Here is a 72,089-nt window from a genome sequence, read left to right on the forward strand (position 1 = left end):
TTCAAGACCAGCCTGGCCAAAATGATGAAACGCCATCTCTACTAAAAAGACAAAAATTAGCCAGTGTGGTGGCACATGCCTGTAATCCCAGCTACTCGGAAGACTGAGAGAATTGCTTGAACCTGGGAGGTGGAGGTTGCAGTGGGCTGAGATCTTGCCACCGCACTCCAGACTAGGGGACAGAGTGAGACTCCATATATATATAGTATTATAATCGTAGAAAACTGCTTGTTATTGTGGATGACTTTGTTCTTTGCTTCTTGTGTTTTTGGTTTCGTATAACACACACATTAACTTTTAAAAAATAAAGGTTATTTTAGAAACCTGAAAAAATAATCTTAAGGAATGAATCACTGTCATATATTCAGTCTGTTGTTGACTGAAGTGTAGTTATGCTGCACATGACTATATAATGAAGATACACTTGATGAGTTGTTAGATAAGTTGAAGAGTATTGCTGGTGATATTTAGAACAATTGGTTTGATTTTTTTGATGAATACGGAATAGATGATTTTTCCTATTTAAACAATAGGAAATAGAATACAGGCTAACTCTTCCCAAAATTGTTATCCAAAATGTTTTCAGGAATAGCTCAGATTCAGATAATTATGAATGTAGGCTCTAGATATAACAGTGAAGGTGCTGACATTTCTAGTCTTCGCTCCCTTATGTCAGGAGCTGCCCAAAAGTGGCAAATGCTTTATCTCCGAGTTTCCCTTATGTGTATCTGATGCTGACACCAAGGAGGTCATGACTATGTTCCTTTCCTCCATCTAAACCTTGTCCTTTGAAACTTCTCTAATCTTACATTTATGTTAGTTATATTACTTAACCTAACTTAATATTCTAACATACAGAAATAAGAGGAGACTCCCTATCTATAGGAATAAAATGATAGTTTTTGTTTCAATAATGACCTTTTGTGGAATAATTATATAGAGTCCTGTTGTATTTCAAGCACTGCTGTGTGCTGTATATTTTCTCATTATCTCATTCAATCCTCTCAGCCACCTACAATTATTTCTGTTCTATAGATTAAGAATCTGTATTAGAAAGGTTAGGTAATTTGCCCAAGGCTACATATTAGTAGAGAATATGAGACTATCTAGTCTTAAAGATTACATTTGGGTCAAAATTCCCATTGCTGTGTTTTCACTGTAAACCAACCAAACTATGAGGTTTTTTTTCTTGTAATACTTTGTGGTCCTTAGTAAAAGTGTGTACCTGACATAAAGATTATATTAGTTTGTGTATTTTATAAAGGTTTCTCACATATATGTTCTTTCCGATCCTTAAAATAATCCAGGGAAGTAAAGGAAAAAAACTAAAAATCTGGATCAAAATTAAATTCATATTCTCTAGATTATGAACCCTCCAAAGGCAAGAATCTTGTTTAGTTCATTTTCTGTCTTTATCTGGGGGAGTGAATTGAGTACAAAAATGAACAAAATTCTTCCCTAGCCCCACACCCACTTTTGCAAAGTATCTGTGGTGGATTTGTGTTGTATTAAATTAGCTAATTTGGAGCTACTGTTTCCTAGAATTCTATTTCTTTCATAGATAAAGGTCAGTGTATCTGAAGTGAGGAAGCAGCAGCATATTCTTTTTTATGCCTGAAGTCTTCTGACCCCCCAGGCCAGGTACATGTTTAGTTCCATGAAGAAGAAAGACAGCTTTTCCTGCAGTTTACCTGTCATTGAAGGTGGGGGTGGAGTCAGTGAGAAATGGCTGTACATGTGGCCCATTCTCACAGGCTCCAGTTTCTCTTTATTTTTCCACTTCACCTTCATCTTTCCTTCTTGATTATGGTCATCTCTTCAGACTTCAGGCTCTAGCACCAGACACAGAAGCAACAGCTTCCCATATACTGTTTAATCAGCTAGGTAATATATGTATACACAAAGATATCTATGTACTTGTTTATTTATTTATTTAGCCCTCCGGTGATTCTGCCTCTCTAGTGAAACCCTGACAAACAAAACTCTTCCTTATCCCTGGAATCTGAGCTGACCTTGTGACTTTTGGTTAATAGAACGAGGCAGAAGTGACAGGGCCCAGTACTGAGCCTAGGCCTCAAGAGGTCTTTCACATATCTCTCTCCCAATATTCTGGGATCATCATATGAATAATCCCAGGCTAGCCCATTAGAGGATGAGAGACTCCTACATGGAGAAGAGTTCAGTTGTCTCAGCCAATACCATCCTAGACCAGCCTATAGCCAGTTGTCCTGTCAAAATATGAATGAGCCCAGCAAAGATCAGCAAAGCTGTCTGTCCAATCCCCAGTGGACCACCAAGGATAAGTGAGCCCAGGACCACCAAGGGTAACTAGACCCACCCAGCTGAACTGGGCTCTAATGTGCAGTAAACTCTAAATGCAGATTGTTTTAAGCTACAAGTGTTGATGTGTTTTTCTCACAGTACTAACTAACTACTGATGCATCCAGTACATTAAATTTTCCTTCTTTTGCTATGAAATATAACGTAAGTGCTGAAAAGTACATAAACCATTATGTAAGCTTAACAAGTAAATATAAAGTGACCATACACGTAACCACCACCGATGTCAAGAAAAAGAGCATCACCAGCACCGAAGAAGCCCCCGACTTTCCCTACCCTGTGTTGCCTGTCACTTATTACTCCATCCTTCCCTGCTCTCCTGACTATTGAGATCATCAATCGTTCTCTTGCTTTTTTGCATAGCTTCACCACATATAAGGAAAATGGAATTGTTCAGTTTTGCTTGTTGTCAGCCTTTCTGTGCTATGATTTTTTTTTCTGCCTACCTTCTTTTGCATCGTGTGTGACATGGTAAAAGCCCCATAAAACTGCATACCTCAACCATACCTCAGTAACCCTGATGTGACAGGCAGGCAGTCCAAACCCACGCCATCTTGGCCCCTGCGACTTGTAGTAAGTAACTAAGGTCTGTAATTTCCACCCTACCCAGGCAGTGTGTAAACTAAAACTTATCTTGACTTCTGTGAACCACTTAAATAATAATCGGAATGTCCAAAGCCCCTCACCCTCACCCCCGCCAGGAGGTGGTTTACAGAATGTCCAAAGTCCACTGGCCCTTGGAATGTCCAAAGCCCCTCACTCCTACCCCTGCCTAGGAGGTGGTTTACAGGCATAAAAGGTCTTGACAGCCTCCTTTCGGGGCCATGGGTTGGAAAGACCTGAGTCCTCCGTGGCTGCGAGCAATAAAGACCCTGCAATTTGGCATACTTTTTTCTTGTTGTTGACTTTCTATGCCCGCTCTGGTACAACACATGTTTGTAAGATTCTCCAATGTTGTGCTCTGTAGCTACAATATGTTCATTCTCATTGCAATGTTGTGTTCCATTTTATGAATATACCTACATATACCTACATTTATAGATATCTGGGGTATTTCCAGTTGGCACTGCTACTGCTTTGGCTTTTACTATCCTTGTATATGTATTCTGGTATACCTGTGCATGAATTTCTTGAAAGCAGTGATTCTCACACTTTTTAGACTCAGAAGCTTTTTTTAAAAAAATGTTTTAAAGACAGGATCTGGTTTTGTCACCCATACTGAAGTGCAGTGGTGTGATCATAGCTCACTATAGCCTCAAACTCCTAGGTTCAGGCGATCCTCCTGCCTTAGCCTTGCAAGTAGCTGTGACTACAGGCATGTGCCACCATGGCCAGCTAATTTTTAAAACTTATTATAGAGACAAGGTATCACTATGTGTCCCAGGCTGGTCTTAAATGCCTGTGCTCAAGGGATCTTCCCACCTCAGCCTCCTAAAGTGCTACGATTATAGGCGTCAGCCACCATGCTCAGCTGGGCCTCAGAATCATAAAAATTGAAGATTAAATAAAAGTTTTAAAGTTAAAAAATTTCCAGTAAAGGTTATGGAGATCTGACACATTTTTAAATATTTGATAATTCATTTAAAGTAAACAATAATCCTATTACACATTGCATTAGTTTCCTGAGGATCTCATTACAAATTAGCACAAATATGATGGCTTGAAACAACATAAATTTTTTTCTCTTAGAGCTGTAGAGCCCAGAAGTCTGCAAGTAAGATATTGCCAAGATTGATTCCTTCTGGAAGCTCTGAAGGAGAAGCTGTTCCAAGCCATTCTCCTAGTTTCCCATAGCTATGGGCAAACTTTGGTGTTCCTTGACTTGCGAACATTATCATTCCAATCTGTGTCTTTGTCTTCAATATGCCATATATGCCATTCCCCTTCCCCCACCTTGTCCCCTGTATCTCTGTGTCTGTGCATCTCAAATCTGCCCTCCTTTCTCTTATAATGTGTATTAGTCCATGTTCATATTGCTATGAAGAAATACTCAAGACTAGGTAACACATAAAGAAAAATAAGTTAAACGAGTTCACAGTTCCATGTGTCTGGGGAGGCCTCACAATCATGGTGGAAGGTGAAGTAGGAACAAAAGCACATCTTACATGTCAGCAGGCAAGAGAGCGTGTTCAGGGGAACTGCCCTTTACAAAACCATCAGATTTCCTGCAGCTAACAGGTAGTCTCTCTTATAGTGCATTATATACATTTTCTCATGCATTATGAACACTAACAATGTTTTACGTGAAACACAAATGAATGGGGAAAACCTGCCCCCATGATTCAATGATCTCCTACCTGGTACCTCTCATGATACATGGGATTACGGGAACTACATTAAAAGCATCAGATCTCATAAGACTTATTCACTATCATGAGAACAGCATGCGAAAAACCTGCCCCAAGGATTCCATTACTTCCCACCAGGTCTTATCCCCATTACACCTGGTGATAAGAACTACAAGATGAGATTCAGGTGGAGACACAGCCAAATCATACCATAAGGATACCAGTCTTTAGATTTGGGGCCCACTGTAAATCCCAGGAAGACCTCATCTTGAGGTCCTTAACTTAATTACATCTGCAAAAGCTCTATTTCCAAATAAAATCATATTCACAGGGGTGGAGGGTTTGAGACTTGGACATATATTTTTTAGGGGGACACAATTCAATTCACTGCACACATTTACATAAATACATCTTTTAATAAAAACATTTTCCAAATAAAAATTCAGCAAGAAATTTTTAAATAAATCTTTCATATCTAGATTTGTAGAAGAAGCTGAGTGCTCATTTCCTTTGATACTCAATCTGTTATGTTGTTTGGTTGAAATACATAATGAAAATCCAGCTTCACATAGATCATTACATTCCCTCTGAAAGGGTTTCAAGAGGCCTCTCAGGGTCTTCAGGGCAACAATTGAGAACCACTGCTCTAAACATACACTCTATAAGTATATGTAAAGTGGAGTTTGCAGGTTATGGCTATATTCCAGGCTACACACACACACACACATATATATATACACACACTGTATATACGTGTGTGTTCTGTGTGTGTACATATATTCTACTTTTATTAGATAATGTCACATTGTTTTCCAACTTGATTGGTCAATTTACATTAGCAGTGTATAAGAGGTTTTGTTGCTCTATAATTTGATCAATATCTGTTATTGTTACTCTTAAAATTTTTGCCTGTCTAGTGGTATGTAATGTATTGCATTGTAATTTTATTCATTCTTTTTTTTGTTTGTACAGCCACTTTATGTATGAAGAAACTAAGGCTTATTTAAAAGACCAATGTTTCTTGTCCCAGGTCACAGAATTAGTAAACAGAACCCATGTTTCTATTTTCGCATTCAGCCTTCTTACCCCTCACTAACACAAATAATGCTCCTGTTTCTAACCCAATTCTCAGGAAGGCTCAACCTCCCCCAGATCCCCTCCCAATAACTAAGGAATTTGGCTACAAATCTTCTCCTTTTATTTCTCCACTGTGGAGGCTTTGGGCACTACAGGCGGCTGGAGGAATGCACAGCAGCCCTGCATCTCCCTCCCTTCATACACCACTACTCATCCACCCTCCTCTCACCCTCTTCACTCCTCTGCCTGCTTCCTATTTGCCTCTATTTCCTTTTCATAAAACCCTCTACTGACTAAAGCCTCATCCAATCATTTATTTAAAAAAGAATATCTAATTCGTGTTTATAGTGCATGAGAAAGTGTATAATGCACCATAAGAATCACCACCTGATTACCTACTAATACAATTATTTCTTAAGCACTTCAATACAAACCAGTGGTGTGATTATAGGCAGTTACTCAATGTTTTTGATCCTCAATTTTCTCATCAGTGAAATAAGCATGACAATATCTACCTTATGAGGTTGTCTGAAGCATGGAATGACATAATATGTGCAATGTGCTTAGCACAGTGCTTGGTGATAAGGCGTACTCTAAGATGTTTAATTTATTTAACAAAAGTTCATGTAGAACTTGCTATATACTAACCACTTCTAGGTATTTGCAAATACTGGAACTTTGGAATAATTCTCTGTAGTAGGTGTTATTATTATCTCCATTCTACAAATACAGACTGAGGCAGAGAGTTTAAGCACGTGGCCGGTAGTCACACAGCCAGTACGTGGCAAAGCAGGGATTAAGCACTCCTGCCGTTTGCTCTTAGAATTCGCGCTCCTTGCCCGGTGGCTTCCACCAAATAGTTATTATTGTTTATGAGAAAACTCCGCAAATTGCAAAACGCTCTACCACCAAAGATTAGCACCCTAGGGCAAAATGAGGCCTTTACCACTCCCTCGATGTTCCCCAAGCCCTAAGTTCCCAGTGGACGTTGCAGTGAGCCAAGATCGCGCCACTGCACTCCAGCCTGGGAGACAGGATGAGATCTGTCTCAAACAAACAAAAACAAAAAGTAAGTGGAGCGTAGTTACCTCCGCCAACCGCCAGTACCCACCGCGGCCGCCACGCCCCCTCTCTTCGCCTCGCCCCTCTCCGCCCACGCCTCTCGTCACAGGAAGCCGCAGAGACCGAACCAACGCTTCCCGGGCTTCCACGTACGCACTCCAAACGCCTCGCCCCGGAGGAGAACACATCCGGGTCACTAGAGCCGGTATCTCAGGCTCCGCCCCTTCCCCCTCCCCAACAAGGGCTAATCCCCACTTCCGACGATCTCGGGCCTTTTCCGCTTCTCTTTCCCCTCCTCAGGTGCGCCCCTCTGAGCCCCTCGCAGGAAGCCGGCGGCTCGCTCTGATCCCGAATCTCCCCGAGGGGCGGACCTGCTCTGCGGTGTATCTTTGCTGGGCGTCCTGCGCTGAGGCCTGCCGCGCGCGGTAAGTCCGCGCAGACCTGACCTCGAGTCTCGCAGCTCGGTTGAGGCCGCCGCCGCCTTCTCGGGATGCAGCGGCCGGGGTCCGCGTTGCGCTGGGCTGCCGCCGCGGGCAGTTGGGGCTGCAGGCTGCTTGTGCTGCTGCTGCTGGTGCCGGGACCCGGCGGCGCCTCTGAGATCACCTTCGAGCTTCCTGACAACGCCAAGCAGTGCTTCTACGAGGACATCGCTCAGGGCACCAAGTGCACCCTGGAGTTCCAGGTATCAGGGGCCTAGCAGTTCCTGGGCCCCAACTCGCGGCTCCAGGGTTGGGGCTGTAACTTGAGGGGATGGCCCTTTCCTGTCCGTGTTTCCCGGTTATGGGGCTAAAAATCGCTTCTAGGTAGCGGATGCCCAGAATTTGACTTTCCTCTTCCAAACCTTGAGCGAGAGATGTTAAGTCCAGATGTAAAATGGATGAATTTCAGAAATGCTGCTTCTAGCCTTTCTTTGCATTCTCGTTTTTAAGGCCTATTGAAATTTCTCCCTTAAAAGATTCCTTTAAAGAAAATTATTTCTACTCTGTAGTTCCCAGTGTCAATCCCCTACTCTATAATCCGCACCTCCAATTTAATTGGATTTGAAGTGCTGCCAGTGTCTAACTTCATTGCTTTTCGGTTTTGCCAGTATTGGGACTATTGGTTAATGCGGTCCCTGTCATTGGAAGAGCTCCATTACAGGTTGAACGGCCATTTGCCAAGGATGTTGTAGAAAGAATTTCTGTGATAAGTGAGAGTCCCCTTCTGATCTCTGGGATTATATAAAAAAGAAACTTAACAGAATGTGGTTTCTTCAGTTGGTTAGAACCGTCTTTACTGAGTTCCAGTTTTGGTTGCTTGGCACATTTAACATTTGAGTAGCTATTGAATACTAGGTGCTAGTAATACAGAAGTGGTCGAAACAGACAGGGTCACTGCCATCATTCATGATTTCCCTCTCATCCTACTCTTCTTACCCGTTACCTGCTCATTCATCAGAACTGTGCCTTAAGAGCAGTAAATAGGATCCATGAAGGCTTCCTTTGGAAAATTATTTTAAGTTGAACTTTAAAGAATGGGCTGTAAATCCCTTGGTAAGGGAGGAGGGGGAATAGCCTGTGGTAGTAGTGAACACAGAATTTGAGGGCCATAGAGAAAGGTTCAGTATGGTTGGGAATAAGGAGCCAGAGCAAGAGGTCGGCAGGGGCAGGCCAGATAGCGTTTTGCAGACCATGTTAAGGATTTGTTTTTCATGAAAGCATGGGAAGCCATCAGAGAGTTTATAAGCAGTTTAGTGATATGACCAGAGTATTCTTGGTAGCTACATTAATAATAACTTGTGCAGGTAGAGAAGTGGTGGTAAGATGTTGCAGAGTGGATGTGGAAGGCTGATTAGGAGGCTATTGTGGTGGTCCAGACACGAAAATAGTGGCTTAGAGTAGGGTGATAAAAGTGGGGTAAGTGAAAAGTGAAAGGATTGGAGAGAATGTAGTAGGCAGAATCGACAGGACTTGGTGATTATATGGCTATAGTGGGCCAGGGAGGGGAGGCCAAGGATGACCCTTAGGCTTACTTACCTTCATGGATTAGCACCAGGGAACAGAAAAGAAGATAGCAGGAACTGTGATAAAAAGTATAAGCCAATATTTTCTTTGTTTGAATTTAATAAGCATTTCCTGGATTTTTATGTGTGCAGACTCAGTGATTAGTGATAAGGATACTACTACAACGACTAACAAATTAGCATCTCTTATGTGTAGACAGTATGCTAAGCATTTCAAGTGTATTCTCAGGGAAGCTCGATATGAAATTGATATAGTTCTTATTCCTTTTTTACTGATGAAACAGGTTTAGATAGGCTAACCTTGGATAGATCCAAGGGCACAAAACTTAGAAGTTGCTGAATCAGTAATGCAGTCCCAAGTTAAATTCTTAACTTTATTATACTACCTTCCAGAGACTGACTTTGACCTCAGAGAGCTTACATAAACGTATATAGTCATATAACATTAAATGCAACAATAAAGGTATACACTAGGTATAGTGCTGGCAGAAGACAGAAGGATCTTCAGGGGAAATTCAGCTGAGGAGCTGATGTTAGCGCTGAATCTGAAAGATAAATAGGAGTTTCTCTATAAGGCAGCAGTGGAGAGAAGAAAGGGCCCTGGCAGTCATGTTCATGACAGTTCCAGCAGACCTGAAATTAGCCTGAGTTCTATTGCTAACGTTTGTGCATGGCATTGAAATACATTGAATAATAATAGTTTTGTGACTGTAGTTATATATATTAATAGTCACAAAACTATTACTAGCTTTAATATAAAGCTGTTATAATAATAGCCTTGTGACTGTGAGTTCAAGGGCTTTGGGGGCAGTTTGTCAACATTATTTATTGATAACAGTCAGATTGATGATTTGCTCCTGGTCTCTGTGAGACTGCACTCCCAACCTAGAGTTCTGCTGTTGAGACTGGCTACATAGCAGGAATATGCCTATGTGACCAACAACGTATTTAAAAATGCAGTCCTGACTCCATTTTGGGTTCCCTGGTTCCAAGGTGTTTTCTTTCCACACCTGGGTGGCTCCGGATCTGAGAGGGTATGTGTCTGGCCTCAGAACTAACAGAGGGGAACAAAGGAGCCCACGCCTGACCTTTTCAGACCTCTTGCTGTGAGACAGCTTTTGGCTGTGATGTTTTATGTTATTTTCTTGTAATAAACTGTAGATTTGCAAAAACTGTCACTTTGAGTCCTGTGATTGTTTAGCAAACCCATTGAATTGCCACTGTCAGTGCAGATGTAAAGCAAAGACTTCTTCAGAGAATTTCTGATAATCTGGTATTTTAGGAACATAGAACGAGTAACGGTGTGAATAAAAGAGGTTCTAAAGCTACCTGGGAGGAAGAACAGGTGAATAGTGTGTCATTGTTAACAGGTTTAGATTTTTCTGCAGGCCACAGGTAATTATCAAAAGGTTTTAAGTGATTCCTCAATGGGGAATGAGGAAAGATGAGGAGATTGGCACCCCTCCTTCCCAGGAGACATTTGGCATCATGTTGGGAGAAGGGTAGCTACCTGCATCTAGTGGGTAAAGACCACATATGCTGCTAAATGTCCCACAGTGCACAGGACAGTACAGGCTCCTACAATACAGAATTAGTCTGCTCAAAATGGGAATAATGCTAAGGTTGAGAAACCCTGAGTTAGGCAGAAGAGATTGGGTAGTGGGAAGACCTTTTAGGAAGTTTTGGCAGTAGTCCTGTCTGGATTGTGGTTTAGGAATGCAGTGAATTTGAGAGGGGCAAAAAGATTGAGAGATTTGTGTGGTCATATGGATAGACAGGAACACTTAGTTTGGGATGATCCTCAGTTTCAATAGTAGGTGATTAGACAGGTTTAAAGGGATACTATTAAGTGAGATTACTTGTTTTAATGTTTGATGGAAGAGAAGTAGGGTGATGATAAGTTCTGGTCTTATTCAGTTTGTATATATGTGTTTGATGATTCAGAATACAATGGCCAAGTATGAATAACTGAGTACAGCAAAATGAAATTATTATTTTCACCTGGATAAAAAGTGAATCCCTGTCCATTTTGGTGAGGATGGGGATTGGTAAATGCCCAATTAATAAGACAGTTATATCAAAACATTTTATCTTTATACTAACATTTACATATTTTTACAGTTTCCTAAGTGCATAATTATTTTCATTTGATTATCAAAATGATCTGTAACATAGTTCAGCTAGTCATCTTCTCTCTGAAGTGGGAAAAGGCCACACAGGTCACAGATCCTTCTTTTAAGTCCAAAGTTTGAAAACTCCATTCTACAGACCTAGAATGTCAGTATGCTAACCAAGAGGGTTCAAGGTTGAAAATAATCTTGTGCTACCCAATCACATGGTGGTTGGGAAACCTTCAACCCAATGTCTCTTCCTAATCATGTCTTTCACAAGTGGATACTCTCACTATACTCTCACTCTGTTTCTTCACCTCTCTCCACTCCCTCTTTCTTCCTACTCAGTTCTTTCTCATGTAAGGAAGCCTTTCTCTTTAATCCTTTCCCCCTTTTGTCTCTTACAATATTATCCTGTGACCACAGGAAAAGTCTCTCCCTCCTCTGTTTATACAGCCCAAATGGCTGGAATTGTAACTGATTAAGTATAAGCCCTTGAAAAATAGTTCTACAGTTCTGTTCAGACTCATGTCACCTACCTCCAGCCTTCCTTTCAGTATGTTTCCCCTTAATACAGGCTTTCCAGATAAACAGACTTGTTTGCCTTTATGTTTTTTTTGTTTTTACTTTAATCACAAGTGTTTCAACAATATTTTGTTTAATCAGTTTTGTGTCTCCTGAAAACAAGGTTGTAAATGATTATATACTTTTAGAATAGCCCACTCCATTACTCATCTCATAGTGTAGTTCAAAACAAAATATGTATCAAAGTCCATATATTTGACTATAAAAGAACTTAAGAAACACAACCTACATGTAATTTGGCAGTAAAATGAGCCTAAGTTCTATGATAGACGTATGCATGGAGTGTAATCCTAAAGATTGATCTACCTTATTACTTCACTGTCTGTGTGTGCTTGGATGATGCTAATAGGAAAGTGGGTGAGAAAATTTTCAGAAGGAAAATATTGCAGGCAGTAAAAATAGAGGTTAAGAATATGACTTTGGAGTTCAAGTTCTGCCTGTGCTTCTTACTAGATAAATAGTCTTGAATAGGTCGCTTATTTAACATCAGTTTTTCAATCTGTCAAATGGAAGGAAGAAAACTCTCTGGTAGGGTTGCTGGGAGAATTAAGTGATACAATAGACCTACATTAATTAGCACAGTTGTAGTTTCTATAAAGTTTATTTGAAGTAAAATCTCCTCCCTAGTTCCATCTACTGGTGAAAATCAAAAAATGTAAAATTGTCCGTGATAGTAAGTCCTTTGCTCATTACTTTATTGCCATTTTCACAGGAAATCTGATTAAATCTGATTAATTTTCAAACTTTTCGCAGTGACTTTTTTTTTTTTTAATATCTTATAGGTGATTACTGGTGGTCACTATGATGTAGACTGTCGATTAGAAGATCCTGATGGTAAAGTGTTATACAAAGAGATGAAGAAACAGTATGATAGTTTTACCTTCACAGCCTCCAAAAATGGGACATACAAATTTTGCTTCAGCAATGAATTTTCTACTTTTACACATAAAACTGTATATTTTGATTTTCAAGTTGGAGAAGACCCACCTTTGTTTCCTAGTGAGAACCGAGTCAGTGCCCTTACCCAGGTAAATAAAAAATCAATATAATGTTGGTATATTTAAAAGGAGGAAAAAAGCATAATTTAATATCATGCACTAACTGATGAGCATGGAATTTTGCGACTAACAATCTTTAAAATATATCTTATTTGTTACATAGTAGGCATTTCACAGATAACAATTATAGTGAAAAATAATGTGAAAGCTCTTATGAACTTTTAAGTGTAAAGAGAGAAAGAAGCATTAAAATACGAGGAAGTCACTAAGGTAGAAACATCAATAGTAAAAGAAGTTTGGGAAGGCTGAGCAATGTTCCAATCTTCTGAAGCATTTTCTTTAATCCCTGAAGGAACGTTGCTATCATACTCATTAGGCTGGTGTAAGTGGAAGCAAAATAATGCCTAAATTAGTAGATAAATAGTACCACATGATAGCCTTTATACCATTACTTAGTGTTACTCAAGCTGCTGTTAACAGTAACTTGTGCTGTAACTTTAGGTGGAATAGTGAAGATTAATGGCAAGTCATTTCACAAAAAGTTATAAAAGCTAAATTCAGTTTTGTTTTGGAGAAATAGAGGAAGATAGTGTAAAAAATTTAAACCCAATGATCAGCTATTGCTTAGGTGATGAGGACTGTTTTATTTCTAGTTCAAATACAGCAAAATCCAAAATGCTTCAAAATGCAAAACTTTTTTTTAGCTCCAACCTGACGCCACAAGTGGAAAATTATACATCTGACCTCATGACACATTGTTGAGAATATCATATACAGTTGCCTTAAGGCTATATGTATTAGGTGTATATGAAACATAATTGAATTTCATGTCTAGACCTGGGTCCCATCACAAAGATATCTCATTATGTATATGTAGACATTCCAAAATCAGAAAAAATCTGAAATTCAAAACATTTCTGGTCCCAAACATTTTGGATAAGGAATACTCAACCTGTGTGGGCTTAGATCATATCTAAAAGTACTCAATTAGGCATGAAAAGGAATTATTTACCACCTATTCGTTAAAACCTTAAACTGGTATTTTAGTGTTCCCAGGTTCTATTTAGTCTCTTGGCCAAAGTCATGGCGAAAGAGGCAGTTTTAAGAATGTGTAAAAGCCTTGATTCGTAAACCTGTAAGAATCAGCAAGATGTATTCAAATACTCTTAATTTTAGAAATGTTCTCTTTATTTTAAAGTCCTGTGTGAAAGATATTTTGCTTTGTAAAATGATGTTTCTTTGGGGTCAGTACCTTAACCTGTGTCCATTCCTTCATGAATTTTAACTTATATAAGGCGGCTTATTCTGAAAACCTAAGTGGATAAATATAAGAAATGAATGGTAATAAAGCAGTTAGTATCACACCCTTCTTTATCCATACTACATTTTTTATTTTTCTTAGTCTCATTTTCCTACTTCCAAAAAGCTAATGTCTCGTATAATAGGGATATTTATAAAGCAACTTTTCATACTTTAAAATTGAAAATTACCAGCTAGTAAGTTCAGAATAAAATTACTGGCTAGTAACGCAGAACAAATGATGAGAGTTTTACTCTCACCATTTTTTACCCATTGATATAATGATGGATTTAGAGTAGGCAATAATCACCAGTCATTACTAAAACCATTAAGTAAAAGGCTTGTGGGGAACTTTTTAGTGAGTGGATCAGACTGAATGATCATTCACAAATGGAGACATAACTAGACATTATGTGTCTTGTGATAATATGCAGTATAAGTACACAACACTGACTACTAGGCGTTCCCACCCAGAACATTGCACCTGAATTCCATCAAGTCTCTAGCTCCAAATGCCAATTTACAAGACATACAGAGGATAAAGGAACAGCATGGGAATGTAGTCAGCAAAATCCAGAAAGTGAGAAATGCCACAGGATAGGGGTCCTCTTTCCCCCAACTTTCTTCAGTAAATAGGTGGCAAGGAAGAAAGAAAAAAACAAGGAAGAAAGCCTAAAGATTAACGAAGACTTAGCCAGATGATTGTGTTAACCTTACTTGGATTCTAATTTGAAAACAAATTTTGAGACAATAGGGGAAATTTGAACAGTATTTCCTGACTTTAAGTAACTGTTTTAAATTATTTTATTTTATGTGTTATAATACTATTGGGGTTATGTTTTCAAAAAGTGTTATCTTTTAGAAATAAAGTATAAAAGTATTTGTAGCTGCAGTGATAAAAAATCTGGGATTTGCTTTAAAAATAATTGGGGAAAATTCGTGGGGAATGTAGATGATTAGCCATGTCCTAATTGTTATTGACATGGTAGGGGATCATTGTACTTTCTCATTACTTTTGGATATATATGGAAGTTTTCACTATAAAAGTTTCTTTAAAAATCACATCTCAAAAGTTGTATGGATGCATGTAATTTAATTTCTGTAATTTTCTCTAATCAAGTAGTTCTTAACCCATACCCCATGGACAGGCTTGAAGGAGTTCCTAAACATTCTGCATTTGCATCAACTGCTTGCTTTTATGTTTACTTTGCAGGTGAAGAATCCCTGGGCAACATGTCATTTTGAGAATACAGAGAAAGCAAAGAAATGCTAGAGGCACATCTCTCTGTAGTTCCTTATCACAAATTAGAAATCATTTTAGCACAGTTTTGCAAAGTTTTCATTCCTAGGGACCCAAACAAAGCAAGGACAACAAAAACATTTGACTCTTCTAATAGGTTAATGCAGTTTGTTTGCCTCCTAATTTCTTACATTTTTAAAAAGCAGTTTTAATAGAGTATTTTAATAATTATTCCTTTCATACTTTAGCAGAACTTTATTAAATGTTATTTTCTAATGTCTGTTTTCCTTAACTAAAATTAAGACAAACTTAGATTTGTTGTAAAAACTTAATACATGGTTTGCTGCATAAAATAATAATAAAACATATATTTTACCACTAGGATTAAGTTTGCAGCAATAGAAAAATATTAAACATAGTATACAAAAAAATTAGTCACTTAACCTTTCTCAAAACAGATGGTATAATAAATGTATAAAAAGGCAAGCTGTTATCAGCTAAAGGCTCACAAACTGATTACACAGTGAAACTGAAACTTGCATCCTGTTGGAAACATACATATTGGTTTAGTTGACTGGCAGGAGGGAAAAGGCTGATTTAGCAAATCGATAAATATTTTTAAAAAGTTATTCCTATTCTGATATATCCCTTTCAGATTTAAAAGTTACCTAACGATTTTGATGTTGTGGTTGTTTTAAACATAGTTCAAAGAACTTTGACTAATTCAGTCTTTTATTTTTGTACCAAGTTTTGTTTTTTTTTAATAGGTATTTGGGTTTTGATTTATATTCTCATTATTGGTGAACTTACTGTCATTCTCTTCCTTCTAATTCTTCTTTAAAGAACTTGGGGTGGAAATTCTGTAGTCACCAACCTTAGCTGATAAGTATTTCTGCTATTGTTAGCTTAGTGTTCCATCTGCCACCTTACTGATGTCATGGCTGTGATATCTCAGTTGGGGAAAACAGCTGCTTCATGAGATCTCTAGCCTTAACAGTTGTCCTAGTGAAAATGAGTAGGAGGGTTTCACTGCAAGGACAACTGGCATAAATGTATTGAATGAATGCCAGATTAGTAGCATGCTAATCAAAAGAGGAATTGAGATCAAATTGGAACAAAAAGCTGAGTATGATAGATGAAGTCTACACAAAGTGTCGCACATACTGACTGAAATATTTCTCTTTAGATGGAATCTGCCTGTGTTTCAATTCACGAAGCTCTGAAGTCTGTCATCGATTATCAGACTCATTTCCGTTTAAGAGAAGCTCAAGGCCGAAGCCGAGCAGAGGATCTAAATACAAGAGTGGCCTATTGGTCAGTAGGAGAAGCCCTCATTCTTCTGGTGGTTAGCATAGGGCAGGTATTTCTTTTGAAAAGCTTTTTCTCAGATAAAAGAACCACCACAACTCGTGTTGGATCATAACTACGTTTTGAGAATTGATGCACCATTGCCACTGTAATTGCTGTCCTCTAATTTAGGTACTGAAGAACTTAATATTGACAACATTTTTAAAACCTTACTCATACTTGTTGGGAGGGATGTACAATGCATATCCCCAAACTGTGGAAAGGACACCTTTTTTTATTTGTAAAGGTGGAAAAACTTTGGAACTCATTTTGGGCTATTCATGTTAAATAATCAATACCAATGATCTACTCTGTTCTTGGTTGTTTATATCTACTCTTGGCACACTAAACTTTGGTATTTTGATTCCTTTTAACCATTTAAAACTACTTTTCTTATAGGTAGTTGATATTTTAAAAACCTTAGATTTAATGTCTACATGTGTTATGGAGGAACAAAATTGCCTTTTAATTGTTTATAAGAAAACCAAATGTGATGAACTGTAGCCCAAGCCCTATTCTGTCTGCACTGTTCAATTTTATGGAGGAAAAAAAAATCTACCATAGGAATGCTAGTTAATATTGGTACATCATGGTATAATTTATTTCTCACTAGCTTAGAAAATGTCAAACTTTTGTTTTTTGGGTTTATTCTATGATTTATAACCAGTTATGCTATTTTTTCATAAAGGCATTTGTAGCACACAGAAAACAGTATGTTTGAGTAGCATAATAGAGTTTATACAGGCCTTAAAAATAAGACTGTTTATAACAGGTAGAAATATTACAGAATAATTTAAGACACTACAATGGGGGCAAATGAAATACGAAAATTTTTGTTGAGTTACCTGTACTCGTTACATTTGCAGTGCTTTCACAAAGAAAAAAGGAGATATGTTTAATTTTCACATTTTAATTCTGTGGCTCTTGCCCTTATATGACTTTAATGTCTGTGAGTCATTCCCAGCTTAAATGAACAATTGTTAATATTAGTATCACATAAGTGCCATACATTCTATCCTCATAGGTGTGATGCACTGAAAAGTTAGTTGCTTTCCTTTTTTTCTGTTTTTTTTTTTTTTTTTTGTCTTGCATATTTTATTTCTGTAGTTTCTGGTTAGCTACCTTAAAGTGATTTAAAAATTTAGAATGCTACGTGTTTCCTATTTGGTAATCTTCATTGACTGTTCTTTATTTAATTAGTATTAAATAGTGCATATTCTGTACACTATAGAGTTTACATTGTGTTTGCATCTTATAACTTGTGTAGATTGAGCTGACTGAAATAAGATTTTGTTCTGAGTATTATCTGATAGAATACAAGATGATTCAAAATTGTATAGATATTTAAAGCTTTTCTGCTGTTTTTTTTTTTTTTTTAATTGCAACTGCTTTTCTGCCATGCCTCTCTTCTCTACCCAAAGGTGATGAGTTCTGAACAAGATTGTCATGTCGTAGAGACTTTGATATGTGATACCATAGAATACAGATTGGATAGCCATCCTACTCACTTACCGTTACTGACTAAAGTTTAACTCTTAATTCTAAGCTATCTTAAAATGCATATATACACTTCTTGCATGTAAGAACAAAACAAATTCAAGTTGTCATGCTTGGTAATTTCAGATGCCACAGTATAGCAGAGTGAACATGTTTTCAACCCTTTAATTTTTTAAGATTTTTGAAGACCAAATAATTACTCTTTAAATAATATTTATCAATGGATTAAGAAGTAAAGTTTAAGATTTTGCAGATTTATCAATTTTGGTTATTGTATTGAAGTTGTCCTGCAGCTTTATAAGTGTCCCTGTCTATTTAAATTTGAGAGTTGTAAGCACTAATGTTAATGTGATTGATCAGCATGGGCATATGTAAAATGTCCTTTTCTGGTTGCGCCTCTGTGCTATTGTGTTCAGATACTTACACCATAATTAAGCAGTAAGGTATAGATCTTACTGAGTTTGGCATAGATAGTGCACTCATTTAATCTGTACCTCTCAAAACTTCGTAATACTAGAATATTACCACAAATAATTTTTGGTGAAACTATTGAGATATATTAAAATTTTTGAAATCACTACTGTTAACCTGTTATACAAAATAGTGTAGGCTGAGTCTAGTTTCTATGTAACTGGTTAAATTTTGATGGTTGTTTATGCTCAACTGGATATGTATATGTAAATTAGAAAATACATACCTATCCAGACATAAATGCTAAGTAATGTTTTTTTCTTCCTCCAACTGCATAATTTGTAGCTCATCATTTTTCCTTAATCCTTTCCTAATGTGTTGCAGCAGTTTGAATTTCCCAAATATTTATGTTTGGACGTAATGGCTCAGAATACATATTTGAACATCATAGTTGTATATATTTTTAAAGTAGAATAAATAATGGAAAGCAACTTGATACATAAGTTTATACTAAAATTGCAACTGTGTGAAGATACATTTTAAGGTATTACTTTGCTAATAATCTACACATTTTTTTTTTCTATTAAACAAATGGTTTGTGGTTCACAACTTTCATCCAAGCTTGGTAGTAACTTTGAAAATACAGTGGACTGAAAAGCAAATTTATTCTTTTAAATTTCATTTAAATCTCTGTACGATGCGTTTTTGTTTTAGTTTGTAAATGTGTAACATTTATAGTTAAATAGGACGAAGCAGGCCCTATGACTATTGTTTTCAAAAATTAAATTAATATATGAATAATTCAGAGGGGTTTTTCATTTACTTTTGAAAACAAGAAATTTCTTTAACAGGATTGCACCTACCAATTTCTTGTAGAATAAAAAAAAAATCTTTCAACAAACTGACTTCACTCATTTCTGTCAGGATTTAAATCTTTCTAAAGCTCCTTAGAAACTTAAATCCTGGAGTACAGTTCTATAATGCGAGTGATTATTTATTTGGTATTTTATTAAAAAATATCTGAGGGACTGTCCAAAAAAGAAAGTGAAAGAGAAATACCACGTCTATACTGCCTAATTTTTAACCTCCTCTTTGCATTCCTTACTGAAAGGTTGTGTAGTTCAAAGGCATTTAAATCAACAGTTGCTCCAAAGAGGTCTTAATTTTTAAGTAAATTAACTTTAGGTTGTGTAATACCCAGTTGTATCAGTGATTTTCTTAATAATGTGGTCAGAGGGGACAGTCTGGTTCCTGGGCACAATTCTCCAAAAACAACAGGGAAATAACTATAAATATAGGTTAACATTTATTGAATGCTTACCTTGTGCTAGGTGCTGTGCTGAGTATTTGTATTGACATATTTAATCTTTGCAATGATTCCATGCAATAAAGATATTACTCCCATTTTATAGATGAGGAAACTGAGGCATAGAGGGGTTCAGAAATCTCATCTCACACAGTAATTAGCAGAGTTTGAATATGAACCATAGCAGTCTGGCTCCAGAGCCCTCTTTCTCAAGCACTGTGTAATACTGCCTTACAAAAAGACAATTAAGGATAGATCTCTGAAGGCTTAGCTATCTTGATTTCACTATAGCTCAGCAGTGGTTCAGTGCTTTGGCTTTGGAGTCACAGCCCAATTCAAGTCATGGTTGTGTGACTTTGGATTTGATTAACCATATATTTCTGTTTTCCATCTGCTGCTAAGGTGTTGCCATCTGGTGTAAGGAGAATGAAATGTTTATGAAACACTGAGGATCAGTGCCTAGCATATACAAGCACTTAGTAATTCTGTTTTTATCATTAGTCTAATTCTGGTCTCTTGGTCTTTTTTTAGTTCCTAAAGTCCTTACTATGACTTCTATTTATGTGGCTCCTATATGAACAATACATGACACAACTATGAAAGTGTTTGAATGTCTGTCATGTACATAATGGTCTGCTAGAATTTTCAAAAATTAATAAGACAGGCTGGGCGCGGTGGCTCATGCCTGTAATCCAAGCACCGTGGGAGGCCGAGATAGAGCACCTGAGGTCAGGCGTTTGAGACCGGCCTGGCCAACATGGTGAAACCCTGTCTCTACAATTCACAAAAATTAGCGGGGCACGGTGGCGCCTGCCTGTAATTCCAGCTATTCGGGAGGCTGAGGCAAGAGAATTACATGAACCCAGGAGGCGGAGGTTGCAGTGAGCCAGGATTGCACCACTGCAGTCCAGCCTGGGCTACAGAGCAGGACTTGGTCTGGAAAAAAAAAAAAAAATGAATAAGACAGTCTGACCACCAGGAACATAACCTAGTTGGCGTACATGGGATAGCTGTATGAGCAACTAATGTTACACAGGTAATGGAGCAGAATGGACTCTAAGGGTCTACAATATTTACAGAGTACTAAAGGAATAAGAGAATATGAAGGTCAGAAGACTTATTCCTTAGGGAGTTTTACATCATCTCCCCACAGCAGAAGCCCTGGTTATGTGACTATGCCAGTAATTGAGCGGTTTATCTCCAGTTTATGGATATGGGTATTAACCAGTCCCTCTTGCTACAGATTGAAAAACACGTTCTTTAATTTTGTTAACAGTAAAAGTGATATTTGATCTCCTGACTAACTTTTCCATCTCAGGAATTTCCAAATTCTGGAGGAAAATACAAGGATGTTATCCTATTTTTATCATTAGGAAGCAGTTTCCTTGCTGAAATTTAGATACAAAAGTGACACTGGTCTGGCATACTCTGTTTTTAGTGCTGGAGGATTCCTCATGATCACTACTATCTTGAAAAGGCAACAGCGTAAGAATTTGATAAGTAATTGTTCAGATACCAAAGTCTGCCCATAATTCCATCATTCTTTTTGGTGTATTTCAGTTTTTATAGATATTTTTGTATTTTTTAAAGAAATTGGTATTGTACTGTCCATAACAAATTTTTACACTTTTACATTTGTGAAATTATATAGAAGACCACATTCGGGATGTACAATTTAATGAGAAGAAAAGTTATAAAACAGATACTCATATATCCAATGCTCAGGTAAAGAAATATAACATTGTGAATACCTTAGAAAGCTCCTATGTATCCTTTCCTGGTCAGTTTCCTGAATCACCTCAAGAGACATGATAACCAATGTTCTGCTTGTAATGCAAATAATCTTTTCTTCGTATTTTTACCAGTTAAGTATACTAGTTCTCACATTTTTTTTTAATTGCGAAATTATCATAAACTGATATTTTTGTAAATACACAATCATGTACTTGAATGTACTGGCACTGTCAGATTACTGTCAGCATTTCTAAAGTTTATGCATGTTTACTCACTTTATGTGCTTCTCTCTCCATCAACCAATGACAGGTGATCAGTATAGGATCAGTATGGGACCACATTTCGAGTAGTACGGATGTCTGCATTCCTTAAAAGTAGTCTAACAATCAGATAGAAGTAAACATTAATAAAATTTAATAAAGTATTAAATTATATTTAATAAATAGAAATGTCACTTTTCTGTGACTTGCTGAACATTTAGCATCATCCATGATGATGCATATCGCTATAGTTTTTGTTTTATCATTAATATACCACCGTTATGTATCTCTTCCATGAAGGCATTTGGATCATTCTGCCTTTTTTGCTATTTCGAACAAAGCCACTATGAACATCCCTGTATATATGTCAGGTTGTACATGTGTATGATCTCTTGAGAATACATCTAGCAATGAAATTGGTGAGTCATATATGTATCTTGAAATTTACTAGGTAATACCTAACTTTTCCAAAGTAATTAATCAGTGCTTTCACCAGCAGCATTAGAAGGTTCCACATTTGTAAAACTTTGGAAAATCTGGGCTTGTAATGGTACCTCATTGTTGCTTAATTTGCATTTCCATGAGGTTAATTATTTTTTTGTTCAAATTTACTATTTGGATTTCCCCTTTTTGCTAAGTTGCTGTTTAAATCATTTGTCCATTTTTTAAAATTTGACTTTTTTAAGTTAATAAAATTCCTTCATGTACCAAGAATACTTAATCATTTGGTTATAACTGTTTCAAATGTCTTCTCACAGTTTATCTTTCTGCTCCTAGTGAAATTTATCCATGTTTTTCTATATTTTTGGTGTGTTTGTCTTGTTTAAAAAAATACTTCCCTTAGGTCATGAATATCTTCTATACTGTGTTCTAAAATATGTGTAGTTTTGTCTTCTACTTAAATTGAATTTTATTTTGTGGGTGAGGTAGGTATCCAGGTTCTTTTTTTCCCCCCTTCATTTCTTGAAAAACCATCTTTCTCAATTGGTTGAACATGCCATTTCTGTCATCTGTGAAATGCTCATATTTACATGAGTCTGTTTTTGGGCTCTCTTTTATTACATTGATCAGTTTGCCCATATATCAGTAACACACTGTTGCAGCTTTTAAGTCTTGATATTTGGTAAAATAAGTCTTTTTATACCTTATTCTTCAAGATTTTGGCTGTAATCAGTTCTTTGAATTTTTATACAAATTTTGGAATTTCAACAAAACAAAATTGTTGGGATTTTGATTGGGATTGTATTTTACCTGTGAACAAATTCTTTATAATAGGGCATTTTTTGGTGAGTTAATTTCTTTCCATTGTATCTTTGAATAAAATCATAATTGTCTTCATAGAAATACTGTATACATATACTTCGTTAATTTTACTTTCTTGTATCTTTATGTTTTTGATGCTATCATTATAAATGATATCTTTTAAGTTTTTAATTTTTTGTTGGTATGTGGAAAAACTTTAATTTTTCCATTCAGCAAACTTGCAAAAATCTTCTGTTAAGTCTAGTAATTTATACATTCTTTTGCACTTTCTATAAGTAATGATAGATTTGTCTGTCATTCTATTCTCCCTTTCTTTACTTTTTCTTGCCTAATTACATTTGCAGGGACCTCCAGTATAATGTTGAATAGGTTATGTGTAGGCATTCTTGTTTTGTTTCTGTTTTCTGGGAATGCTTTCAAAGTATCCTGTAAGCATTTTATGGTATTTTTATTAAATTTAGAAATACTCCACCTATCTTTAGTTTGCTTAGAGTTTTTTATAATCATAAATGATAGAAAATTTTGAATTTTATTAAAAAGCTCTATTGAGAAAATCATGATTTTTCTGCCTTTATTCTCTGAATGTGGTCAGTTACATGAACTGGATTCCTGTTGTTAAGCCAGCCTTTTCTTCCTAGGGTAAAAACAACCTGGCATGATGTGGTTTATTTTTAATAGCTGGATTTCTTTTAAGATTTTTGCTTAATATCAAGCCTGGCTTAGCCTCATAAAGTGAGTTGGAAAGTGGCTTTCTTTTCCTGTTTTCTGGGAAAGCTTGTATATAATATTTACTTCTTCCTTGACTGTTTATTAGAAATTGTAGGTAAAGTGTGCTTGGGGTCTGGTGTCTTCTTTATAGGATGCTGATTCAATTTCTTTTTATTAATAAGGTTGAGCTTTTCTGTTTCTTATGTAATATTGGTAAATTGCATATTCCTATGAATCTTTCCATTTCGTCTACACTTTCAAATTTATTAGTACTGTGTTTTTCTTGTATACTTAACATATGCCAGATCTGTAAGGATGGTACCCTTTGTATTCCTTGTATCTTTTTTCCTTGACTAGTCTTGCCAGAGGTTTATCACATTTATTACAAGTTTTTTTTAAAGCCAGTATTTTTGTTTCTTCTTTGTTGTATTCTTTTCTGTTTTAGTGATTTCAGCTTTTTCTTTCCATGTTAATTTGCCATATTGTAGTGGATGGTTAGCTCCTCAAATTTTCGACTTTCTATTCTCATTTACATATTTAAAGCTATAGATTTCCATCCAAGTGCTATTTTATCTCTTGTTTTAGTTTTCTATGCTGAGTAACAAATTACCATAGATTTACTGGTTTATAACAGCATAATTTTATTATCTTACAATTTCTTGGGGTTAAGAGTCTCCGCATGGCTTAACTGGGTCTTCTGCTTCGGGTCTCATAAGACTGCAGTGAAGTCAGCTGAACTGCATTGTCATCTAGAGCTCACAGTTCTCTTCTAACTTAATCAGGTTGTTGATAAAATTTAGTTCCTAGAAGCTGTAGAACTGAGGTCTTCAGCTACTTAGGGCTGCTCTTCTATATAAGCAGTGCACAACATGACTGTTTGCCTTTCTAAAGTCAGCAAAACTTCTGACTAGAATCTGTTTCAGAGAAGGCCAGAAAGGGTTCACTTGGTTAGGTCAGAATCACCTGGGATAATCTCCCTTTTGATAAAGTCAGAGTCAACTGAATAGTCACTGCTGTGATGGCCACTTGGTAAATGGGCCCATTAACCAAGCCCTGGGTTGGCTGGAGAAAAAGACTGACATCCACCAGACAATTCATCTTGTTCCCCTTATTGCAAATCTCCACCTGATGCATCCTGTTAGGCACTTATGTGGGACATGAATATCTTAACATGATCTCACTACTCCAAGAGGCTTATCTTTAAGTCTAACCAACAGATCTTTTACAAATTTTCCATTTCATTTTTCCAAGAACCTAAAAGCTGCATGATCTATTAGACACTGCCTATAAGTCAGTATATTTATCAGTTTGTCAGGTCATCCCCTCCTTTCTTGAATGGGAATAACCAAGTTTATAGCTAGAAATTGCCCACCAGGAAGATTCCCTGTCCCCATATCAATGCACGGATCAGAAATTGTCTCACCTCTAAATGTAGAAGGATTGATGGAGCTAAAAAATTACCACCTGCCAATCATCACAATACTAGCTGATCCACGCAAGAATCATTGATGGATGTAAAACTTAGTGGGTGAAAGTGTGCTGAACAGAATTCTTACATGGTCTCACAGTATCTCCTCATAAATTGCTTATAAATAACACAGAAAAATAGTAACTTTACATTGAAGAAACCTGGCTGCCAACCCCTTGATCAAATGATCAATGTTCACCTCACCAGTAAAAGGACAAATCAGTATCATGTACTTCGTGACATGATATGCTTAGAAGTACAAAGCATCCTTTCTATGCTATTCTAATGCATAACCTAAATCTGATCAAGGGAAAACATCAGAGAAACTCAAATTGAGTAACATTCTCCCAAATAAATGTCCCATACTTTTCAAAAATGCCAAGGTCGTGAGTGGCAAAGAAAGATTAGAAGAACTGCTTCAGACTGAAAAAGGTAAAGGGACATGAAAATCAATACTACGTGTGTTCCTGGACTGGATAGACTAAAATTTAGAAAAAGTAAAAAAAAAAAAAAAAAAAAAAGAAAAAGAAATTGTCTCACTTCTTTATGTATCTGTCTCCCAGATTGGACAATAAAATCTCCTTGAGAACTAGGACTGTGCCTGCTGTTCACACAATATCCCTAATGCCTAGCACATAGAATGTAATCTAAATATATGTGGCATAAGTGACTGATGCATTTTCTTGAACATTTGGAGAGAAAATGTTAAGCAATTAAACTTGTAACCAATTTATTTTTTAGTACATGTGACAATATTATGAAGAAGAATGCAAAATTTCGAGCAATTTAAAAGAAGATGGAACACTTCAAGTAAATGTGCCCTTGACACTAGTGACTTCAGGTTCTTAAGTGGTGAATAGGGAAGTACATGGTTATGGAATCTGTCATGGGTGGTATTTCAGTGGAAAAGCTTAAAAAGCATTGATTTTGCAGGGTTGCCAGAGAAAGAGGAACAGGCAGAGGAAACTGAAAGAATGTTAACAAGCAGGATGAGCATAAAGGCAAAGTGGGGCTGTCAACATCAAGGAAACAGTGTTGGAAGACAACAGTCAACTTTGTCAATCCCCAAAGAGAGACTCCCAGGGAAAATGAGGGCAACAAAAGTATCAGTTGGATTTAGGAAGCCACTGTTTACCCAAAGAGTTTAGGTAGAATTGTTGGGAGGTGGAGCAGTTGGAGAATCAACTGTTGGATAATGAATTGTGTTGACATGGTACATAATAGGGCATTTCTGACTACATTGCAGCACACCAAGTAACTACTACCTGAAGTGCCTACCTTCAATAAGCCGTCCTGTTGTTGGATGGGGAAAGGGAGGAAATAATTCTTAGCTTTACCTGTACTGTGTTTCTGAGACTCAGGTATGGACCTTCACTCCGAATTTATTATCCATGGTCTCATCTGAGATTCAGTAACTGGGTCTCCTTTGACAGGGAGTAGAGATTGCCTGAGAATTAAAAGGGGAGGGAGATTTCTGAACTGGGGCTCTTAGATTATGACTAGGATTGGGTGTTTGGGGCTTTATAAGGCTTCTTACGCTTTATTTACCTAATTGCTTTTTTGTTCTCTCTTGATACTCAGTGGCGTTCCAATCTGTTCGGCTGTGGAGAACGAACTTGAAAAAAGGGATCTTTCCCAGGGTAGTTTTTGGGGGCAGGGGCTGATGTGCTGCACACCCTAGTCAGGGGTAGGGTTGGCTGCGGTAGTCAAGTGAGAGAGCTGTAAAGGGACAGGAAAAGTCAAGAGACTGTCTTAGGGAACCAGGAGAGTCTCTGTACCTCCGAAGGGTCTAGGGGTTTGTCTGGTCTGTAAGGGGCAAACACGGTGGAATTCCTTTCCAGACTTTTCTGGCCCTTGACGTCCGGCTTTGGGGGGTACATGCCAAAGAAAAAAAAAAGCAGGGAGAGTCCACTAGCCTTGGTGACAGTTCCCCATTGCGGTTTCCCCTCCTCCACCCTTCTTTGCGAGCTCCTTCCTTCTACCGAGTGTTCCCGCCACGTTAACCCCTGACTCGTAGCTGTACTGCCCCGGCCCTCAGCGCCACGTCCCGGGTGGGGCCTGCCTTGGCAATGCAGCAGCCCGCCCTCGAGCGACCCCTCGAGAGCGGCGGGGCAGGTGCCGACGGCAGTCAGGCCTGGTGAGCGAAGACCTCCAAGGGCTGAGGCAGCGCGTCTGCAAAGGCGTGGGGCCGCCGACTCACGAGCGAACTGCTCCGCGAGCGCGAAGGGGTGCAGGCTGCGGTGGCAGCGGGGACGGGGTTGCTGCCCGCCGCGTAGGAGGCGCCCCAGCCTCTCAACGCCCGGCGCAAGACGCCAACCGCCTGGTCGCGCTCCGCCGGAAGGGAAGACGCAGGAGCCGCGCGCTCACCAGCAGGCAAGTGCCGGGCTCCCCGGTCGGGGCGCGGGGTGGGCTGGGGGCCAGGCCGCTCGCACTACCTCCCATCCGAGCCGATGGCGGGGGTGCAGGCGCCGCTGTCGCTGGGGGGCCGGCCCGGCCTTTCCATCACTTGGCTTTCTCCGAAGGGAAAATCCACACAGCTTGCTGCCTTTTTGTTTCATTTTGACTAGCAAACCCATTTTTGAAAAGACACCTCAGAACCATAAGCAAATAGCCCAGAGTCTTAAATGCTCTAAAGAGTCTGCGTGAGCCCCTGTCAGGCATGCCGAGCCAATGCTGGAGGCTTCTGCATGGGGTTTCCTACTTGTTTTTTTTGTCCAAAGCTAATTAAATAAAAATAATTTGGACTGGCAGCTGTGAGCTAGTTTTCAGTATATTAGGACCTCTCCAGTTTTCCACAGTAGTAATTTTTTTTTTAAAGAAAGTATTTTAAAATATTCTTACATTTACCATTTTTTTAAATTATCCTTTCAATTTTGGGAAACAAGGGTGAGAAAGGCTACATGATCTGGAGGTAAAAATACACCATAATATAGACTTGAACTGTCAGCCCCTGAACCCATATTGCACATCTACAAAGTAGGAGAACTTGTCTTTTTCCAAGTGTTTATTATTCCTTAGATTAGTAAGGAATACTAAAAACAAGCCTGATGGTAAGACGCATTTGGGACTTTTGTTTAAAACGCATACCCCCTACCTCTGAAAGTTTTAATTTGGTAATCTCGATTTCCAGAATCTTTATTTCTTTTATTATGATGTGATTTGATTTGATTTGATGTCCTGGGATACATATGTAGGACGTGCAGTTTTGTTACGTAGATAAACGTGTGCCATGGTGGTTTGCTGCAACAATCAGCCCATCAGTCCTTACATTTTAATATTTTAAAGTGGTTGGTTACAAATCGAGTTAAACAACTCCATTTTATATCGCGTTCAAATCAGAAAGTAGATAAGCACGTATATGATATTGACACCTACATTTGAAGCAAAGTGAATGTGACATGTACGTCTTACAGTATGGAACTTGAAGTATAAACCATGTTTACACTGTTGAATCATGTACACCTATCTGGTGAGTCGTTTGGTCCTTATGGTATTCTTTTTTTTTTTTTTTTTTTTTTTTAGGTGGAGTTTCGTTCTTGTTACCCAGGCTGGAGTGCAATGGCGCGATCTCGGCTCACCGCAACCTCCGCCTCCCGGGTTCAGGCAATTCTCCTGCCCCAGCCTCCTGAGTCGCTGGGATTACAGGCACGTGCCACTATGCCCAGCTAATATTTTGTATTTTTAGTAGAGACGGGGTTTCACCATGTTGACCAGGATGGTCTCGATCTCTTGACCTCGTGATCCACCCGCCTCGGCCTCCCACAGTGCTGGGATTACAGGCTTGAGCCACCGCGTCCGGCCCCTATGGTATTCTTAAAACATATTCATTTAACAAATATCTGCTGTTAAATCTCTTGCCTTTAATCCTCCCTAGACCACACATCCCATTCTAGGTCCCGCTCCACTTCTTTTCTTCTCTTTATAACAAACAAAAAATCCTCTTTGAAAATTTGCCTCTAAGTCTCTATTTTCATTTCCTCTGTTTCTTCCTACCTGCTCTCATCTGAGGTTTTTTTGTCCCCATTAACCCCTACATGGTCCTGACATTGCCAATGACTGCGAAATCCAATGTCTGTTCACAGTTCTCATTTTTCCTGACCGCTCAGTAGCATTTGATCACTCCCTCCTCCTTAATATTCTCTCTTCTTCATTAATGTTCTTCACTAATATTCTTTCTCCTTCAATTGGCTTCCAGGTTACCACATTCTCCTGCATTTCATTTCGCTTCATTGTGTCGCCAGGCCTCTCCATCACTAAATGTCAGTGTGCCACAGAGTTCAGTTATTGGCCGTACTGTGTCTCAAGGCAATTTCTATCCCAAGCCATATTCCTTGGCTATAAATAACATCTATAATTTGATGACTTCCAAAATTTTATTTCTAGCTTTACTTCTCTTCTGAGCTCCAGATGTGTATATTCATCTGCTTACTCAGCATCTCCACTTGGAAATCTGATAGGCATTTAAATTTAGTATGGACAGACAGAACTCCTGACACCACATCCGTCAAGTCCTCCCTCTGTTTCCCCTCAATATATCAAGCTGCCTCAGTTACTGCCATTCAAGTAGGCTGGAATTCTAGGAAATTACTCTTGACTTCTCTTTTTAGGTCAGACCCTGCATCCAAGCATCCAACAAATTCTGTTGACTCTACCTTAAACAGAAGATCCCAAATCTGCCCACCTCTCCTTTCCTCTCTAAGCTAAGCCACAGTCCTCTTCTACCCACATGATTGAGAAGTCTCTGCTTCTACCCTTGCTTCTCTACAGTATTTTCCAAATAGCAGTGATTTTTGTCATACATACTCATTTCATTTCCCTTCAAAACCTTCTAGTGGCTTCTCATCAGAATCTCACACACACACACACACACACACACACACACACACGACTTAAAGTCTTGTGTGATCTAGCCTGTGACTACTTCTCTGAAGTCACCTGACTTCCCTCTCGCCCTCTCCACTGTAGTAACACTGATTGTGCTGCTGTTGCCTTTGCCTGCAGCAGGTCTCTGCTAGACCATTGCTCACTGTACTCCCTCACTTCTCTGTTAGCATGCTGCCTCGGGGGTTACTGTGCTATTGCAGCAAGATCCTTTTTGCTGCTGGCCCTGTGGAGCGGGTTGCTATTAAATACTGAATGCTACTCTAGTACTCCATGGAGCTTATGGCACCTTTAAAACATTGTTGGTTGCTGGAGTTCTCTGATATTAAAAATGCACAACCATTTTTCTTTTGAGCCTCATTTTGGTAAGATAGACAGTTTGCCTTTAATTCTGTGTTTTTATAGAATCTTCCTGATTTGGAGATTTGCCCTTTAACATCAGTTTTTATTTTTAGATACAGAAAATGGAAGAAAAATATCCAGTTTATTGAAAAGAATATGTAATAATATTTGGTGGAGGGGGGCAGTTACTTTGCCCTCCTCACCCCCGCCAGTAGAGGCAATAGGAAATAGGAAGCAATAATCTAACATTTGGAGACTCTTTGAATGGTACCAGCAACAGGTAGTTTATGGGAAGAAGAAAAATAAAGGAGCTTGTTCAGAGAATAATATATAAGCTTTAAGTCCTGCAGTGACGAAGCCAATATCAGAGTGGTCAAGATTTCATAAGATATTATATAAATTCAGTTTGTGTGTGTGTGTTTTTTTTTTTCAGACAAAGTCTTGCTATGTTGCCCAGGCTGGCCTTAAACTCATGGACTCAAGCAGTCTTTCCACCTCACCCTCCCAAATAGCTGGGACTACAAGCACATACCACTGTACCTGGCTCCAGTTCTCTTTTGAGAACTATGTGGAAATGAAAAACAATATTTTTATCTTTATGAAGAGATGTAGCAACTAAAAGATTGTTTAATTTATAATCCTTATTTCTCATTTTAATCCCAAAGAACTGGTTCTGTTATCAGTAGTATATGTACTATCATCCCTTCTTTTACAAGAAAGGAAGACAATTTTTTCTCGTTTCGAAATTAGAATTTAAGATACTTTAATAAATATTTTCAATATAAAATTAAATAAAATAATAAGTGGATTTGGAATATGGAACAAAGAGAAGAATAGGAGGGTGAAGCGGAAGTCAGGAGTGAAGTTATTAATAGTATCAAAACACCTGCCATGAGCTTGTGTCCATTGGCCAGAGAGCACTCATTAGCCTGGAGCTTCCTAGCAACTAAGTGAAGAGATAGGGTCCACAAGATGAAAAAGCAGTGCCCAGGTGAAGGTCAGATAGAAGCATTTTTTTAAATGTTTACTTGCTCAAGGACCAATTTTAGGTACTATGAAGATGAATGTTCTGTCCTCTGGTACTTAGAATTAAGAAGAGTGTTGGAGAAGCCCTATTTGGCTTAGAGTTAGCAAACCCATGCTCTTAGAATATTTACATATAAATAAAAAACAGATGAAATCAAGTTAAACCTGGAGATAGGCCAAACTCATTTGGAATGTACAGATAGAGCATGTAAGGAAGACATTTACCAAAGGTGTTGGAAAAAATATACAGAGGGAAGATACTATTTAAATGGAAATCATGTTAACATAATTGATATTTAAAAATATAAAGCCTAGAAAATGAACTTTTATTTACTAAAAATCTATTTTTTCAGATTGTATGATCATTGTTCAAAAAGGTGAACATGTATGTGTATATATGTGTACATGTGAAGAACATATATGAGTTCTTCACATATATATGAAAGAATATACGCATATACACATTTATATATTCTTATGCATATACCATTCACAGCGTATCAGTGTTAACTTTTTGGTATTCACTTGGCCCTAGAACAATGCGGGTTTGTATCATGTGGGTCCCCTCATATGTGGACTTTCTCCAACCAAACGTGGATTGAAAATGCAGCATTCCAGGATGCAAAACCACATATGGAGGGGTGACTTTTTGTATAGGCAGGCTCTGCAGGCTGACTGTGGGACCTGGGTGTGCTTGGATTTTGGTATATGCAGGGGTCTTGGAACCTCTGGAATCAGTCTTCCCTATCCCTAAGTATAATGAGAAATGACTGTACCCCTTTCCAATCTATTTTCTCTGGACTTTGTTTAGCAAAGTTGAGATCATATTCTATATACTATTTTATACCCTGTTCTTTTGACTTTAATTACATTTCATTTTTGTATCATGAGAAGCGTTTTCTCATGTCATTAAAATGGTAAGATTCATAAACATTTTTAATGGTTTAATAGGATTCAATCATATAATGTGACATAATATTCCCCATAATATTCATTCCCCAGTTTTGGGATATTTTGATTTTTACCTCCAATGGAATTTTGACTGGCTTATGATACTACATACAAGATCTCTTATGGTAATAAAATGTAGTCATATAACTCGTACTTCAAATTTACAAAAAAATGTCTCCATAGATTGCATGATAAGAGAAAGCTAAGCAGTTTGAGAAACTGACAAAAAGGCCTGTCCACCTAGACAACAGAGAGAGAGATAGGGGCTCTTTAAAAGAAAGTAACATTTATTCAGAAGTGGGCACTGAAATGGAAATATGTGTGCCATAGTAAATTGTGTGTACTCAGGAAAGTAAAGGCAGACAAAGATTTTTAAAGTAAAGATGAGGAAGTTTACATAATTGTTTTGAGATAATTATTTTTGGCTACATGGATAAATAACAAGGGTGGCACCAGTCTGAAGTTGGACAGGAAGTTGCTGGTCAGATGTTCTTACAGAAGTATTTTTTGTATAGGACTGTGATGGCATTTGTGCAAGGTTCTAGTTTTTGCGGAGACTTTTTTGATAGTTCTGGTTACTAGGCATTTGTGTATAAGAACCTTTCCTTCATGGCCTTCCCTGGCTCTCTGATTATCCAGTTTTTTAACACTAGTAACTCCATTTTGATTCTGACAACTCTCGCAGATCCATAAAGACCCATGTGCAGGGAGCTGGAGGAACAAACTGGAAAAAAGCATAAGATGAGGTTGAAGCTGAAGGAGTCAGGCTATGCAGGGTGTTATTTGCCATATCAAGCAGTTTTTATACCAAGCACAGCAGGAAGCCAATGCAGGGTTATAAATGGAAGTAACTCAGACAGATGTTTTGAAAGATCATCCTGGCTGTTGAGAGGAGAATGGGTTAGACTGACTGAGAGTAGGTGACCAATTAGGAGGCGGTGCAGAAGACCAGGGTAGAGACATTGATCTAGAATGAAAATGTGCTAGAGAGGAAATGAAACAATTTGAGATTGTCTTTTAGGGTTAGATACACAGGACATGGTCATCACTTGGAAGTACAGGAATAGGGGAGTAAGAGGAAGGTGTCATGGATATCCCAGGTTTTGGGTCATGACAGGACAAATGATAATGCCATTTACCATGATGGAGAAGTCTGGGAAAATGAGGTGGAAGCTACCTTCCAGGACAGCAAGTAAGACAAATTAAGAGCGCTGTGCAATACATGTTATAAGAGATGTGAACCAGATATTATGTGTATACAGAGGATGAGTACTTAATTCAACTTGGAGATAAAAGGAAATGCAATCCTTGAGCAGTCTCTTGAATCATAAAAAGGAGCTATTCATGTAGATGGTTGCGGAAGGGTATATTCTAATATGGAACATGGAGTTAAGACATGACATTTGGAAAAACTGTAAGTAAGTGGATATTGGAACTCTGAAGAGTAATATGGTAGGAGCAAACGTTATGGATACAAGGAGAGATTATATCCTAGAGGGCCTAGAATGTTATTCTAATAAGAGAGAGTTTTTCTTGAAGGCATTAGGGTATTATCAAAGGGGTCTTTAAGCAAGAGAAAAACAGGATCAGTTTTCCATTGCAGAAAGGTCTTTCTAGAAATGATGTAAAGGGGAAGAGACTGGAGGCAATGAAACCAGTTGGATATTATGGGAATTTGTAATCCTCTAAGGAGGAATAATATAGGTCTTGAACTAAAGCATACACAGGAAATGGAGAGAATGGGAAAAGAGACAGATATATTTAGGAGACAAGAGTTATTAGTAGGACTTAAAGTTTAGTGGGTGGAGTTGTGGGGTTTGTTTGAATGGATGGAAGAATATGAGAATGATTTCTAGGTTTCTGTCTTCATAGGTAGAGAGGATATTAGTATCATTGACCAAGGCAGAGAAGATTAAGGAGGAAAGAATGATTGGCTGATTGATTGATCCATCTGTCTGTCCATCTGTCCATTTGCCCTATACTTATTTAGTACCTATTACGGCCCAGGTACTATTAGGTTGACCCAGTAAGCAAACTTTGATCAACAGAGGGAATGACTGTACCAAAGCCCAGTCTGATATCTGTCACTCGTATTAGTTCGTGTGGCCCAGCCTCCATTGGAATCATGTCAAAGTAGTGTGCAGAGTCAGGGGTGCTGCAAACCTAGAGAAGGGAGTGCTGTTTGGAAACAAGTCACAGACTGAATTGAGTCTGTATCCATCATCTCAGATGGGGATGAGCTTGGCTCTAAAAAAAATCTCCTAAAGTCATGATATGCCTTTAGCCATCATTTATTTTCAGTTCATCCAATTGTTAGTCAGTCCTCCCTTCAGGCTGTAAGGGTATTTATGGTGCCTTCTTAATGCCAAAGGATTTTCACCAATTTCTAATTGCCTGCTATTTGTATCCTCTTTTTCTTTGATCATTTCCTGAAGGTACTTTTAGCCAAAACATCTATCATATATTTTTTTCTAACAGGTCTAGCCACTGTCACTTTTATGTAGTCATTATGCGTGAAAACTGTTCGCAAGCAAATGACATTTTGGCACACAATATAAGCACCTTGTCAAGCTGCCATTCAGACTGAGGAAAACTTAGTAAGTTGAATAATTTTGTGTTTTCTGGCTGAGAGCCAGTGACAGAACTTAGTCTCCTAAACTGACTGATCTACTAGCAAAAAATATGTAACTCCACTATTTGGTATTTAAACAGACATACTTACATACATTTATTTATTTAGAATTGTAAAAAGACGTCTAAGACAAACAGTGTTCCCATGAATTGGTATTACATAGGAAAGCACACAACCGTATGTGTGTTTGAGTGTATGTGAATCGGTATGTATACATACATATACTTTTAAGCAACCATATGCAAAGATGCACAAATTCAGTGTAATTTTAATGCAGAATTGGGATCATACTGTAAGTATTTTAATATATTTTGATTTGAGCGTTTAAAAAAATAAGTAGATAATGTTATAAACGTCATTTCAGTCAGAGGAAACACATTTCAGGCATGTGTGAAGTTACAGAGCTGAAAAGCCTGGGCATCCTGGCAGAAGAGAAAAGACCAAGCATGATACTCACATTCTTGAAAAACGTTTTTATGTAGGGTAATAACATAAAACACAAAAGTGCATAGAGCAAAGTATGTAGTTGAATAAATAAAAAACCAATCACCCATGTAACCATTTTCTGTTCTGCAGTCATTTTTCCCAAAGACTGTGTTTTCCCCACTACTCTGCAGTACCTCTTTTGTTGTACATCAGGTGTCCATAAATGTGTGGATCTGTTTCAGAGCATCTTATGCCATTCTATTAGCAATTTGTTTAACATTTTGCCATATCACATTGTCTTCGTTGTTGTAACTTTACAGTAAGAGTTGATGCCCAATAAAGCAAGTCCTCCCATCTTATTCTTCCAAGTGTAAGAACGTTCTTACCCTTTATATTTCCATAGAAATACTGGAATTGAAACTGCAAACCCCAGATAACAAAGTCTTGAGATTTTGATTAGTATGGCATTGAATATATAGATCAATTTAGAAAGAATTGACATCTTTACTATATTGAATATTTCAAATAATAAACATGATATGTACATTTATTTAGTATTTTCCTTTCAAATTTTATCTCACTAATATTTTATAGTTTTCTGTGTGGAAATTTTGCCCCCTTTTTTGGTTAGATGTATGCCCAACTATTTCATATGTTTTGATCTATTGAAAAATGACACTTTTTTATAATTTTATTTATTTATTTATTTTTTAAATTTATTTATTTATTTTTTTTGAGACGGAATTTCGCTCTTGTTACCCAGGCTAGAGTGCAAGGGCGCGATCTTGGCTCACCACAACCTCTGCCTCCCGGGTTCAGGCAATTCTCCTGCCTCAGCCTCCTGAGTCGCTGGGATTACAGGCACACGCCACCATGCCCAGCTAATTTTTTGTACTTTTAGTAGAGACGGGGTTTCATCATGTTGACCAGGATGGTCTCGATCTCTTGACCTCGTGATCCACCCGCCTCGGCCTCCCACAGTGCTGGGATTACAGGCTTGAGCCGCCGCACCCGGCCCATAATTTTATTTTTTATCTTTGTTACTGTATTCAAAAAAAATCAAATTATTTGTGTTGATCTTACAACAGCCAGTGTTCTTGCTAAACTTTCTTATATTTTAGTAGTTTTGGTAATTTATGAATTTTCAGATGATAGAAGTTCATTTCCAGTTTGCCGAGTTTTTATAATGAATGGCTATTGAATTTTATGAAAAATTTTTATATTTTATTGTCAGTGTGATTACTTACATTGTTTGTTTGTTTTTTTTTTTGGTGACAGAATCTCATTCTGTCACCCAGGCTTGAGTGCAGTGTCAGGATCTCAGCTCACTGCAACGTCCACCTCCTGGATTCAAGTAATTCTCCTACCTCAGCCACCTGAGTAGCTGGGATTACAGTCATGCACCACCACACCTGGCTAATTTTTGTATTTTTAGTAGAGATGGGGTTTCACAATGTTGGCCAGGCTGGTCTTGAGCTCCTGGACTCAAAGTGATCTGCCTACCTTGGCCTCCCAAAGTGCTGGGATTACAGGCATAAGCCACGACACACAGCCACATTGATAGATTTTTATTTGTTAGATCAACCTTATATTTCTAAAATAAACCCAACTTGGTTGTGATGTATTATCCTTTTTATAAAAAGGATCCATTTTTATCATATTTTGTTTATGATTTTTGAAATAATAATCATGATGAGTTAGATTGATCTGTAATTTTCCTTTTTGTAATATTCACATCAGTTCTTGGTGTCATGGTTATGCTGGCTTCATAAACATGAGTTGGGGAGTGTTTCTTCTTTTTTAATCATCTTGTTTTATTATTTTTTTCTTTACATATTGGATAGACTTCCCTCACTACCATTTGAACCTGGAGTTTTCTTTGTGGGGAAATTTCCAATTATGAATTTATGTCTTTAATAATAATTGAGAGAGAAGATTAGGAAGAATAGCTAATGGATACTGGACTTAATACCTAGGCGATGGGATGATCCGTGCAGTGAAGCATCTTGGCACACATTTACCTTTGTAATAATCCTGCACATCTTGTAAATGTACCTCTGAAGTTAAAAGTTGAAAAAAAATCATTGAATTCAAGTTATTTCTTCTGTTTATGTTTTGAAAACTTGTCTGTTTCTAGGAATGTGTTTATTTCATCTCAGTTTTCACTTTTTATATATGGTTGCTCATAATCTTTTATTACATTTTAATGTCTGCAAGATCATCACTGAGGTCCCATTTTCATTTCTGACATTGGTTATTTGTGCTTTCTTTCACTGTGTATATGACTATAGATTAGCAGCTATTTTCTTTCAGCACTTTAAAACTATCATTATTTCTCTTGAGAAACATTCTTATTTTTGCGTCTTTGAAGGTAAACTATTTTCGCTTGCCGTTTTTAAGACTTTTTTCTTTGTTGTTGGCTCTTAGGAGTTTTACTGTGTTGAAGCTAGATGCGGTTTTCTTTTTATTTATTTTCCTTGAGGCACATAGGACATTAAAAAATGTGCGATTTGATGTCTTTCTTCAATATTGCAAAGTCTTCACATTATCTCTTAAATTACTGCTTTGGTTTAATTATCTCGCTTTTCATTTGGGACTCCAATTTACACACATTTTTTATACCTTCTAATTGTATGTTGTCATGTATAGCTTTTACTGCTTTCTTGTATTTTCTATTCTTTTTTCCCTCTGCTATATTCTGAAGGGTTTTTTTCTAGCTTGTTTTCTAGTTCATGAGTTCCTTCTTCTGCTGATCTAATTTAATGATAAATCCATCCATTAGTTCTTAATTTCAACTATTATATTTTTCAATTTTAGATTTCTCTTTTTCTTAAGTTTGCAGTTATTTGACAAAATTCTCCATCTTTCCTTGCCTTGTGCAATCACAGTTATTAATAAAAGTTTGAAATCCACATAGATTTATTTCTATTGTTAGCTGCTTTGCTGGTTTTCTTGTGTTCTTCCAGAGAGGATTTAATTTTTGCTTCTGCCAGGTTCCTGTTAGCAGTAACAGTCTGTGATCACTTGAATCTGATTTCAGCAATGGGGATTATTAAAAAGAAGGGTTACATTCTTGGGAGGATCAATCTGTTTTTAGATCACACTTACACATAGGGTATACCTTTCAGGGTCCCAACCCAAAGCACATGACTGGATCATACCTTTGTCTCACTAACCATGAGGGGCTATCAAAAAGCACAGCACTAGCTTTCCTCTTCTGGAATTGGAAAACACGCTAGGAGGAGAGTCGTCTCTAGGTTTCTGTCTTCTGGATTGGAGTTCCATAATTCTTTACTATGTCATTAGTTCTATGTGCTTCAAGCCTTTTATATATATTTTTTTTGTCCAGCTTTTCTAGTTGCCCTTAGCAGTAGCATTGATCCAACTTACCTAGTCCACCAGTACTAGAAGTGGAAGCTGCAAATAGCCACAGTTTGATATTTAAAAAACAGGCCAAGAAAGAGCATTTAGTAAAGGAGACTGAGAAGGAGGAGATGAGAGAGAGAGAGAGAGACAGAGACGTGATGCTGTAGTTAAATGGATCTTGGGAAATGCCTTTAGTGACTTTAAAGCCATAATAGAGAATTAAATAACTTTTCATACGAGTTATTTCCTCTTTCCTTTGTAGCCTATATCTTTGGAGGAGAAAGAAAGGTAAGATGATGGTTCTAAAGGGAAAGATATTAAATAAGTACAACATGCAAGTAAAAGCAGGAGAGCAGAAGTAGAAACAGAAGAACCTGATAAATCTTAAAGAAAACTGATTGTCAGCAGCTCAGACATCTGTATACATCTGTATGCTAATAGATAGGGTATGGATGGGTAATAAAGTGAACTTGAGTTTTTAATACAATGTATCCCCTGAAAGGACTTTCCTTGTTAAAAAAAGAAAAGAAAAACTAAAGCAACATAGAAAATGTACATTAATATTGCTTTCTATCAACAAGACAACCAACTTGTACAGAAATTTCTGAATCCAGGTATGGGAAGCACTATGGAAAGGTTTCATGTTTCATTTATTGATAGTTAGAAAATGACCCTTTTGTCTACTTTATAATCCTTTCTGTTTTTCATATTACATGCATATGTCATGTTTATATTCATGTAATTTTTTCTTTTTTGAAATAGTGCCTTGCTCTGTTGCCTAGACTGGAGTGCAGTGGTACGGCCATGGCTCACTGAAACCCCAAAATCCTGTGCTCAAGTGATCCTCATGCTTTTTAAATTTATTTATTAAATGTTCTTGGTAGTCATCGGGTCTTGCTGTGTTGCCCGGGCTGGCCTCAAACTCCTGGCCATAAGTGATCCTCCCAGCTCAGCCTCTCAAAGTACTGAGATTACAGGCATGAACAACTGTGCCAGGCCCTATATTCACATAATTTTTTAAAATGCAGCATAATTGCTCACTTAAAAAATCCAGCAAAATATATTTGGATTGATTACTTTCTATTCTGATTGAGTCAATGATTTATGTAATAGGGATGATAAAAACTATCTGTTTGGCTGTCTTTCTAAAGCTACAGAATTCTGTCAGTCATATATTTGGAGCTGTCTAATTTATTCATTCAAAAGGTATTTCTTGAATGCTAACTACATGCTAGGCTCTGGGGGATACAGTGATGAATAAGACAATTTGATCCTTGTTCTGATCAAGTTTACAGTCTGGAGGGAAAGATGAGAAACTAAGCAGATAAGCATACACATAATTAATTAATTGTAGTTGTGATTAGTGCCATGAAGGAAAAATACAGAGTGCTAGGCTTTGATAGATCCCATAACTCTAACCTTTCTAATGCAAGCTCTAATAGCTAGAATGAAAAGTATAGATACTGGCTTACTCTAGCTATAAATAAGTGCCAATAGGTAATATTTGATAATCCTTTTATTTAGATTGGGCCTTTGCCATCCTTACTGATTCTCTGCAATCCCCTAAAGAAAGAAAACAAATGATAGCTGATTCTCAAGAATGTTATTTCAATCTAAGATCAAGATGGACTTAAATTCTACTCATCTTACTCCTGAAAATACTTATTAACCTTCTTGGGATTTTTAAATATTCCCAGTGTCTAAGAAGTCTAAGAATAGTCTACATGTTTCTCATCTGGCTGGCATAGATCTGTTCTGCTGTGTCCTGACAGCTTGGCAGAGCTTGGCACTCCTATGCTGTAGTTGAGGGATCAGCAATCTTTTTCTGTAAAGAGCCAGTGAGTAAATATTGTAGGCTTTATGGGCTATATGGTTTCTGTTGCAACTACTCAATTCTACCTTTGTAGTATGAAATAAGCCAGAGACAAAAATGTCAGTAAAGGGACATATCTGCCTTCCAATAAAAAATTATTTACAGAAACAGATAGTAGAGTGTGTTTTGGATGTTATATCAATCACAGTTTAGTTGTGAACAGAACTTTGTTAAGCTGAAAGGTATGTATTAAGAGATATTACAAGATGTACAGTATCATTGGAAAGCTGAAGATCTGCACTCTAGGCTGAGTTTTTAGACACACCTCTCAAAGCCACATAACAGACTTGTCTATTGGCCTGGGGCTTTTGGCATACTCAGAAGCCTCCTGCCAAATCAGGAAGCAGCCAGCTCCTTAATTACACCAACTCTACCAGAATTTTAGCCAACAAAAGAGTTGCCTCATGTTCTACCTCCTTGCATGTTAAACTCAGACATGTAAATACATCTGACTGGTTAATTTAAATTACATTTAGGAAAACCAGCATCGAGGGAGTCTGGGAGATAAAAGTTTTTAGTACTTGTAGTATAGGAAGAACAGAAAGGTACAGTAAAAAGAAACTGGAATAAGTTTTGGATGAAAAAAATCTTCAGTAGATACTGCAGCAGATCTACAGAACACCCTTTTGGCTAATTAACATCATCGATAGCCTCCTTTCCAAACCTAAACTTCTAGACAACAGCAATAGCTATGATGGTATGCTATCTCCCAATATAATGCAGCTCTCCTTCATACAAACAGAAGTGCACTCACCTTCTCTCTAAAAGGTGCAACCTGAAGTTCAAAGGTAACTGGATCATCTGTAATGTTCATCACAGACATTGTCCTGTTACCCAGCACACTCAGGAGTTAAGTGGCCTGTTCCTATTCACAAAAGAAGCAGTGGTGGAGAGACAGAGCAGTGCCCAAGAGGATAAGAACTTAATTCTAAGAAGCTTCCACACATATATTTCACCCTCTTTCTTTTTACTAACAAATTCCCTTCAGTTCATAAGCATTCCAAGTATCTCTTCTCTTAATGAAAGCCTCTCCTGACCCTGCATTTAGTTGTGACTATTGGTCTCTCCTTTCCTTCTCAGCCAAGCTTTTCCTCTGAATGTCAAGATGTTAAATGCAGTGGATCTGACTTCTTGGCAGCTGTGGGTGCTGACCACTGCCAAAGCACTGTCCTCCCTCGGCTTTCAGATCCCATTCTGTGTCTGATTTTCTTGCTGCTTCCAGGCCACTCCTTCTGCTCCATTATGGGTCCCTCACCCTGCATATGCACTTCAGTCATTGTTTCTGTCTTTAGCTGTCTCTCCTCTCTTTTCGCTACCTATTGTCAGTTACTCACATGATTTAAGCAACCTAACTTGTATCCCTAATCCAAGATGCTCTTTTATGCCCCAGATCTACATGTTCAAGTGCCTACTGGACAACTCTTGAAGGCCATGGGCACCCAAGCTCCATAGGTCCCAGATTGGATTGCTTGGTCACCCCCACCCCACTTCATCCTGATTGTATTACTTTTCTCAGCGAATGGCACCACCACCCACCAAGTTACACAAGGAACAAGCTTGGGAGGCATCCCTGACTCTTCTCTCTCTGCCACCCCCATTACGTACTGTGTGCCTTTGTCATCACTATCACATCATCGTTTTGGGGCTCTGCTTTCTCACCTAGACTATTGTAGCAGCCTGTTAACTAATTGTTTTCCCAGTCTGGGATCTTCCAGTTCTGTAGCCTAGTTTCTTTACAAACCTAAACTTCCAGACAACAGCAATAGCTGTAATGGCATGCTGTCTTCCAACAGAATGCACATCTTTTTCACATAAACAAAAGTGCACTCACCTTCTCTCTAAAAGGTACAACCCAAAGTCCCTTAGGTCACCATATCATCTGTAATATTCATCACCAACAATTTTAAGACTATTTTAACCTGCACGAAGTCAGATCAGATCACTCCCGTCTAATACCTACCAGGGGCTGTCTGTCTGCCAACATGTTGAAAGCCAAAGTCCAGAGCAAAATGCCTTAGGTTCCTTATTCTCATTTAATCTAGTTTACCTTTCCATTGCTCTCACCACTACCTGCTTCCCCTTTTACCTCCTCCTCTGTGGACTTGAGCCATAAATGTCTAGTGCAAAATGATCCTAGCATACAGCACTTTGCTCTCTGGTACTTCAATATTTTTTCAAGTGCCGCTCCCATTGCCTAGAAAATGCCCACCTGTCTTTGTCTTGCTGGTGTGAAGTGTCCCCTGCTGCAGATGGCCCTCCTGAGTGCTTTCATGGCACCTGATATCCTGTATAAAGCACCTGTGCAGTGAATCCTAATTGTCTTGTCTAATTATCCTGGCTTCACATCTCTAAAGCCTAGCATTTTTGTTGCAGAGTGAGTTTCCAGCCAAACATTTGTTAATAACAGAAACATTTATTAACAACGAAACTTATTAATTGAACACAGGAATTTTGATTTTACAAATATTTGCCACAAGATGGTGCTGTTCGGATTTGAAAGAAAAAGGCTCTCCAAGGCTGAAGGATTCAGTACTGTGTGAAATTATTTTAAATATGTTAAGATTTTAGCATTGCTACATTCATCAGTCACCCTACTTGAGCAGTCATAAACATTTGAAGTCAGTTAAACACTTTTCCTCTTGAATTGTTTTCTTTCCTTAGCAGCTAGGGTTTTCTCTACTGGTTTTCTATCAACCTTCCTGACTAGTTCTTTCTGCCTCCTTTGCTGGCTCTTTCTGTTCTTTTTTTTTTTTTCCCCCAACACTCTACTTTTATTAACGTTTTTTATTAATGGTTTATGACTTGCATGTTGTTATTAGCAGTAATAATTAAAAGTGACTAACAAATTGCCATAAATCTAACCTGAAGACAGATCATCAACTGTCAAAAAATCATTTGTAACATAGTATAAATAAATCACTGCAGGAATAGTTAATAATAATGACAACAATAACTCTACCTTCATAATGTTGGAATACCATAGGGCTTGGGCTTTCTTTTTCTATCTAACTCACCTCCTTAATATCCTGTATAGTCTTTAATGATCTCGTATTGTCTTTTTCAAATACTATCTATACAAAGATAAAGGCCAAATATGCATCTCCCCACTGGATCTTTCCCCTACACTCCAGACTCTATATTCCATGCCTAGTCAACATCATCAGCAAATCTTCTCAGTTCTACTTTCAAAATATGCCCCAAATTTATCCACTTCTCACTACTTTTACTGCTACCAACCCAGTTCAAGCCATCATCATTTTTCCATTGGGTTTCTGCAACAAGCTCCTAATGAGTGTTCCTGCTTCCACCCTTGCCTCCCTGCCTTCTATTTTCAATGCAGCAACCGAAGCGATCCTATGGAAACTAGTCAGATCATGTCATCCCTCTGCTCAAAATCCTCCCCTGGCTTCTCCTCTAGGTTATTTCCTTCTAGGCTACCCTTGGCTCCCTCCAGCCCCACTGCACCCCTTTGCTGTTCCTATTTTTTCCTAATAGTGTTTGGACCCTTGATTTGTCTACAGCCTTCCTTTTAATCTAATTCTGTTAATTTACCTCATCTTTGATATTTTTGTTTCACTGATTACATATTCTTTTTAATACCTTCTAGAGTAAGGTTACTCAAAGTGCTTGTTCATGATATTCTAAGAAACATGCCCCAGAATGTAAACCATGCTGCTTCCTGCACTGAGAGTATCTGGCTAACAAAAAAATGTCAGCTGAACTAAACAGCATACTTACTGCTGCAATTGATTTATATCCTGGCATAATCTGCTTATCTTCTCATTGGTAACAAACAGTTCAGAGACTGGCAACTTGTTCATGGACTACACTTTGAGTAGCACCATCCTAAAATATAAACATTTGTTGTATAAATTTTTAGCTTCTTTGTTATGTATTTCATAGCAATAATAGTTGCTAACATTTACTGAGTATTTACTATGTGCCTGCACCATTCTAAGACATTTTGACCTTCATAAAACCCCTAAGACAGGCACTATAATTATTTTACAGATAATGAAATCGAAGCATACGTGTATTGATTAAGTTGTACAAGATGAGTTATTTTATAGCAGGAAGGGGATTTACACTCAGGCAGTCTGATTCCAGAGTGCGTAGTCTTCATGAAATGGAATTTTAGATCTGTTTTTTGTATGCTATGATTCTTGTTCATATTCTTTTATATTTCCTATAATATTTTGCATATTTGCCATAGCATATTTGCCATGTTGTTTTTTTTTTATTCCTCTCATTGAATATAGATAATTCTACTGAGGTCCTCTTTTGCATAGATATAAAGTAGATACATTCTGGACATTCCTTCCTTCTTATCTCAGACCTATTGATCTTCCCTTCAGAACTTTAGTTTAAGGGCACCATTCGGATTGATTATGTTTCTTCACATTTCTGTTGCCTGAGGGGATGGATATGATTCGCTCTGTCAGACTTTGGCCAATATTAATTGATAGTTTTTGTCTTATGTCTTTTCTGAGGCAAGGGATAGAGTTGGGGTGTCATTCTACCAAGTTATAAGTTTAAAAACAAATGACTCAGCCCTACAGAGATCAGTTTGACCAAATGAATCACTGTTACAAGTGGAAATCCCATTGGGGGAATTGTTCTATAGATAAACTTGCACACATATGAAATGCTTTTTGTACAGAATTATCCATTACAGCATAGTTTGTCCTAGTAGTAGAATGGAAGCAACTCACATATCTAAGAACAGGGAGTGATTATGGGATAGCCACATGCTGCAAGATTATGTAGTTGTAAATAAGAGGAAGTTATCTATGTGCTGTTACGGAAAGCTCCAAGGATATGAAGGGAAAAAGCAATGTATACTAATGTTTAGCCACTGCTGTTTGGCATTTATGTGTCATATATACATATGAATAATGATACTGTTTTTGAAAAGGAAAGGAAAACAAGAATATTCTTTCAAAATATTCTTATTTTGAATCTTGGGAAATTTTTGAAAAAAGGGAAAGAAAAATAAGAATATATATTCATAGAGAAACAGTGGAAAGATGCAGGAGGAACTGATAAAAGTGGTCACCAGCAGGAGACCATGGGGATAAGTAACAGGATGGATGGAGACACATCACCACCTTTTTTTAAAAAAAGTAAATGAAAATATATATACATACACATTTTAATTTTTATGAATAGTGTTCTCATGTGCATGTCTCCCAAGTGGCACCCTCACTCTCCTCCCATTTAGCTGAGACAAGAAGGTGAAACCTAAATTTTTTAAGCCCGATGTTCACTGTCCTGGTGGAGGACGAAGACTTTAAAGGAAGCTTTCCAGGATTCTTTTGGCCAACCTTCCTCAGATTTTCTTCGGCATGCCTTGCCTTTCCTTTGTTCTAATAGAGCCCTTTTTATTGATGGAGTTAATTGGCCCACAGTGAAGCACAGTCATATCCTCTTACTTCCTCCCAGTCCTGCGAACCAAAGTGCACTGATGAATCCTGACCATCTCTCCATGTCTGAGTCACAGTGGTGGTGGGAACAGCACAACTTTCCATATCTTATTCTCTTGGCAGTCTCCTTACTCCCTCCCTCCAGATTAGAAGGTTATAGTGAAGTTTTATAAACATTGCCACCAGCTTTTTTCTCTCCATCTGATTTGGTGGGTAACATTGCTTGGAAGTTGGAACAACACATCATAGATATCTGAAGTCTTTTGCTCTTTTTTGCTAATTGGTATTTAAGAAAAATAAGTCGAAGTTGTAATTCTTTGTTTTTCTTTTAAAAGATTTTGTGATCTGCCTTGACACACTGTCTTACCCTAGAAGTTTTTCATACTGTTTATAAATAGCTGTTATATTCCTTCAAATGCACTTATCTGTACCGGCTAGTGACTAAGATAATGGTGTTGAATTCAATGATAAGAGTAAATCATCTTAATTGACAGAAAATAGATGCCTCTGGATGGTTTAACAATTGTTTTCTTATTCAGGGGAAACTTCTATAACTTTGCATAGCAAAACCCTTTTTTTAAATAATGCAGTAACAAAAGTTAGCAATGAATCCCATTCAATGAAGAGAGTCCAAATTAATTTGGTTTTATTATTTTGGATGTATGCATGTCACATTTTAGAGCTATTATGCCTTAGAATACCTCTTGGTAATTAGCACAATATACCACAGAGCCAGAACCTAACGTACAGAGAGTGAATGTCAGCAATTTCCTCACTAGTCAGATGCAGCTGCAAACATTTACTCATATACATTAGAATGAAATTCTCTATGTTTTTTTCCCTTGGTTTTTGTTCCCATGACAGTTTTCACCACTTTGTTGAACAGTTTCTTCTAAACCTCAATTATTTAGCATATATAGCCATGTTACTTATGTTGTTATGAATGTTATTATAATTTTTTTCTTGAGGTCTGGCCTTTGCCCATAAAGAGTAAGTAAAAATGCTCTGGAATATAGCCTGTGGCTCACATTTGATGATATGAAAACTATATTTATATATTCTAAATGTTCTGTCTTTTGATAAAAAGAAAACTGCCATTTGTGGTGGTGGTGGGGTTATTAGGAATATCGCCAACATTTCCTGAATTTATTTAAATTAGATTCACATAGTGTACTTTTCTTTCACAGTTGATCTAGTTCTTCCACTCTGAATTTAGAATTTTTTTAAATAAAAGAATGAGTCTAGGCCAGGCATGGTAGCTCATCCCTGTAATCCCATAACTTTGAGAAGATGAGGCAGGAGGATTGCTTGAGCCCAGGAGTTCGAGACCAGCATGTGTAACATGGTGAAACCCCATCTCAACAACAACAACAACAAAATTACAAAAATTAGCTGGGTGTGGTGGCATGCACCTGTAGTCCCAGTTGCTCCAGAAGCTGAGGTGGGAGTATGGCTTGAGCCTGACAGGCAGAGGTTGCAGTGAGCTGAGATCATACCATTATACTCCATCCTGGGCAACAGAGCCAGACCTTCTGGAAAAAAAATAATAACAATAAATAACAACAACAGAATAACAAAAATAAATTTAGACTATAATCATTCTTTGTTGATTTCACTGGAGAAAGTCTCAAGTCTTTGTTTCTAGAATTCACTTCCAAACTGAGATGTTAATTTTTCCCTAGGTGAATAAATATATTTTTTTCAGTAGTTCCAGGATTTGTTGGAAAAAGATATTTCTTGCTTTTCACACGCTCTTATTATAATTGAGTCTCCATTAGTTCACCATCAACACAATGCCTGACTCTGGACAAACAAAAAAAAAGTCTCTGAACCTTTCAGATCTTCCGTTTGTGCTAAGTCAGTAGAGATGCTGCCAGTCATTGTTAGGATATTTGTGTTCTATTTTGTTTGTGCTTAATACAAAAATATATTTATGCTTAATATTTAAATATTCAGTTTCCTTAGATTTTTGTTTCTAGTCTACATGGTAATTTGATAATGGAGAAATTAGATTTAAACTGCATAAAAAGTTAGAGTGATTTGTTACTTATCACGAAAATACCAACGTAATTTATTTTAATCAGGAGGTTTGTAGTGCTAATATAATACCATTTACATTTTCTGAATGTCTCCTATTACATTAAACTGGACCCTTTATTAACACACCCTTTGCTGCCTGTGATACCCCTTGTGAAGCTCACAAAAGACTAGTAGTTCAGATTCCCAATTACCTGCTTGTCATTTATTTATTTGAATCTGTATATTATAATCTTTTTGAGCTTTTCAGGTTGAATGAAAGTTTCCATTTTTAATGTTTTGAATAAATTTATAATATTATTCTGCTTTGTTACTTCCTTTAGATTGAAAAGAAATGCTGAGAAATACATAAAGTTTTCCTCTCCTGCCTTGGATATTTATAATGGGTATCGGGAAGTCCAAAATAGATTCCTGCCCTCTTTCTCTCTCTTGGGGTAAAAGGCACAGTGTGGATACAAGTCCAGGATACCATGAGTCAGATTCCAAGAATTCTAAAGATGTGTCCTTGTGTGATGTTGCTGAGCACAGCAATTCAACAGAGGGGACAACAGGAAAGCAGGAGGGACCTCAGAGCGTGGAAGAGATGCTTGAAGAAGCTGAAGAAGAGGTGTTCCTCAAATTTGTGATATTGCATGCAGAAGATGACACTGATGAAGCCCTCAGAGTCCAGAATCTGCTACAAGATGACTTTGGTATCAAACCTGGAATAATCTTCGCTGAGATGCCGTGTGGCAGACAGCATTTACAGAATTTAGATGATGCTGTAAATGGATCTGCATGGACAATCTTATTACTGACTGAAAACTTTTTAAGAGATACCTGGTGTAATTTCCAGTTCTATACGTCCCTAATGAACTCTGTTAACAGGCAGCACAAATACAACTCGGTTATACCCATGCGGCCTCTGAACAACCCCCTCCCCCGAGAAAGGACTCCCTTTGCTCTCCAAACCATCAATGCCTTAGAGGAAGAAAGTCTTGGCTTTCCTACACAAGTAGAAAGAATTTTTCAGGAGTCTGTGTATAAGACACAACAAACTATATGGAAAGAGACAAGAAATATGGTACAAAGACAATTTATTGCCTGAGATGAAACATAAAACATGTGGCTGGCTCCTGTTTTGTAAACTAAATGATTAATCTTCACTTGAGAAAGCAGTTTCTAGGAAATGTTTAAATAAAAGAGTCTTATCCTTACAGAAACCTATGGAGCACAAGAAAGATAAATTTCTGCAGGACAATCTATAAAATTGTGGTACTTTTTGATGATTTAGTAAACATGACATTGTCAGAGTTTCAAGAACTTTTCTTTCACAATTTTCCTAGTTCATGGATATGAAAAAGGAATTCCCAATCCATATTCCTCATATTGAACCTTGAACAAAGCTTGTATGACAGATATTTTAAAACATGTGGTAACACTTTTATTTTCTGAATTTTAATCTCAAAGGAACAAAAAAAATGGCCTCAAGAGATCTGACCATAATTCCTCTTGAGGCACCTCTCATGGATGTTGCAATAAGCATTCGGGTACCATCACCTAGAAATATGAATTGCCAGAATAGAACATTTAGCATGTTGAGTGTTGATGCATATAAAATCAGAAACAGATATGAGAATGGTGGAACTTTTTAAAAAAAACCCAGTCAAATGTATTTTCTGCTGAAATCTGCATATTCGGAGACATTTCCCACCACCAATTCACAGCTCATTTGGTAGTGTGGTAGTTAGGGACTTCATGGAGTGGTGTTCAGACGTCCCCTGGGGCCTGAAGCTCTTCACATTAGTCATCATCTATAACTAGGGCTTTATTTGCAGAGCTTCTAAAAGGTGTATGACTGTGTAAGTGAACAGATGTTCACTTTTAAAATCAATAACCACTGTTATGGAAGCTTTAAACAAGTTTCCCTCACACACAATTCTCCACTTAGGAAGTATTTCTCATTTAGATCTTCAGAGTAGCCTGACTGTGTGCATGTGTGTGTGTAATGGGTTATTTGTAAAAACTTGGCATACAAGGAGATGTATTTTATTACCTCCTGCTCTAGAGCCCCATGCTCCTAGCAAGCCAGAGGCCCTAAACAGGCTTGTTTCTTTCCTCCCCAGCCCCTCTGCCCATCTGAGATTGAGGGAGCATAGTCCACTTCAGATCAGGAATGGGGTGAAGAACAGGTCGTGTCATGTAATGAGAAAAGCACTCTTTGGGGTCATGAGACCTGGTTCTAGTCCAGTCTCTGCCACTGAGGATGAATGTGACTGTGGGCAAACTATTTACCCTTCTTTATCTGTGAAATGAAAGGACTGAATTGATGGATCTCTAAAGGCCTTTGTCCTCTGTGAGGATGTGAAAAACTAGAGACCACAAAAGGGAACAAGCAAAAAAGTTAGGATTTGATAGTGTGATATATATGTAATAGTTGCAGAAGGCTTTACATATGCTTATAACGAAAAGATCTTTGTATATTCACAGCATAATTGATTTTTAATTCTGTCATTACACTTTTAAAGTCACAGGAGAAAATATACATGCTTACTCAGGTTTTCTTAAAAATACCTTTTTATAGAGATCCTTGAGTAAAGACATTTTGCCTAATTTTTTTCTTCTTATCTTCACTTCTGTATCCCTACCAGTACTGGGATCTGCACACATCTTTTTACAGTTCATCTCTTCATAGCCATGAACCAAAATGTTCTATGAGGAGGATGCAAGTAAGTCAAAGCTTCTATTCCATTAGTAATTATTAGAGGAGGAGATTTTTTTCATTCCATAGTGACATTTTCTTAGCCTTAACATTCTGATACTACTCCCTTTTTCAGTTTTCATAGTAACTATTCATGTTTTTGAAATAATGCTTCCTGTAAATCCAATTTTATATACTAATACAACATGAAGTGCCCAACCTTCTTGCCTGCTAAACTTGGGGCAATTGATGCTAAATGGTATTTTTAAAATAAATGTTTCTATTCTTTACTCTGGACTAAACTTGTTTACTTTCAATTCCAGTGAAGATTGTGGAAAAGTGTTTTGAAATGAAGCATTGATTTATACTTCATAGAGCACCAGATACAATGTCTCACCCAATTTGGAGTTTCATATTTTTTTTATGGTGAAGAAAAATGTTAAGTGCTGAATTCCTGTATACGTTAAAATTATCAATGGTAACAAAATAGCTAAACTGAGGATGAAAACAGGTAAAGGTGTGGGCTTCGTCATGTGTTTGTATGCATGTGTACATATGTGCATGTGCACACACACATACCCACACATATCTAGGTACATACACATATCAGGAAACCTGGGAAATTCTGCACCATGCTGTGGAGCTTTCATTTTGAGTACTCTGTAGGCCTTATTGCCCACCCTGGAGCTTCCCAGGGGAGAACCTGAGTTGAGTCTTAGGTATCAGTTAGGAAAACCCCATGCTGCATGGCCTAAACCATAGATAAAATTATTATCTGACTTAATAAGAGGTCCACCAAGGTATAGGGGCTCAAAGATGTCATTAAAAACCCAGTCATATACTGAAATACTATTCAGTTCTACAAAGGAATGAAATTTTGATACATGCTACAACATGGGTGAACCTTGAAAACATTATGATAAGTAAAATAAGCCAGACACAAAAGGACAAATATTATGTGATGCCACTTGTATGAGGTAAATTCACAGAGACAGAAGAAAGAAGAGAGTTTACCAGGGGCTACAGGGAGGGAGGAATAGGGAGCTATTGTTTGATGGGTACAGAGTTTCTGTTTGGGGTGATGAAAACGTTCTGGAAATGGGTAATGGTGATGATGCACAACCTTGTGAATGTTCTTAATACCATTGAATTGGACACTTAAGCATGGCTAAAATGATAGATTTTATGTTATATATATTTTACCACAAGTTGAGTATCCCTTATCCAAAATGCTTGGGATCAGAAGTGTTTTGAATTTTGGATTTTCAAATTAGAGATGCTCAACTTGTAATTTAAAAAAAGAAAGGGTAAAATAACAAACCAGGTTCTTTCTATCTTTTGCTCTGCCATTCTCTGAGTTGCAGTTGAGCTCCCTTCCAAGTTGTAGCCTGGCTGCTCCAATGTCAGATACCATATACAGACATGACAGTGTCCAGCCTAATAAGACAATAGAAGTGATTCACCCAAATGGAAAAAAAATTCACCACTGCATTATCGAAAATTGTTGATACCCAGTGATAATAAAGAGCCATCTGACTCCCAGCTGGTTCTATTATTTTAAAATTCTCCCTACCTCTACCCTGAGTGGACACCTCCTAGCCTCCCTACCTCCCAACATCTTACAACTCCCAACATCTCATTTCTGTGAGTCAGACTACCTGGATTTGAATTCCACCTCTGTCCTCTATAAATTATATTCTTAAGCAAGACACCTAACTTTTTTGAGTTTTAGTGTCCTCATCTAAAAAGTAAGATCATAAATACCTCCCTGAAAGGTTATTTTCCACCTCTGTCCTCTATAAATTATATTCTTAAGTAAGACATGTAACACTTTTGAGTCTTAGTGTCCTCATCTAAAAATAAAGATCATAAATGCCTCCCTGAAAGGTTATTTTGAGGATTAAATGAGCTAGTGCCTCACATATAGCTACCATATCTATGCTACTAGAACTATTTTTGTTGCCTACACACATTCAATCTGCAGCATGGGTTGGCGGGGAGGACACATATGCATTTTTACATGCCCACAATCCTATTTTTGGAAACCTCGCAACTTGTAAGGATTAGATTTTAGACAAAGACAAAGGAAGATGCCAGGCCTTGTTTTCACGTGCAGTATAGTGCCTAGTCAGGCACTGAAAAGCAGAAGAGCCCCCCTGATCAGCAAGAGATGTGTGAGCTGTTGATGATGAGTGTGAGTGTGGAGGAAGCTGGTGGCATGAAGGATGCAAGACCGTGGCGCCATGATTCTAACAAGTTGGGAAAGTTGGGCCATAAACTAGAAAAGCAGGAAAATGGAGTCTAGGAGTGCCAGCTTTGAAGCCAGTTAGGAGGAAGAATGGCTCCGACCTGGATGCCTTCAGCAGAGTTTTGTTGCTTCTTACACTCAAAAATGGTGGATCAACTTTTGTATTCATTTGATTTTGGAGGGCAAGGGGTGCAACCCATTTAATTTAACTCTTTTCTGGAGCTTAGCAACTCCCAAATAATTTTGCCTCATTTGGGAATAGGCTGGATGAGTTTAGTTATACTGTTCCTCTTGGGTTGGGTGGAGAAGGGAGTAAGAGTATCACTAATCTGCTCTGCCCCTTTCTTTCCTGACTAACTTGAGGACAGCCTTGAATTCAGCAGGCTGCTTGCTGGGGTTAACCCTTTCCAGCACAAGTCAGGGATGTTTTCCACTTCAGTCCCTCATCCTTCAATTGTGCAGATCCTAACGCATTGGTTGGCAATACTGCCTCACTGCATAGAAGGTAACATTAGTCATAGGAACAACTTCCCTGGGCCCTCTCCTTTGCAACAGCTCATTCCTAACTCCCAATCCCAGTTGCTGACGGTGGATGTTTTTCCAGTCTGGAAAGCTTAATCACTTCCTCTCCAGTAACAAATGCATAGACTAGATTTCACTGAGCCATCTGTCTGCCCAGCAAAGGACCCTGCAAGAAAGAGATCGAAGTGGTTTTCACAGTATTGTTACAAGGGAAATCTGAGTTGGGACCCAAGTCTCCAAGGATGTAGAGTGGCTCAATATTAGAATCTAATTCAGGAGAATTATTTCAGTGCAGACAAAGGATCTCAGGTCCTTTATCTGTACATTTTGCAGGTAAAAAACCTCAGTGCTGTCAAAGAAACAACATGTCATGCTGTGGAGTCAGGCTATTCCCAACTGTAGAGAAAGCCTGTTGATCCATGACTGTGGTGCAGCTGGCCCCAGGGCCAGCGAGAAGCTTTTGCCATGGCTGCATTGCTGGTGAGGTGGGATTCTGTGTGTTTGCCGTGAGCAATCTGTGCTGCCTCTGTGGCTTTCCTCCTCTTCACAGTCTTCTTACGCTGCCTCGTCTTAGGTCACCTGCTGAACTGTCACAGAAAGTGACTGTACCCTCCATACTTGTGGATGGTCTCAAGGGCAAGGATGAAATTTCAGAAAGCTGTCAGGCACCTGATGAAATGAAACCACAGCATCTGGAAGTTGATGCTTAAGTCCTTAAGCCAATGACTAGAAGGAATAAACAAGAGAATTGGTGGTGGTGTCCATGGACCTGATGTTTCTTATGAGATTCCAATTCTTATGAGACATTATGTATATAGCTCCTGTTAATATATATATGTCATATGTGGCAATCCTCTTGTCAATTAACATATTAAATTTGGGTCGAGGTAAGTAGTACTTGAAAGTGCCATTAATTAATAACTCAGAGCATACAAATTATTTCATTAAAACTCAACGAGTTAACTTGTGGAAAAAAAGAAAGACAGTTGCTCTCTCTTCTCCTTTGCCAATGAACCTGCTCTCACAACTGTTTACTCCAACATCTATACTCCTTCACAGCTCCCTTCCTTTCTTGTGTGATCAAGAATTGTTCTGGGGAAATCATTTCTTTAGCTAGTATAACACTCCTCTCTCTTCACATAGAGTGAGTTCTGAGTCATTTTACTCTGAGGTGAATAAATAGGAATGCTTTTATTAGCAAATAACAGGAACCTGCATTTAAGCAGTTTCAAAATCTAATTAGAAATGTTCCTTCAAGCTGCCTACTCAAACTACAGGTTTAAAACAAGAAAATTCATTTTCTCTATTATTGGTAGGGGAGCTCTACAAACTAGCTCCTCCCAGAAGTTTCGCATGTATATATTGGGCGGGACACATAATGAGCTTTACAGATTTCTATATATTTTATGTGTACTTATAAATAATGCTATCACATTAAAATGTTCTAACATTTGATTCTAGTGCTGGTTGCACAACTCTGCACATATACTAAAGACTATTGAGTTGTACACTTGGAATGGGTAAATTTTATTGTATGTAAAATATATCTCAATAAAAAACCTAAAAAATACTCTCAAGCAGAGACTACAATAAAATGCTACAGTGATTTGAAAACACAATTTAACAATGACCAGTAATGTTGAAGATGGGTATATCTGATGAATCTAGCAATTCTACCTCCGGATTTGTATCCCAAAGAAACTCTCTCACAGGTACCTAAAGAAGCAAGAGTGAGAAGGATGCCTATGCAGCATTATTTGTAATAGGTGAATAATGGGAAACAATCTAAATGGCCATCAGTAGGAGAATGCAGGAATACATTATGGTAGATTCATGCAATCAATACTGTAAGGCATTGAAAATAACTAAGAAAGCTACATATATGAAGATGGGTAAATTTCTAAAATGTAATGCTGGGGAGAAGTAAATTATAGAATAATATGTGAAGTTTGATATTTATATAAAGTTTTAAAACATACAAGACAGCTCCATATTTTTAACAGATACTTATACTGGTGATGGTATATTACTTTTCCATGCTCTCCTGTATGTTTGAAAAAGTTCATAATCATTTTTTAAATTAACATATAGTCTTGTTAAGTACTGTAGAAGTTTCTTATACATGCAATGATTTGGGGAATTAAAAAATGAAGACTGTCAATAGATTGAGAAATATATGCTTGTAATAATATGTTTCATTTTTTATCATCTACTATGTTTGGCACTTAACTTACATTATATCTAGTGTTCCCAAGATTCCCATGGGGTTAGTCTTACAGTGTCCAATACTGGGCCAAGAAACAGATGCTAGAGATATAATACATCCAACATCACAGGCTGGTAGATGATGGAGTCAATAAAATATCCAGTGGCCTGGCTGCAAGGCCTGGTAGGTCGTAGGCTTCATAATGCTGCTTCTCAATGTACCTGTCTGCTCTTCTCATGGTGGGAGAAATTAGGAGAGGTCAACAAAGAGAAAACCGTAGCAATTTCTAAGTGAGAAAGAAACAGCATGGTGAGGTTGCCATAATTCTAGCCTTCTTTGCCTAGTAAGAACAACTCATAACAAAGAGTTGGGAACTATGTGTCCTAATTCCGCTGTGCTGCTGTGGAGCTAACTTTTCTAATCTTCACTTTCCTCCAAAAGACTCAAAGTATTGCGGTAGCTGCTTTCTGACATTTTTCTAGTTGTATGATTTTTTTTTTTTTCTGAGCTCTAAGAACTAAGGTCTCTGCCAATTCTAAAATGCTTTCCTTTTTTTGTTGTACTTTCTTCACTTCAGCTTTTGAACTAGCATCACTCAGCACTTTTCTGTCACAAACTCTCTGACCTTTGGAAATGGAAATGACGCTCTCTTAGTACATCCTGTCTATGTCTAGGGCGAAAAGAGGATGGCAGTTTCATTTAGCTCTGAACAAGAAGTCCACTATGTTTGGCGTGGTAATTTAGAGGGTCATCAAGTACTCTTGTATTGTTTTGCTTTTTGTACTTTATTTGCTCATACTAGATGACGCATATGTGAAATGAAACACTGCTTTGATGTAGAGAGAGGAAGAAACATGGGGGACATTATTTCAGGAAAAATGTGTTGCTTAGCTCCTGGATGCACATAATCATGTGTTTTTCTGTATTTCAGAGCAAAGATGGTGTTTGGCAATATAGGAAACATTGACCAAAGGAAACAAATGCAGATATTTATATACACTGTGATTTGTGAGTTTCAGGGTGGAATAGGTCTAGCAAAAATTATGTTTCACACGTAGATTTTATGTAAAACTACTACGATATTGAAAGCCATATGTTTTGATGAGAGTGCAGCCTGTGCAGCCCCATTATCTGGGTTAATTTTAGTTGTACCATTTATTTGTTGGGTAACTGGTCAAATTTAGTTAACCTTTCTATGCTTTCGATTTGTAACGTGGAAATCATAGGGATGACTACCTCACAGTTGTTCTGAAAAGTGAGTTAATAAAGTACTTAGGACAGGGGAAGTAAGGCATTCTTAGAAGTCACTTTCATCCTGACCTTGCCTATTATTCAAGGCTGACTGCTAAGAGACTAGTTAAGCAATTAGATCCAGATCTTGACAGTTTCTCTATTTTTTCCCTTCAAGGCCATATGTGTTACTTTGCTCTAATAAGTTTGCCTAAAGCCGAAGAACAATCCATCTACCACTTAAGAATAAATTTATTGCTTTTAACTTAAAAAAAATAAAAGATCTCTGTAAGAATGTGCCCTGTCTTATGGTGGGCTTCATCTCTCCTGCCTCCTTCTCGTTGCAGTGGCTGATGCAGTCAAGCATCCAGTCACTTAGTGCAAAGCTGAGAAAAAACTCAGGGCTGGTGTTCTAAAGAGGGTGACATAAGGATCTGTAATCACTGACCCAGCGACTCCAATACTGTCTTTGTTTCCCTGAGTTTTATGTTTGCCCAGAACTGGAAGGTTCCCAGCTATTCATTCACCGGCCAGTTCTATGTGTGTGCTGTAGTAGCTTCTCTGTTGCTAGCAACAAGAGGGAGCTGAGGACAGCTCTAGGCCTGATTTTAGCCGCCAAGGAAATTCTGGCACTGGTTAGTGCCCTGCTGCATGGTTGGCATGAACAGTAGAGAATCTGGACTATCTAACAACTGAGGACTTAGGGGAGCAATAGGTCCTGGTTGTTTTATTAGCCTTTTGCTGAGATATTTCTTTTAGTCTTCTTTGGACCTCATTAGGACCCAAGCTATTCCTTGTGGTTATAAGGGCCTACTCAGCTTAAAAAGTGTAATTTAGTTCTATTTAATTAAAAAAATAGTTAATATGTTCAAATGCTTTGAATTCAAAGAGTACAATGAAGCAACCTTGTTTCCATTCTCCAAGCCATTTACTATTAACAGCTCCTTATGAGTTCTGCAAAGATGCCTAATGCATATACAGTCAATAACAGATGTACATATATTATATACAAATCTACCCATGTTCATCTGTTTCAGAGGTCATCCCATACCAATCCATGAGAAAATTTTTCATTTTATTCTTCTTATTAACTGCCTAGTACTCAGTTGTTTCTATGTATTATAACTTCTTTTAATGACTCCCCATTGATGGATGGCCCTTTGTTTCCAGTCTTTGGATATTACAGCACCCCCGTAACAAGCAACCTTGTATGTGTGAAATTTTGCATATGTATAAATGCAAAATTTCTTTTATCTTATATCAGTAAGATAAAAGCCTAGAAGTGAACTTGCTGGGTTAAGAGCATGTGGATATGAAATTTTTATAGATGCTCCACAAAAGTTGCATCAGTTTACATTCCCACCAGCAATAAATGAGAGGGCCTCTTTTAGAAGAGTGGTCACCAAACTTTGCCAATCTAAAGGTAAAAAACTGTATTTCACCAAAGTTTTTATTGGCATTTTTTTAAGACATGAGGTCGAACATCTTTTTATATGTTCAAGAACCACTGGTATTCCCTTTTCTTTGAAATATCTGAATATACCCTTTGTCCAAGCTTCTATTGGATTATTGGTCTTTGTATAGCTATTATATGAGTAGGAGCTTTTAAGAGTAGGATCTCTTTATATGTTGGATAAATTAACCTTTGTCTGTGATTTAAGAAAAATATTTATTTTTCTCAGTGCAGGTTTAGATTTTGCTTATGGTAGTTTTTCCCCATGGAGATATTTTTTACTTGTAAGTAGCAGAATTTATCAGTTTTTCTTTTATCTGAGGTTTTTTTTTCTAACTTTTATAATATGCTTTAATATCTGAGAAAGCTTGTTCACTCTTATTTCTTCATTTTCAAAATTTTCTATTTCTATACTTGCTTATTTACTTTGCATATAAATGTGAAATATTAATTTCAATATATTAATATGCTTACATTGCTATAAAAATTCTTTTAATAGGGCTGCATCCCATTTACAGCTTAGCTTAAAGAGATTTAATATCTTTATGATGCTGTGTCCTCCCATCTAGGGACATCTTATGCCAAAGGGCAACACAGATGTGCCATCTCTGGGTGCTTTTCCAAAACTGCAAAGCTTTTGTATATGTTATGTGTGCCAAATGTTTAAAGCAGGCCAAGACAAGAAGGCAGTAAACCAAAATGTTAGCCATCTACAAGGGTTGGATTGGGACAATTATGTTTTTTTCCTTCTGTTTTGTTGTACTTTCCAAATTTTCTACAAGAAACAATATTATTTTGTATATGCATAATGAAATTCTAAAACATGAGCTTACATAACAAGGTTGTGTTTAAATAACAGGCATAAGAGGTGTATTGGTAGTTTAAAAATATAGTATATTCCCAAATCAGAGCAGCCTACAAATGCTGGATGTTTTCTTCATTTTATTTATGCTACAGCTGCCCTTCCCAGAGAAAAGCTTAGTGAAATCATAGATTCATTAATGAATGGCTGATATGTAAAAATATAACTTTAAGAACAGTGGCTTGTAGAATTTTTTTAAAGAATTTTTTGAAATGTGCATAATTGGAAAGAAATTGTTAGGCAGTTTTATTATTTGTAAGTAGCATAACTATACAGTTCTTGTAAAACAAAACTAAGTAACAAAAAAGAGAAATCATCCATTGTAATTTTACCATCAAAGAAATCTTTAGCCATCTATAAATTAGCAAAAAGTTAATTCTATGATTGTGATATGGATCATGGGCAGATGAGGACATCAATATGTCTGCCCTGTTTTGACTGCCGCTGAAATATCTATTTTACCTAGAGCAGCATCTGCTTCCCACAGCTCTCAGGGTGAGTGTTATAAACTGGCTGCTATTAATCCTGTGCTGAGAAGTTACGTTTCCTATCCTCAGACACAAGGAAACTTGAGAACTTGAAATCAAATATAAGAAATGCACATTTCTTTTAAGTTTGGTTTTATTCAAAATGTTTCTAGAAGGCATGGTCCTCTTATTCCAAGAAGTATTTTATTGCTGAATTTTAAAATGTTATTCCCGAATTTTTAAAGTATTTCGATTTTTAATATACATGCATTTTTCTGGAGACTTAGACAATGAAATGCTTGAAGCTGAAAATTTGTTTACACCTTACTATAAATTTTAATGAATGAAAGTACACTAAGGTTCAAAATGAAAGAGGTTTATGTAATAGTAGCCCTTCATTTTGTAGTTTGGGAAGAATAAAAAAACTTTTTTTTGAAAATATATAGCTGTTTAAATGCTAAACCTGTCATTATAGACCTTCCTGTATAATATATTTGTAATCAAATGTTTTTCTGGAACATGATGATTTTTCTAATATTGAGAATAGAATTTATAGCTCCCAATTGTTGCACTATAGTGCTATTCCTACCCTTACCTACAGCTTCATGCAAAATATTTTATTGAGCACATACTGTGCATCATTTATTGTGCAAGAGGCTGAAGATTTAAAAATAAATAAGACATCATCCCTGCCTTCAAGCTTCTATATGAGTGAAAGACGAAATCCAAGTAAGAGTATGGCCATAGTAACAAAGTGAATTCCATACACCAGGTGTTATAAAAGATGGGAAAAGAACAACTAGACTCTGAACAATGACCTAGAAGTTTCATCCAGTGGGTGACATTCTCAGTGGAGTGGGGTAATAATGTTGCTCCTGCTGATTGATGATGATGACAGCAGTAATAACATATATCTACATATACATCATGAATATATGTCATGAATTTAATCATCACCATACTCGAATGACATAGATAATACAATAATTTCTTTTTACAAATAAAAAATCAAGGTCACCAATGAAAAGAGGCAGAGTCGAGATATAAACCTGGGTCCATCTGACTTGGAGTCTAAGCCCTTAAAGAGTTTGGCCATTGGAATTCTACAGAGCTGGATTTGGATTCTAGTACCACATGTTCTAGCTGAGTAATTGTTGGCAAGTTACATAACTTCTCTAAGCTTCAGTTTTCTCCTTTGTAAAATGAGGATAACAGTAGCACCTGCGCATGATGCTGTTGGCTTCCTGCCTAATAGTTACCCCTTCTGCCCTCTTTACTACTTGCCAATAAATTCACCTCCAATTACAATGGCTAAAAATTCCAGATCCTCATGATCCCAGTTGCTCTTGCAGCTAGGGCCTGAATACAACATGACATAGTCCTTGCCAATGGGATTCAAAGGGGGAAATCAGCAGAAGAAACATTTTCTCTCTAATAAAAAGAGATGCTGGAAATCTGCTTTAATTACATGTGGTCATGTGAAACCTGATACTACTCTGGCCAACTTTCACACTAAAATGGAAATATCGTGAACACACTGAGAATAAACTGCAGAAAAATAGTAAGTAAAGGAGTCCTTTTTGACATCACTGAACCAATAACATCATGGAATTATGTGAAACAGTAAATTTTCTTCAGTATTTTTACCACTCTTAATTGAACATTCTGTTACTCATAGATGAACCTATGTAGTGAGTTTTAGATGAGCTAAATTGCATAAAGCACTAAGGATAATACTGGCATATAGTAACTGCTTAATAATAGAGGCTATTATAATATTCTTGGTCAAAGTCATCTAAGCATGGTGTTTATTTGGTAGCTTTTGATCACTATTAGGAAGGCATTCTTGCATTGCAATAAGGAAATACCTGAGACTGGGTAATTTATAAAGAAAAGAGGTTTAATTTGCTAATAGTTCTTCAGGTTATACAAGCGTTGCTCCAGCATCTGCTCAACTTCTGGGGAGGCCTCAGGGAGCTTTTACTCATGGCAGAAGGTAAAGCAGGAGCAGCAGGAAAGGTGCCACTTACTTACCCAGATCTCATGACTACTCACTAACTTGGAAAGATAGCACCAAGCCCAAAGGGATCTGCCCCCATGACCCAAATACCTCCCATTAGGCTCCACCTTCAATATTAGGGATTACAATTCAACATGAGATTTGACAGGGACATATATTCAAACTCTATCATTCCACTCCAGGCCCTCAAAATCACATGTCCTTCTCACACTGCAAAATACAATCATGCCTTCCCAGTACCCCAAAGACAACTCATTCTAGCATTAACTCAAAAGTCTAAAGTCTCATCTGAGTCAAAGCAAGTTCCTTCTACCTATAAGCCTGTAAAATCAAAACCAAGTTATTTATTTCCAAGATACAATGAGAGTACAGGCATTGAGTAAGCATTCCCCGTTCCAAAAAGGAAAAATAGGCCAAAAGAAAGGGGCTTCAGGCACCATGCAACTCTGAAACCCAGCAGGGTAGTCATTGAATCTTAAAGTTCCAAAATAATATCCTTTGATTTCATGTCCCACACACAGGGTACACTGGTAAAAGAAATGGGCTCCCAAGGCCTTGGGCAGCCCTGTCCCTGTAGCTTTGCAGGGTTCGGCCCCCAGAGCTGGTCTCACAGGTTGTTGAATGCCTACTTTTCTAGGTGCAGGGTGCAAGCTGCCAGTGGCTCTATCATTCTGGGATCTAGGGGATAGTGGCTCCCTTCCCATGGCTCCATTAGGCAGTGCCCCAGTGAGGACTCTGCGTAGGGTCTCCAACCCCACCTTTCACCTCTGTGCTGTCCTAGTAGAGGTTGTCAATGAGGGCTTTGCCCCTACAGCAGGCTTCTGCCTAGACACCCAGGCTTTCCCATACATCTTCTGAAATCTAGGCAGAGGCTGCCAAGCCTTCATTCTTGCATTCTGTGCACCCACAGGCTTAACACCACATGAAAGCTGCCAAGGCTTACATTTTGCATCCTCTGAAGGAGCAGCACAAACTATATCTGGGGTGCTTTGAGCCAAGGCTGGAGCCAGATGTGAGGAGCAGTGTCCTGAGGTTGTGCAGGATAGCGGGGCCCTGGCCCTGACCCTGGTCCGGGAAGCTAGGCAGTCCTCCCAGACCTCAGGGCCGGTAAAAGGAGGGGCTGCCTCTGCAATCTATGAAATGCTCTCAAGGCCTTTTCCTCATTATCTCAGTTACTAGCACTTGGCCCCTTTTTAATCATGGAAATCTCTCTAACAAGTGGTCGCTCCATAGTGTGCTTGAATTCTTCTCCTGAAAAAGCATTTTTTTTCTCTGACGCATGGCTAGGCTGCAAATTTTCCAAACTGTTATACTCTGCTTCTCCTTTAAATATAACTATGAACTTTAAGTTATTTCTTTCCTTCTGCATCTGAGCATAGGTTGTTAGAAGCAGCCATGAACATCCTGAATGCTTTCCTACTTAGAAATGTCTTCTGCCAGATACCAGAGGTTATTGCTCTCAAGTTCAAACTTCCACATATTCCTAGGACATAGACACAATATAGCCAAGTTCTTCGCTAAGCCGTAAGAGTAACCTTTGCTCCAGTTCCCAAATAAGTTCCTCATTTCCAACTGAGAACTCATAAGCCTGTATTTCACTGTCCATATTACTATCAGCATTTTGGTCACCACCATTTAACCAGTCGCTAACAAGTTCCAAACTTCTGTCATCTTCCTGTCTTCTTTTAAGCCCTCCAAACTCCTGCAACCTCTGCCTGTTACCCAGTTCCAAAGACGCTTCCACATTTTCAGGTATCCATATAGTAATGCCCCACTTCTGGTACCAACTTTCTGTGTTATGCCATTCTTGCATTGCTATAAAGAGGTTTAATTGGCTTATGGTTCTGTAGCCTATACAAGGATGGACATTTATATTTTGTGGATTGTATTTTGCATTTTTTTTTTTTTGGTGCATAGACAAAATTATGAAGAGTCCTTATTTTGTCTGGTTTTATCATGGTCTTAGAGTAATCTTGTCTGTAGTTAGTATTCCATGTGATGATTTATGTCTAATAGGAGAATAATATGGCCTAGTGTAAGGTGAGCTTCTGAATGTCAAGGACTGTAATTTTTGTTTTCCTTTCATTGCAAAGTGCAACAATAGAAAATGCACATCTGTGTTTCTATATGTATTGCCATATTTCAAAATTCAGATTTAAAAGCAATAAGGTTATGGTATTTTAATATAAAGGAAATAAAATACTGTTATTTTTATTAATGGTCCTCACTGGGGAAGTTCTATAGTTCTCTTTGGATGATTTAAGGAAGTTAGACTGAGAATGCCACAAAATAGCAGAAACATGTTTCCTCAAAAGGTATAGTCTTAGACTGGCTGTATCCTTCGTTGTGGTACAAATAACATATAATTTCTACCTTATGTTTTAGTCATTCCACGATTAACTTTTGGCAAATCCCAGTTATATTTACTTCTTTAAAAAGTCTTTTTTTAAAAAATATGATTGTTCATGAGGGAAAAAAAGTAAATTAAATTAAAAAAATATTTTAACCATCCTTGGTTTCTCTTAGTATCTATTCATATTTATATATTTTTAAAAAGATCATGGCAATAGCATCTAAATGTACAGGTAATAAGTTATAAATGAACTTCAGTTGTGTTTCAGTTCTAGAAATATTTGAATGCCCTGCCAGTTGAAAAATAATAATAAACCATGTAGACAAAGATGTAGAGAGAATAGGAGCTGCAGTGTTTCTGAATTGCTAGCTGAAATATAAACTACATAGGAAAAAGTCAAGGAGACAGAATAAAAGTATTTTTATAAATGCCATTTCTGAAAAAGGTAATACTTAGATGATAAATGGAAATACTAACCCAAGATAGGCACAACGCTATCTCTGCTTTATGATATACCCATGATGAAAAGCAAGATAAGCAACATTTGGAAACTGTTGCTCTTCTCCGATGTCCTGATAGACAGGCTCTAGTGTGAAAACAGAGGGAGCTGTATCTAGGCTAATGACTTGTTTCTGTGGATCTCAAGATGCTTATCAGTAAAAGATAAAGGTGAAAACGCTTGTTTTGATTCTCAAACTTTATTGCATATCAAAATGACCCAAAGGGTGCGCTAAGACACAGCTTGCTGAGCCCCACCCCTAAGAGTTTCTGATTCCTCAAGTCTCAGTTAGGGCTTGAGAATTTGTATTTCCTAGTTTCAAGGTGATGCTGATACCGCTGGTATAGGAACCACACTTTAGAAAACATTACTCTTTTGGAAAAGGAATTATTTAAAGTAGTACCTGTTGAACTACCTGCAAGGCGGGTTATATGTTCTTCCTTTTAGGACTAATCTTTCAACATGCTAAGATCAATTTGAGATGGCCTGGTGGATAGGGTTTGGCTGTGTCCCCACCCAAATCTCTAATTGTAGCTCCTGTAACTCCCATGTGTTGTGGGAGGGAACTGGTAGGAGATAATTTAATCATGGGGGTGGTTTCCTCCATACTGTTCTCATGGTAATGAATAGGTCTCAAGAGATCTGATGGTTTTATAAGGAGAAATACCTTTCATTTCATTCTCTTTCTCTCATCTGTCACCATGTAAGATGTGCCTTTCGCCTTCTGCCATGATTGTGAGGCCTCTGTAGTCACATGGAACTGTGAATCCATTAAACTTCTTTTTCTTTATAAATTACCCAGCCTCAGCTATATCTTTATTGGCAACATGAAAACAGACTAATATACCTGGCTTCAAGTCCCTTCTTGTTGCTGGTCCCCTAGGTCTGTTTCCTGGACCTCTTATCTAGAGTCTGAGTCCTAGATGCTAGTCTTCTTAGGCTACATCTTCTCTTGGGCTTACCTACAGCCTGCCTGCCCTACCCACATGACTTGCAGTGCCTGCCAACCCCCCTTCTATCGGCACCAAACATTCTTGGCTTGCCTTGTTCTATTATCATCTAAGTTCCTCATGAAATTTATTGTCTATAAAGCTCTGATTTGTTTCAGTTGCATTGCTGTGATTAATATAATGAAGTAGAATCTCTGTTGGGGGTTCAAGGAAAATAAAAGTGATTTGATTGAGTTTTAAAGCTGGAATATGTGAATTATTAGTAGTTAAATTGTAGTAACTAATAGGACAATGAGCAACCGATGATTTAAATAGTAACTGACTTCCACTTATATGGTACATACATTGAAATAGTCAATAAATATTTAGGAATTGTAATCTCTTGCTTTATAATAAATTATTATAAACTTAGTGGCTTAAAATGATAGCCATTTATTAGCTCACATTTCTGCCAACGTCTGGCATAGCAGTGCTGGGCTCCCTGCTCAGAGTCTCAGAGGGCTAAAACTGAAGTGTTAGTGGGTTACATTCTCCACTGCTGGCTCAACTAAGGGACAGTCAATCAGTCTCCTTCCAAGCTCATTCAAGTTGTTGGCAGAATTCAATTTCTTGTGAATGTAGGACTGAGGTCCCTGTTTTCTTGCTGTCAGCTGGGGATTACTCTCCATGCTTGGAGGCCATTCCTTCTCATAGACCTTCTCATAACATGACAGTAACAGAAGCCTCTGAGTTCATTAGGAGAATCTCCCTTGAGTTTGAATCCCTATAATTTTATTTATCCCTCTGCTGCCATGGGCCAGAGAAAACTCTTTACTTTTAAAGGGCTCATGCAATTAAATTTGGTGAGTCTAGCTGGATAATTCCTCTTTTGTCATATAACATAACATACTCATGGGGTTGATATTTCATATTTATAGGTTCTTGCCACATTCAAAAGCAAGACAATTGTACAAGGTTGAGAGTCACTGGGACAGAATTCTGCTTGTTACTGTCCACTCCCTTACCCCCAATGATCTACATCTGTTACACAAGCAAAACACATCCCCCTCAAAGTTCCCAAGGGTCTTTTCTCTCTATATCATCAGTTCAAAGTCCAAAAATCTTATCTAAACATGATCAGCTCAAAAGTTCAAAATACCATCATCTAAACAAGGTTTTGATGAGGCTCTTGGTTCTAATTAATTCTGTGCACAGTTCCTCACTATTTATGGACCTGTGAAACTAAGGAGACAAGTTACCTGTCCCACACTGTCAACATACAATAGTGGGACAGGCATAAGATGACAGTTATGGGCATTTCAGTTCAAAAAAGAAGGTGCAAATAACTTATCAGTTCAAAGAAGTTTTGGCATCTAGCTGTACCGACTCCATTGGATTTCAAAGCTTGAGAATAATTGTCCCTGACTCTCTGCTACATTCTCTAGGCTCTTGGCTTTCCCCACCCAGGCTTTTGGCTCTGCCTTTTGGATGAGGGTCACTGGGGGTCATTCTTAGAATTCTGCCTGCTATAGCAATGATTCTATTTTTTGTGTAGCGCACATATCATATGTCTTAAAGAATTCATGGCAGATACATAGAAACGTGATATAGTGACAAGAATGCTATAACTCAAATGTTTATAAAGCTAATGAAGTGACACTGCAATTTTTAAGCATGATGATATTCACCACCATATGCCAGATTATGAATAAGTCTTTTGGTTATTCTCTAGCAGTGATCTCATACTCATAAGTGATGACTTCTAAAACTAAGGCACCTCCATTGGTAACGGTGATCTCATAGATGATTATCTCAATAATTAAGCATGAGGAAATCAAAGAACTGAGAAAAAAGTTGACAATAAATTTCTTAAAGTATATTATGAATTTTTTAAGCTAAGGGTTCTCTAAGAATAGTTAAGTGTCAACAATAAGAAAAAGCCAACCAGATATCACTTGTATTTGGGTAGTCAATTTCTTAATATAAAATGGATCTTAATACAAAAGGGATCCCTAAGACTTAATCTAGGTAAAATGTCCAGCACACGGAAGACTCTTCAGGGGAATTTTGGGAGTGGCATTTTTTGGGAGTGGCATTAAAATCATGCAACCTTGGATACTACTTCAGTGTAAGGCTATTTTGAACAAAATCATGAAAAGGCTGACATGACCAAAGAGAGAGAAAATATTGCAGTTAATAGTAATGTATTGCATGTATCAAAATAGCTAGAAGACAAGAACCGTAATGTTCTCATTACAAAAAAGTGATAAATGTTGTGGTCAAGAATATCCCAATTACCCTGATTTAATCATTACACGTTTTATAGATATATCAAAACATCATATGTACCCCCAAATTATGTACAACTATTTATATATCAACTAAAAGAAAGAGAGAAAAAAATCTTTAATGAATTATGGCAGACAGGGGTCAAAGATAAAGACCACCTAATACTTGAAGCCTAGAACATAGTTATGTGTCTGATTTTGATTCAGAGGGAATCTTTGATTTCTGAATAGAGGGATTAATATTGCTGAAACAGCCAGCCAAAGATAAGGTTGGCGATAGAATAAAAAATGGGCTAGTGAATAGAAGTGAGAAGATGGTAGAAGAAGTTACAGTGATAATGTGGACATTTTGTTCTTTGTATATTAAAACAATGGCCCTGGCATGCTGTCAGCACAGAATGTTCTCGAAAGCATTTTACGAGTAGTACTCATGAATTTGTGCTAACACAGTCATCATTTCTTGTCCAGTCTCTCCTTTGAACAAGGACAAGGATGATAATGGATTGTTGTTACAATTACTACAGTGCATAGGGTTATGTGAAAATTCAGTTTGTGGTGAGAGAATCACACAAATTTAGCCAGCACAAATAGAATACAAACTCCAGATTCTGACCTGATTAAATAATCTAATGGATACCATTTATCAACTGTCTCCGGTGTGTAAAACACTGTGTTGTTTGTTTTACAAATGTTATCTCATTCAGTTTGCAAAAAAAAATCCTTTGGTGGTACGAACTTCTGGCCCTATTTGAAAGTTGAGGAAACTGGGGCTCTGAGAGAGGTAATTATTTGCCCAAGGACACACAATTAGGAAGTGGTGGTTGCCTCTGTAGCATTCTGCATACTTTTCTTACAATTTACCCGGTAAATTGAAATTGCCTGTTTATGTGTCTGTTGTCCACACCAGACTACGAGGTCATGAGGGGAGGGACTCTGTCTTATTCTGATCCTGCTGCAGGCAACACATGTGTGTTGAACTGAATAATCTACTTCTAAAGCCTGTGATCTTATCATCTGGCATGATGTGCTGACTACCTAAACTCAGTAGCCTTAAGAACATGACAAAAACATGGCAGGGACACAATTAGGGCCTGGAGGCAAGGAAACACAGAGTTTTAACATTGAAAGGTCCAGAAATGACCTATGTCTTTCTCTTCAGAAGAATTCATTCTCAAAATTATTTGTTCATGCACATACTTCCTGACGATAAAAGAAACTGGTCTCCATGAACAGGACATACAAACTACTGTAAATCTTTCTTCTTTTGACTTCCTCTCACTGCACCCCCACCCCCCAAAAGAGCATACAGAGTAACGAAAGAAATGTGACAGATCTTGCTAGCTTCCTACATTCCTGACACTACTACTGCCCAGCCCTAGAAGACAGGAAAGGACCCACGGAGCTCACAGATTCACAGATAGTGAACAAGGCATGACAGCAGTGAAGATACTGAGGACTATAAGAATAAATTAGGGGGACCCAGCTTAGTCCTCAGGGTTAGAGCGAGTATGAGGAGCTTTTAAGTGGAGGCCTAGTGGCAGCGTCATAAGGTAGGCACCGGCCAGGAAAAGAGTGTGCGTGGGGCCTAAAGCCGAGGGACCAGCAAGAGGCTGACACGCAGGCAGAAAGCAATACCAACACAGCAGCAAGGAGCTGTCGGGGAGGAGAGAGGTACAAATCAAGGATGGCAGGCAGGTGCAGACCAGAGCCTGGAGGGCTTTGGAAGCCTCATGAATATTTGTAAACTTCTCCCGAAGAGCAGGGAGAAGTTGCTGAATCGAAAGGAGCCTCATGACACAGGAGCCTTTCTCTCTGGGTAGCTGAGGGGAAATTTGGTTAAGGAGGCAAGAACAGTTGTAGCAAAGCCTGTTAGGAGGCCAATGCCTCTGTCTGGAAGGGTTGATGGGACCGCCTGAAATATCCCACCGCCTGGCACCACTACCACTCCTACAAGTTATTTCTCTGCCAGGTAAAAAACAGTTTGCATTCATCACTAGTCTGGACACTCCATGGTTACGGAGTTCTGTGGACTGCATGGTGTGGTTCCTGCCTGCCTCTAGCCTGGAGGTGCCCACCTCTCCCTCTTATTCACAATACTCCACGCATGTTGGCTTTCTTTTTACTTTCACAAGTGCACTGAGTTTCCTCACTTCAAGACAGGTCCTTAGTAAACAGTATTTAGTATCACCTGGACTCCTCCTTCCTGCTCTACTCTCTTCCTAATTAACTGCTCCTCCTCTAGCTTTCACTTCAAGTGACACTTTCTCAAAGCAGCCCATGTTGACCCCTTAGAATAGGTCAGGGCTTCCGTTGCACACCCTTAAAAGCATCTGTGTTTCTTCTTCCTAGTGCTGACCTCGCTTTGTATACATTGTTTTTTTTACTGTTGGTCAGAAATCTTTTGATAGCAATGAATGAAATCCAACTCAAATCAGCCTAAACAAAAAACAAAAAGCATTGGGGAAGGGATGTGTTTACTCATATAACTGAGAGGCTAGGACAGGGTTAGCATGTTGCCTAACTCCAGGGTGCCCCATTCAGTGATTCTGGAGACAAGCAACACGGTGGCGTTAGCCAGAGGATATTTGACTTCTGACATGTCAGGACCCAGGAGTTCACACCATGCCATTGTTCCATCTATCTTTTGTTTATATTTAGTTTGGCATGGACATCCTCATGGAGCCTATCATAGGGGCAGGGTTCAGAGGATGGGATTTTTCAGATGAAATGTTTACTCAAAAAAGCTGGAAGCAGCAAAACAAAAGGGATAAGTGCACACCATAATCAACATGAGCCATCCACAAATGATCCAGTGGGATCTGGTCACATGTCAGATCTGAAGGGCAAATAAGTCTACAAATGGGCAGTGAATCTAGGGATTAGGAGTCCAGGAGTCAGGAATGGAAGAAGAAAGCAGGTTGGAAGCAAGTTAGGGGAAACTGATCAGGATATAAAACAAGACCAAGGTGGAGGGGTCGATTCTTGCTGGTGTTTCCCCAGTGATGGGGATGTGGTCCTGCAAGCTATAAGCTGCAGGGTAGGTCCCAAATAGGTGGGAGTCTTTCAAGGAGACAACTATATACAGCAACTCGGCCCCAGGACCTAGGGACTGAGGGGGTGTACAGAATGGCAAATTGGAGACAGAAGACCCATTACTGAGGAAATACATTGGGGAGGCAATGTAGTACCTACATTCTGGCATCAGACTGTCTAGAATCAGACAAATTCCACCCTGACACTTACTAGTCATGTGAATTTGTTCAAGTTACTCAACTTCTCTCTCAGTTTATCCATCTGTATAGAAGTACTTACAATGTCTGTTATAAAAATTAATATAGCAGTACTACAGCGTTTTTGCACAGCCTCTTGCACACAGAAACACCAAATAAATGCTCACTGCTATTAGCCACGGGCAAACTATAATACTAATTAGCAACAAAGGAAACTAAGAAACGATTTGGAAACCCACGGTCAGCACAAAAGCTGTCACTGCTAGCTCTGAATTGCCATGTCCCTTTCTTCTTTAGGACTTTGCATAAGGTATCTCTCATTCCTGGAAACTTTTTTCTCTTGTCTACATCTGGCTAAAACTTCCACAGCTCCTTCAGATCTCAGCTTATACATTCTTTCCTTGAGGTTGCAGGTTCCTGCTGCTCTAGAGGTGCTGGCCTGATGAGTTCACTAATGCATACTTCTAACAACTGGATAACAAATTATTTTGCAAGTCAAATGATTTCCGAATAATTGCTTTGAACAAAGTATGACCTAAATATCACTGATATTAATTAGAAGGAGTTCAAAGAATTAAGTGATATTGTTTTTAATCTGTCTCCCTGTATCTAGTTTGTCCTGGAAACAAAGGGAAAGGCTGAGCTCTCCTATTCAAAGTCCAGCTTGTACCTGACACAGAGGTGGACTGAGTCTACACATCACTCATTCATTTTCATTATGCAAATATTTGCTGAGGACATCCTGTGTGCCATACATACTGGTGAATTATGGTGACTCAGAATTGAACATCCAAACATGTCGCCTGCCCTCCTGGGCCTTCCAGTTGTATAAAGGAAATAATAGTTACAGCATCACGAGCATCCTGAAAGAGGAAGTAAAGGGCACAATGGCAGCTATGGGAGGTGGAGGAAGTAGGCAGGGCAATACGTGGCATCCAGTTATAACCAGGGAGATACAGAGGCTGGGAAATTGGCAGAGCCCACCTCCACCTTCAGTCCACATGTAGACATTTTTCTTCAAAACAGGACAATGTTTTCCTGTTTTTGTCTGTCATCTTCGCCCACTTGCCCGAATGGGTAATTCAGAGGTTATCTCTGGTTGCTTTTCCCCTTTTCCAGTCTTCGGCTCCCACCTACAGACCCTTTAAA

At 38.0% G+C, this 72,089-nt stretch overlaps 2 protein-coding genes across 2 annotated transcripts; both read left to right on the top strand.

Moving 5' to 3' along the window:
* The first annotated feature begins 6,871 nt into the window (after positions 1-6,871).
* On the top strand, positions 6,872-19,162 carry TMED7 (transmembrane p24 trafficking protein 7). The gene is made up of 3 exons (XM_032274173.1): positions 6,872-7,449; positions 12,248-12,493; positions 16,189-19,162. Exons 1-3 carry the CDS (start codon positions 7,258-7,260, stop codon positions 16,423-16,425), a joined length of 675 nt encoding a protein of 224 aa, XP_032130064.1. The 5' UTR covers positions 6,872-7,257; the 3' UTR covers positions 16,426-19,162.
* Positions 19,163-21,270: 2,108 nt separating this feature from the next.
* Positions 21,271-50,923, top strand: TICAM2 (toll like receptor adaptor molecule 2). Its single transcript, XM_032274165.1, has 2 exons — positions 21,271-27,369; positions 48,277-50,923. Exon 2 carries the CDS (start codon positions 48,336-48,338, stop codon positions 49,038-49,040), a length of 705 nt encoding a protein of 234 aa, XP_032130056.1. The 5' UTR covers positions 21,271-27,369; positions 48,277-48,335; the 3' UTR covers positions 49,041-50,923.
* The last annotated feature ends 21,166 nt before the right edge of the window (positions 50,924-72,089 follow it).

The sequence above is a fragment of the Sapajus apella genome, unplaced genomic scaffold (genome assembly GCF_009761245.1).
Source record: "Sapajus apella isolate SASKATOON/1434 unplaced genomic scaffold, GSC_monkey_1.0 scaffold1, whole genome shotgun sequence".
In the NCBI taxonomy this organism is placed as follows: domain Eukaryota; kingdom Metazoa; phylum Chordata; class Mammalia; order Primates; family Cebidae; genus Sapajus; species Sapajus apella.

What these genes read in the sequence shown, in the direction of transcription:
- TMED7 (XM_032274173.1), top strand. Translation starts at nt 7,258, where the DNA reads ATGCAGCGGCCGGGGTCCGCGTTGCGCTGGGCTGCCGCCGCGGGCAGT. An exon ending in AGTGCACCCTGGAGTTCCAG is followed by an intron (nt 7,450 to 12,247) that starts GTATCAGGGGCC and finishes AATATCTTATAG; the next exon opens with GTGATTACTGGTGGTCACTA. An exon ending in GAGTCAGTGCCCTTACCCAG is followed by an intron (nt 12,494 to 16,188) that starts GTAAATAAAAAA and finishes ATTTCTCTTTAG; the next exon opens with ATGGAATCTGCCTGTGTTTC.
- TICAM2 (XM_032274165.1), top strand. Translation starts at nt 48,336, where the DNA reads ATGGGTATCGGGAAGTCCAAAATAGATTCCTGCCCTCTTTCTCTCTCT.